General features: G+C 45.9%; 1 non-coding gene across 1 annotated transcript; it reads right to left on the minus strand.

Annotated features, from left to right (window-relative positions):
- Positions 1-31,297: 31,297 nt before the first annotated feature.
- Positions 31,298-31,379, minus strand: trnas-cga (transfer RNA serine (anticodon CGA)). Its single transcript has one exon. It is a non-coding gene; the product is annotated as a tRNA-Ser (tRNA).
- Between the last annotated feature and the right edge of the window lie 40,710 nt (positions 31,380-72,089).

Consider the following 72,089-nt stretch of genomic DNA (forward strand, 5'->3'; position numbering starts at 1 on the left):
AGTGATCATGGGGATGTTAAAAAGAAAGTTTGTTGAGAGTGAGGACGGGCTCAGCCAGTTGGAGGATGGCGGTGGTGTTTGGGTGCAGTTCAGGCCTTTGTTCCAGGAAGAATTGGAGAGTCCTGACACCATCCTAATGGGGATGGGGGGTGGGGAGGTGTGTTGGTGGATGTGTAATGCGATGATACGTCTATGGGAAAGAGGAGGTGAATGGAGCCAGCAAAATGAAAATTCTGAAATTGGTGTAAAGTGTCAGATGAATCACGGATATACGTGGGCAGGCACTGAACCAGGAGGGATTACTGAGTCAAAGTAGGAAGAGATGAGTTGTTTGTAGCAGGTGAAATTGAAGCAATGTGTCTGCCTGGGCCACACTCATTGTGGATGTCTGAAGGAGATGGAAATGACCTGTGCTATCAGAGGGCCATCAGCTTGGTGCCATTGGCTGGTGTTTGGGAGGGCAGTGTGTGTGGGGGGGGGAGAGGTCAGCAGAAATTAGAGCAGTTATCGCAGTTGATGCAATGCCCTGGTGTGCCATGGTGGGGGTCAGGGTCTAAGAAAATACTTGTTATATGTTTTTTCTATCACTTGATTCTTGTTCAGATTGTGCAGCTATCCTGAATTTCTGTATCTCCATCAAGCGCAGACGACATGTATTTTCTCGCATAGAGTGGTGCCTCAACATTTCTTAATTTTTTTTTACAGTATGTGAAAGAATGGGCGTTTGTTCTAATAGTTTGCTTCCAAGTCAAGGAAAACGTGAGAATATGATTTGAACTCCGGCAGTGTGTCCATTACGTGCAATTTAATTGAATCTTTATCCTCATCACACTCACTCTTTCAAACAAACAATGAATGAAGCCGTAAGTTCTGCAGAAGTTTTTTCAGCTCTGACGATTGTTGGGAATGTTACAAAGGACATACTTCAGTGTCACGGAAAATACAAATGTTCCAGTGCAAAGTGCCAAATCCTGGTCCATCCTAAGTTATTCACAAGCTTTATAAATAAAACATGCAGAGGTGGCAGATCGTACGTAAAAGGAGAGTTCAGCTCTGTGTTCAAAATGCTATTTCCGACTCCCTCAGAAAAGACCTTAACTACATCACTCTGTAAATTCCCCAAAATAAGAACAGCAAGAGACTGTCCCACTATTTCCATCGATGTGAGCATCGTGTGGTGAGGAATACAAGTTCCAAGGTCACATAGCATCCTGGCTTGAATCAATATCATTGTCCATTCACTGTCACTTGTTCATAATCCTGTGGCTCTCTTTGAAACATAACAGTTAGTGTCCCTGCACCACGAGGATCACTGGGGCTCACTATTCTGAATGGAAATTAGACATAGGCAATAAATGCTGGTCTTGCTAACGTAATTCACCTTACAAGAACAACTGACAGGAATCTTCTCTATTAAAGGCATCCATTCTAACCTATCTAATTTCTAACGCAGTTTTAATGAAGCTTGCACTTTGACCTAAGCATCTGATCTTTCTGTAACTCCATGAAACTTCCACAAGTGCTTTCGCAGTGCTGATTAAAAATCACAAGTTGTGCTCATCATTCTGAAAGGGAGAGCCTTTGTCCGCTTGAGAATGCATTCATTATTTGTCAGTATTTAAAGGCAATAGCAACGTAGAAACTAAGATCAGGAGTAAGTGATTGGACAACTTGAACCAAGTCTGCCATGTGATAAGATCATGGATGCTCTGACTGTGGCCAGAAACACACATTCCTGCTATGCCCTATGACTTTAATTCATAATTTATAGCCGATAAACTGTCTGACTGTGCCTTAAGAATATTCAATGTCTTACCTTGCATCACAGACGCAGATAACATTGAGATGGTTAACACAATCACCAACTCCTTCACTGGGATATTCTCCAGTTTCCAAGAGTCCATCCATTTCTGGAAATCACTCGCACAAATTGAAATATTGTTTCAGCATTCACCTTGAATAGACTACTCAGAATATTATGGGTTTAAATGGGATCTTGCGTCATTTGCCTAAACTCCAACTGTTCCCAGGCCAATCTGACAATGTTTCCTCCAGAGATAAATGCTCTTCACAGGAATCAGTTGAGTGAATCTTCTCTGGACTGCTTTTCATGTCATTGGGCCCTCAGCTCTCCTGATGTAGTCTCACCGTACCCTGCAAAACTGTAGGAAATCTTCCCTGCTCCTGAATGTATTGTCTTCAAAAGGTTTGAAGATTTATATTGCCTCCCTATGATGTGCACGCAATGTGTTTTTATTTTGCGATCCAGTTGCCTGATTCCTCTGTGCCTCAGCTTTGCAATCTCTCCATTGGAATAATACACTGTTTTTCCATTCAAACCTCCAATCTATTCAAACACAGACACATTTTTCCTGCTATGCCACATATACCAATATATCATTCACTTTACCCACTTTGAACTCTATATAATATTATGAAGTGGAGGTCAACATCCATCTGATAATTAAAAGCAATGCACCCAGCGAAGATCTCCTCGCATTATAATATGGTAAGGGAGTGTGACAAGTGATGTAACCCACCTCCTTTTTGACACCCAGTTTGTTATAAAGAAGTGGTTCATTGAAATGGAATCCTTTCACGCTTTCTGTAATTAACAATTACTATTTTCCTGTCTAGGGATGAAACCGTGGCTCAGGGGCTAGCACTGCTGCCTCACAACGCTAAAGACCCAGGTTCGATTCCAGCCCCTATGTGGAGTTATCACATTCTACTCGTGTCTGGGTGGGCTTCAAACACATGCTCCTGTTTCCTCTCACAATCCAAAGATGTGCAGATTACTTGAATTGGGCATGCTAAGTTGTCTATAGTGTTCACGGATGTGTAAGTTAGGTGCATTAGTGAGGGGTAAATATAGTTAACCTATAGTTAATAGGGTAGAGGAGTGCATCTGAGTGGTTTAGTCTTTGGAGGGTCAGTGTGGTCCTTGTTCGTCTGAAGGGCCTGTTTCTCTACTCTAGGGATTCTATGATTCTAACTTTAACAGTGAACAAACCACTAACAAACTGAACAGTCTCTCTGTAACTAATTACTTATTCTGGAAAAAAAAACAAGATTTTCCTGATATGCGGTTTCACTAATGCGGATTCCACTCATAAATCCATTAGTAGTAAGAACAAAATTAAACTTAGTTTCTCAAAGTTTATCCAGAATGGACTCTCTTGATATTTCTGTATCTTATTCCCTCGTCTTTCTCTGTCTGAAATGCCTTCTCAGTTGTTTTTTAGTTTCAAGAATATTTGCTCAGCGTGTTGTGCATCTTTATTGATGGATAGAGCTTTTTAGGCAGAGCATGGAGATTTTTTCTGAGACCCCAAAATTTCTTTCACAGATGTCACGTCCCTGTCATCATTTTTCAGAGAGCAGTGGACTCTCCCCCTCTGTCCAATTGCCTCCCTGTTATATATATATATATCCTTGACACAAGAAATTCTTATTATATGATTGATTTCATATTGTTAGTACTAAAATGGATCCTTAATCTCTAAGTGCCGTTTTAAGTTAATTGGCAGCATTTGAACTGTTGCCTGGGTAAAAATGCTGCTTGGGCCTGCTAACTGAACGGGTTTGATCCATTCTGTCAATTTGGGCACCTGCAAACTGCTTACCCACAGACATTCGTTCTTCTGTTTAATCACCGAAAAATACTTACCTTTTCAAAGGTCATCATGGTATTGCCCAAAATTTTGCAAATTCGCCGTTTTTATGCACCAATTGACTGATATGCACACTGATACCTCCACCTCTACAATAATAGTCCGATCAAAAAATCCTGATTACGATTTTTAAAAAAAATCTTATTTCAAAACCAGCCAGCTGTCGATTCTTCTCCATATTCCTGTCTTCTTTTCTTATTCTTGGGGATTCTGCTTCCCAGGTCTTTGGCTGATAAAGGTACCTGTAAGAGAGCAGATCTTTCTGCTACGAGGCCGGACTTGTTGGCGGCTTGCTGCACTTTGCCGCTCTGGCAAACTGTTAAAAATGTTTGATATTTATACCCCAAAAGATTGGATTGTTTCATTGGTTTTAATATTGTCAAAACACTACAAACTTGATTAGCAGTTGGCATTTTGACACATTATTTAAACTGATTGGCTGAATTTGAATTTGAATATTTCTCATAACAATGCAGATACAGCTAGCTGTTTAACCAAACATTACATTTTTAATTTTTCCAGTACTCTGGGCAGCCTTTCAACTCTCTTGAAGGTATGGTACACTTAAAAAATTATAACACTGTCCACCCTATCTAACCCTCTGATTATCTTATATAGATAAATTCAGACAGCTCTCAACCTTCTTCGCTCGAATGAAAACAGCGGCAACTACCTCAGACCTTCCTTCTAAGACCTTCCCTCCAAATCAGGCAACATCCTGTAAATCTCTTTTGAACCCTTTCCAAACGCTGCACGTTTCTGCAGCAAGCAGAAACATACGCAGTACTCCAAGTGTGGTCACACCGGAGTTTTGTGCACCTGCAGTATGATCGTGTGTCTCCAAAATCCTATCCCTCCTCCAATAAAATTTAGCAGACTGTACGCCTTCTTAACAAGCCTATTAACCAGATTGGCATATTTCAGTGCTCTACGTAACTTGACACAGATATCTCTCTGCTCATCGACACTGCCAAGAATCTTACCATTGGCCCAGTACTCTTTATTCCTTTTGCTTCTTCCAAAGTGAATCACCTCACACTCTTGCACGTTAAACTCAAGTTGCCACCTCTTAGCCCAGCTCTGCAGCTTATCTATGTCCCTCTGTCACCTGCAACATCTTTCAGCACCATCCACACTTCACCAACCTTATTATCACCATTAAATCTACTAACATATCATCTTATTCCCTCATCTAGGTAATTTATAAAACTGACAAACAGCAGTAATCCCAACAAGTTCCTCCGTAGGAACCACAGTTTGTGGTGTAGTCGGTGAAAACAGAAAGCATTGCTTTTGTGCCTCTGCCATTTCTGAGTTTTTCATCGTTACCTTGTCAGTTTCATCCTGCAAAGAGCCATCACTGAGTTTCACTCTGCGCTTCTTTTTTATGTACCAGTGAAAGCTACTGGTATCGGTATTTATGTTTCCATTCATTTCCTGTCATAGCTTCTTTTAATGTTGTGTGTTAACCATTTGCTGCTTGTTTTTTGTTTGTTTTCATTAATTCACAGGAAGACGGTATTGTTGCATAGGCCGGAATTTATTGCCCATCCTTGATTTCCCAGAGGGCAGTTAGGAGTTATCTACATTGCGGTGGGTCTGGAGTCACATATCTGTCAGACTAGGTAAGGATGGCAGTTTCCTTCCCCATTTTACCTTAGTGAAACTGGTGAGAGTCTCCTGACAATCTACTCATGTTCACCATCATTTTGTTAATCCCAAATTTGAATTCAAATTCTACCACCTGCCATGGCAGGATTTGAATGCAGCTGCCCAGAACATTATCTGGGTCTCTCGATGAACAGTTCAGCTACAATGCACTAGGCCACTGACTTACCCAATCCCGCGGAGTGTGACTAACTTGTGCAGTATGATTTGCTCTAGTTTGTTTTCACTAATGCTGTCATTGAATTCCTTATCTAGACATGGAAATTTTTTCTCTGTCATGCAATTCGTCTTATCTCACGAATATACTTTAATTGAGAGATATTTAGTATCCCCTTAAGTAGTTGCCAAATTTATTCATCTGTCCTGCCTTTGACTGTTCCCCCACCCCCCACCAATACCTTCCTTAGGCCATTGTAGGTATTATTAACCAACACTAAGGCTCTCGTATGCGACTCTCTATTCACTCTTTCAATCTAAATTTGAAACTAAAGTATGTTGTGGTCATTCTTTCCAAGAGGATCATTTCCTGCAAGATCGTTTTTCATTCCTTCCTTATATCAAATCTAAAGTACCCTGCTCTCTGGGTGGCTCCATGACATGTGTTCTCAGAAACAATCCTTCATATACTCTACAATTTGTACTTGGAGCCGACCCTTTGCCAAGTTGATTCATTGATTCAATATGCATGTTTATCCCACCGTTGTTAGCTTGTCACGAACCCTCATTATTTCCGACCTCAGAAGTACTTTGGGGAGACGGTGGCTGATAATTACTCTTCCAAAGAGGTTTCTTCAGTTGCTTTTTATTTGCACCTGGACTGATCTTCATTTTGTTCCGTCGTGCCAATTTCATTTCTTAATATAGCCTTGATATCATCATTAACCAATACACCAATTCCACCTCCTTTACCTTCATGTCTATCCTTTTGGAATACCGAGTAACCACGGACAGTTCACTGTCCAGTCCTAACCTGCCTGTAACCATGTTTCAATCATCCTTACCAGGTCATACCATTTATCTCTGTATCTATTGCCAGCTCATCAACTTTATTCCAAATGTTTTGTGGTTTTAGGCGTAAGGGTTTTAAACAAGTTTTTTAATTTGGTTTTCCCCTTTGATATTTTCTTGAGTACGAGCTTCCTGATCTCACACACGTCACTCCTTCACGAACCCCACACATTCCATCTTCATTTGTTAATCTCTGACACACATCTCTATGATTTATTTCAACCTCCAACTCACATTTTGGACTGAGTTGATTATTTCTCGCAGCATGGTCATGAGTCTGATGTCTTACTCACCTCTACCTTCTGCTCAGTTCTTGACCTGCTGTTTTGTTTCCCTGCCTCGTGGTTTATTACATTAAATCCACCCAATTTGCACGAGAAAACGTCTCCACTAGGATGTTGGTGCTCGTCCAGTTAAGATGCAAACTCTCCATTTCTTAAAGCCCCCACCTGTCCTGGAAAAGGGCCCACTGATCCAGAAATCTGAAAATGTTGCCCCTGAACTAGCGAAATTAAAGGGCAACAGTGACAGAGGTGGCAAATGGGAGGAGTGGTAGACATTTCACAAGCTGATGCATACATAGTGGGCAAATAGCCTCCTTGTGTACATTAAAGTTCTGTACTCTATCATGTACAGATGCAAGTCAAAGCCAGCATCAGATTATTTCCAGTTGTAAATGTTAGGAAAGATCTGATCAATTTGTTGCAGCATAACCATTTATAATGCAAGTATTGCAAGGTCAGCTTGATGATGAAGTCTAATTAGTACTCAGCACACGAATATTTTAAATCATGTATCCCTACAAATACAACATTTTTTTCCTTTGCTTTGCCACAAAACTCTTTGAAAATGCCTGATTGTTCAATCACACGGATGTGTGTTCATCGTTCTTTTTCATATTTCACATTAAATACCATTCATTCTAAAAATTGCAAGGTTTCAAACTATTGTTCACTTCAATTTAAGAACACAAATCATTTATTCAAATTAATATTCTCTGTTCATGTTGAATTATTGTCATTTTTCAATTGTTTGTAAAGAGCTGAAGTTTGCACATTTAGTGAGAAATTAAACTCCTTGATTATATATAAATTTGTAAGAACACTATTTCTATTTGATGGTTCAACCGTTTTCTCACTTTAAAAATGCATTCATTCAGAAGCCAACGACTTTCCAAATGTTGGAGCGACGATGTATTATTTTGAATAGTGACTATGAGTATGTAATTGTAGAGAGTTTTGAGAATATTTGTAGCTCAGTTTGAGGTTTTTGATGTAGGCTTGCTCGTTGAGCTGGGTGGTTCATTTTCAGACTTTTAACCATCTCCGTCTTCAGTGGGCCTCAGGCGAACCGACGCTGAAAATTCCTGCTTTCTATTTATATGTTTGGGTTCCTTTGGATTGGTGATGCCATTTCCTGTGGTTATGTTACTTCCTGTGGAGAAGTCACATCCTGTTCCTTGTCTCAGGAGTGGTAGTTGAGGTCTAATTCGATGAGTTTGTTGATAGAGTTCTAGTTGGAATGCCATGCTCCTATGAATTCTCGTGCGTACCTCTATTTGGTTTGTTCTCGGATGGATGTGTTGTCCCAGTCGAAGTGGTGTCCTTCCTCATCCATATGTGAGGATACCAGTGAGAGAGGATGATGTCCTTTTGTGGTTAGTTGGTGTTCATGTATCCAAAAATATGTAATTGTGATCAGCACTATACTCAGATAACATGTTCTTTGTTCGATATTAAATAAAATATACATTTTTTATTTTTGTTAAGTAAAATATTGGCAGGAAAGTATATTTTAGTTCCATAAATATAATATCAACCTAACTGTTTTCAGAGATGATGCAATTATTGTTTGCTTGAATAATGATAATTCACATTTTTGTGAATCACAATTCACAAACATAGCAAATATATTTGTGAATCATAACCAAATTGAAAAAAATATTTTGAAATATTTGAATTTAGTCACAGCTGTCAGTGATACTGGATAATTCATTGTTCTGCTTTTAAATCAATCCAGAGAGCTTCCACCTGGGTCAGGGCAGTCATTCAATCATTATTTCACAACAAATTATTTCGACGCCATCTTCGATCTGAGCCTTGCTCGGGGGCAGATGAATGGACATGGAGTGTCAGAATCACATCGCACAAGTTACTTATGGGGATAGCATCTGGCCTGCCTCTCAGACTCCAAACATCTGATACCTCGACCAGGCACTGGACGAAAACGTTAACATATTGACAGTATTCTGCAGCACTTTGTGTCTCGCAAAGAAACCTCTAAATCCGTGTCCAATAAATGTCACCTTCACATTCACCAGTATCAAAATAAAATTGTACATCTCTATAGATGGACAAAAATTAATACATGGGTCACCCAACAGAATCTATCTGAAGAAAACAGCAACAAATGTCAAGTCCAGCATCACGTTAATAACTGAACTTGATGTATTCTGTCTGGTGTAGGTCGTCACACACATGTTGTACTGGTACTCAGGTGACTGTAAGAATGCACACCATAAGTGGACGTCTTGGCCTAACGCACCTACAAAGCTTCTTGATCTCACACACATCACTCCCTCCCACATTCAACAATTGGTAAGAATCCTCAAGCTATTTGAAGCATGAAACACAGAACAGTACAGCACAGTGCAGACATTTCGGCCCTTGACGTCCAGCCAACCTTTTATCCTACTCTAAGGTCAGAGTAGCCTACACGCCCTTCATTATGCTATCATTCATTTGCCTATCCAATATTCGCTGAATATATCCTCAATGCAGCTGACTCTACTGCAGTTGCCAGCCGAACATTCCACCCATCCACCATTCTCTGTCTAAGGAACCTAACTCTGATATCTCCACTGAACCTTTCTCCAATTACATTAAAGTTTTTCGCCCTCGTGATAGATATTTCCACCATGGGAAATAGTCTCTTGCTATCCACTCTATCTTTGACTCTCATCATTTTGTACATATCTATCAAGTCATCTCTCATCCTTCTTTGCTCCAATGAGAAAAGCACGGAACACTTCTTTGTTAGCATCCTGATAAATCTCCTCAGCACCCTCATTAAAGGTTCCACATCCTTCCTACAATGACGCGAGCAGAACTGATCACAATATTCTAAGTGTGATCTCACCAGGGTTCCATAGAGCCGCAGCATAACCTCGTAGCTCTTAAACTCTATCCCCCTGCAAATGAAAACATCATACGCCTTCTGAACAACCTTATCAAACTGGGTGGCAACACTGAGGGAGCTATGACATGGACGACAAGATCGCCCTGTTCCTCCACAATGCGAGAGTCCTGCATTTTTTCTGCATTCAAATTCGACCTTCCAAAATGAATTGCTTCACAATTTCCGGTTGAACTCCATCTACCACTTATCAGGCCCGTTCTGCATCCTGTCAATGTCCCATTGCAAACTACATCAGCCCTTCACAATCCACAACTTCAACAATCTTTGTTACATCGACAGACTTACTAACCTACCCTTCCACTTCCGCATCCAAGTCAGTCATAAAAATAATAAACAGCAGAGGTCCCAGAACTGATCCCAATGGAACACTACTGATCACTGAGCTCCAGACTGTATACTTCCCATTTACCACCAATTTGTGTCTTTTATGTGCCAGCCAGTTCTGTATCAAGACAGACCGGTTTCCTTGTATCCCATCTCTCCTTCCTTTCTGAATGAACCTGTCTTTGTGAATATCATCAAACGCTTTGTTAAAATCCATGCACTCCACATCCATTGCTCCACCTTCTTCAATGTGTTTGATCCCATCCGAAAATATTTTAATAAGTTTTGTGAGGCATGATCTGCCCCTCTCAAAGCCATGCTGACTATTTCTAATCAAACTATGATTTTTCAAGTAATCATAAATTAAGTCTCTCAGAAACCTCTCCAATACTTTGCCCAATACTGGTTTAAGTCTGACTGGTCTGTATATCTTAGGATAATCCCTAGTACCTTCCTTGAACATGGAGTAACATTTACCGCCTTCCAATCATCTAGCACTACTCCAGTTGACAGTGAGGATGTCAAGATCATTGCCAAAGGCGCAGGAATCTCTTCCCTGTCTTCCCGTAGTAATCTCGGGTTTTGTCCGTCGGGCCCAAGGGCTTTATCAATTCTTGTTTTTGAACTTGAATCAATCAGTACTTCACCTCAAAATGTCTACGCCCTCTCCAAACAAATGATTTTTCCTGTTCGTTTTTTTTTACACTGTGGTTACTGTTAGTGTTCTTATAAGCTACACCGGCTGGTTTCCTCTTTCCTCAATGTTCCTCATCTCTACCCAAACACATTTCCATCCTTATCTCCTGAATCAAAGTAATCTCTAACCATTGCATAATTGCCACGGAAACTGGGCTTTTCACACGCCTGTGTATGTCATTTTCCAATATTAATTGATAGTTTACTGTGTTGCAATTGCGCATGAGAAGAAGAAAACAGAATAGAGGCAGGTGGTCCTGGGTTTCAAACGCACGTAATTGCAGCTAAAACGCAGATTACTGCACACAATGCGATCACGGAAGCATGCACCGAACCGTCAGGAAGCACACAATAAGTACAATTCTGGATGTCATGTCAGGAACAGGACCAGAAACTCAACAGAAATACGTCTCTTGGGTACTATTTTGGATGCATTTCTCAATGAGCTATCGTGTTTTACATATGTTCCATCGGGAGTTACCTCACACAAGGAAGTAACTAGTGCTGCAGACGGTCATATAATCCGAGTCCCAAGTCCCGGAGTCAGAGACACTCAGTGCCCTGTGTGTACCTACAAGGAACAGCTGTGCATGGGGTTTACAGGGTAACTGAACTGCATGAATGCAGCTGATGGTCGTCTGTCTGCTTCTGCTCTATAGTTTTCTGTGCAGTCCCTGTGTGCAATCTTGTCAACTACGTTTGTCCGGCACAAGATGGACATTGGTCACTTGTCTCTGAGAGAGGCTGTTGGTTTATGTGTTGTCATAATTCCGAGTGTAAGGAGGAATCTGGTTGTCAGTTCCCAGAAACTTACATTAATAAATGTAAGCGTGCTTTGTTACTTGCCGCTGGCATATCCTCGTTGCGAAGTTCATGCACTGCGAATCACGTTGCGGGACTATCCAATTTGGGCAAAGAATTTGTGTGGCAGTCACGAGTTGCCACGACCAGCTATCCCTAGTAGCAATACGGACAAATGGCAAGAACTACAAATTCGATTAGAGCAGCACAAGTTTAATGTGACAGGGTAAACAGAAGGCAGCCAGATGATTTCTGGGTGTAGGGCAATCACCCAAGGTACCTTTTCATATGAAAGTCTGTGCATCAGTAGAATCTGCGACCCAAGTAGTCTATGTTGGTTATTCATATTCCAGACAACTTGTGTTGTTCCCCGTTTACTCTGAAAGTGAATAGACATAGTTATTTCACCGTTATTTCGAAAGAAGATCCTGCATTGAATCTGTTCGCTGTTTTTTGATGCTGTGGCGAAAAGGTGGGCAATCGCGATGTGAAACGTTGCTATACCTTCATTTCCTTCATTACTGTCCTGGGGAGGGAGATAGGTGATTGGCTCTCTCGATCAGATGGGGGCACCGGCGCATTGATGGCCTAATTTAATCACGGATATAATTGGAAATGTTCACTTTTAATGGTTCGTTGTTGTTCTCTTTTGTTTTATGATACTTGAGCACTTTCTGGGACTTGGCAATAAAGTAAATCTCCAGTAGGTTTGGAATTGCCTCGCTGTTACTTGTGCGAGCAGTTCATGTCAGAGACGACTCACAGGCCTCACAAACAGCACTTAAGCTTCGGTGTGTCTGATCATGGTACTGCCTTTTCAGTTCTGACTCTGTTCCACGTTAAGAGCTGTCAGTTTTTGGATTCGCTGGAGAGGAAAGTGGGTAATGCGATATGGGAGGTATTTTTCTTTAGCCAAAATCTTGATGGCGAACTTGGGAAAGTGTCAAGAAGAATGGTCATTGGAAGCAAATATCCGGAAAACCTTCATCTCTGGATCGGCTGGGCCCATCCACCCTCCAAATAAAATAGCCAAACTCGCTGACTGAGTAACAAACATCATGCGTTTTTTTGCAAATGGTGTATTCAAACCGTTGCCGGTGGCTGGAGCATCTCAGAGTTGTCGAGCATGGAAACAACTCCCGCGATCCAACTTGCCATTGCTGAATAGATAACCGAAATTAATCCATACATATCTGCCAATATTTTTGCCTTATCTCTCCGAGGTCTTCCTGTCTATACACCCATTCAGATGCCTTTGAAATGTTGTGAGTGCACGAGACTCTGCCACTAAATGTGGCAATTCATTCCACACAAACAAAAGTTCTTTGTGAAAAACATGTGTCCTTCGCAAACCTTTTAAAATTTTTCCTCTCTCACATTAAACGTTTGCTATGTAGATCTGAACTCGCGTGTCTTGTGAAAAAGTGCTCCCTGACTATTTCCTCTGTCTGTCTTCCTCATGATTTTATAAGCTTCTGTGAGGCCATATCTAAGCCCTGAAGCTCCTGGGAATCGGACGAAGCCTATTCAGTTTCGTTCTCATGTCCAAGCAGTGCAAACCTTGCAAATCCTTGGAAAGGTTTTCTAAACTTACACTTGCAAGAAGTGTGTCCAGCTGCAGCACTTGTTTGACCGCGTGGTCACTGTGGAGCTGCGGGTGGACTCACTGTGGAGCATCAGCAATTCTGGAGAGTTATGTTGCCTCCCAGGTGCTCAGGTCAGGGATGTCGCCCATCGGCTGAAGAGCATTCGAAAAGGGGATCGTGAACAGTCAGTTGTCTTGGTGCATACAGGCACCAACGAAAAAAAAACGAGACGAGAACCTGCAGGGAGAATTCAGGGAGCTAGGAGAGAAATTAAAGAGGAGGACATCAAAGGTAGTAATCTCGGGATTACTGCCGGTGCCATGTGACTGCCAGCGTAGAAATGAATAAAAAAAGGCACGATGAACACGTGACTTGAGGAATGGTGCTGCAGGGCGGGTTTCAGATTTGTTGGACTGTGCGACCAGTTCTGGGGAGTGTGGGAATAAGAAAATTGACGATCTACATCTGAACCAGACGGGAACGAATGCCTATCGGGAGGTTTTGCTACTGCTGTTGGGGAGGTTTTATACTAATGTGGCAGGGGGCTGGGAACCACAAGAGTAAACAAGTCGGCAGTGCGATGGAAACTGGAAACGCTCAGAATCAGGAAGATAGTATTAATAATGGGAAGAGTAGACAGAGAGCAGATGAATGCAAAAGAACTGGTGGCCCCAAATGCATTTACTTTAATTCATGGAGTATAGACAGATGAACTTAGGGCTTAGGTTGGTGCCTGGGAATATGACGTTATTGCGATCACAGAGATTTAGTTGAAGGAAGGGCATGGTTGGCAACCAAATGTTCTAGGATATAGACGCTTCAAACGGGACAGGGAGGGAAGTAAAAGGGGAAGGAGTTGCATTGCTGGTCAGGCATGATATCATGGCTGTGCGAAAGGAGGATACCATGTCGGGCTTGGGTCGTGAGACACTATGGATGGAGCAGTGAAATAAGAAGGGTGAGGTTAGATTTTTGGGGCTGTATTACAGTTAATAGTTAAACAGACCATGAAAAGACGTAGAGGCAATAATTTAGTGTTGATTGGAGATTTCTGTTTTCCCAACATTGACTGGGATACTCTTAGCGTCAGAGGTCTGGATGGGATACCATTTGTAAGAAGCCTCCAGGTGAGTTTTCTGGAGCGGTATATCAATAGTCCGACGAGGGAATAGGCCATATTGGAACTGATATTGGGGAATAAGCCAGGGCTGGTGTTAGCAGTTGCTGTGGGTGATTTATTTGGGAAGTATCCAATATTCTGTAAGTTTTAGAACACTCATTGACAAAGATGAGTGTGGTCCTGAGGAAAGAGTACTAAACTGGGCCAAAGCTAATTATATCAAAATTATGCAGGAGGTCGGAAATGTGGATTGGACACAGCTATTTGTAGGAAAGTCCACAGTTCATAGGTTAAATATAGTGCAGGATAGGCATGTCCCGTTGAAGGCAAAGGATTTGAAAGGCAATATTCGTGAACTGTTGATGACAGGACAATTGTACGACTCGCCAAGAGGAAAAGGGAAGCATACATAACGCCTCAGCAGCTAAGAACATAATGGTCCCTGGAGGAACATGAGAAGAGTAGGACAAGTCTTAAACGAGGAATCAAGGGGGTGAAAAGGGGTCATGAAACAACTTCACGCTAGCACAATTAAGGAGAATCCCAAAGCCTATTATTCATATATAAGAAGCAAACGGGTAACTAGAGAAAGGATTGGCCCACTAAAGGAAAATGAAGGAAGGCTGGATGTCGAATCTGAAAGAGTGGGTATGATTCTGAATGATTATTTTGCATCAGTGTTCAATGAGGAGAGGGACATGATGAATTTTGAGTCTAGAGTAAGACATTTGATTTATCTGGATCATGTTGACATAAGTAGGGAAGCTGTGTTGGGCAGGCTAGTGGTAATTAATGTGGACAAATCCCCAGGAACGGATGGGATCTATCCCTGGTTCCTGAGTGAGGCAAGAGAGGAAATAGTTGGGGCCCTGACAGATATCTTCCTTGCATCCTTCAGCTCAGGTGAGGTTCTGGCTGACTGGAACGTTGCTCATATTGTCCCCTGTACAAGAAGTATATAGGGATATTCCGGATAACTACAGAACAATGCGCCTAACATCAGTGTTGGGAAAGTTGCTGGAGAAGGTACTGAGGGATAGGATTATTCATATTTAGAAAATAATGTGCATATTAGTGAGAGGCATAGAGTTTTTCGGGGAAGTGCCCAAGTTGATAGATGAAGGAAAGGCTGTTGATGTCACATAAATGCACTACAGTAAGGAGTTAGATAAGGTAACCAAATACAGAACGTAAAGTAACTTGGTGTGCAGGGGTTTCTAGACAGGTGGATAAAGAATTAGTTGAACAATAGGAGACAGAGAGTGGCAGTTGAATTGAGTTTCGGGAAATGGAGAAAGATGAGCAGTAGTGCTCCACAGGGGTCAGTGTTGTGGCCACTGTTGTTTGTGATATACATAAATGATCTGGAAGAGAGCACTGTTGGAATGATCAGGATTTTGCAATGACACGAAGATTTCTGGACGAGCAGAAAGTATAATTGACTGTTAAAGAATACAGGAGGATATAGATATACTGGAAATTGGGCGTAAAAGTGGCAGCTGGAGTTCAAAACAGACAAATGTGAGGTGACGCATTTCGGTTAGTCTAATTCTAGATGGGGTTATACAATGAACGGAAGAGCTTTGGGGAAAAACAAGTTGATGGACAGAGAAATCTGTGAGTGCAGGTCCATTATACACTGAAGGTTGCTGCACAGGTGGATAGAGTGGTCAAGCAGGCATATAGTGTGCTTGGCTAATATGGATGGGATATTGAATAAAATGGCTGGCAAGTCATGTTAAAATTGAACAATACATTGGTCTGGCCACACTTGGAATACTGTGTAAATTTCTGGTCGCCACATTACCAAAAGGATGTGGACGCTTTGGAGAGGGTGGATGCTGCCTCGTAGGGAAGGTGCAATCTAGGAAGAGAGGTTGAGTGGGTTAGGTTTGTTTTCATTAGAAAAAAAGGAGTTTGAGGGGGACCTTTTTGAGGTTTACAAAATCATGAAGGTACAGACAGCGTCGATAGAGAAAAGTTTTATTTCCCAGATTGAAGGATTAAATACTGAGACGTCACGCTTTCAAGGTGAGAGGTGAAAAGTTTAAGAGGGATACACGCGGCAACTACTTGACACAGCGGGTGGTGGGTGTCTGGAACGCGTTCCCAGCAGAGACGGGAGAGGTAATCACGGTAGATTCATTTAAGATGCGTCTGGACAGATGCATGAGTAGGTGGGGAGCAGAGGGATACACATGCTTAGGAATTGGGTGACAGATTTAAACAGTAGATTTGGATCGGCTCAGGCTTGAATGGATGGAAGGGGCTGTTCCTTGTCTGTACATTTTCTTTGGTCTTTCTTCTTAAATTACGCCAATTTCATTACAAAATTTGCGAGGTCTAAGTGCCTGAAGTGAATCGATGCTGAAACACTAGTCAAAACAAATCTGAGTGTGTGGTAGCGTGGTCGGGCGGTCTAATATACCAGATTTTTAAGCTTCAGTTTCTATCGAATCGTGGCTTCAAATACCAGCATCGTAAGTGAGCTACAATGGGGAGATGTATGTGAGAGAACTGCGCATGTGTGGATGCCTTTTAATTTGAGTGTTTGCAGCTCCTCAGTCTGCTTACCCTCTCGGTGATAAAATCAGCGGCCGTCTCTGAAAACAACGCAAGTTCCTGCTGTCCGACGTATCCTCATATCCCGTCGATAACTTTGCTTTTGGATATCTGCGTTGCCAGTTTCTGTATCTCAAATGGTCAGCGCAGTTGGCTGAAATGTTGGTGGTTCGAGCCCACCCAGGGAATAAGCCTCAAATATTTCAGCACAAGCATTTACCCCGACCATGTATTGACATTGTAACCGGTAAAACTCATCCATGATTCACCCCAAGTCCGCAGGGAGTGAGACGTTTACACGCAGCAGAATACGACATCACTTTCTCCAAGCTCCCGATGCCAAGAGAAAGCGGCCACTGCAGCTTCAATCAGCGACTTTCTGCCAAGCCATGGGGAACAACTCGTGGAAACTCCTTCCTTAGTAACAGTTCTTTCCGTGTGAAAGGAGCAAAACTTTCATTTTAAATTGGAAAGGGCTTCAGGACATTGGAATGTCGCTCCAGTCCTTGGAACATGTTATAAATAAAACTCCTGACTTGAAAATAAGAAGTGGTAAAGGTTTTAGGTAGAAAGAACAAAGATTGAGACGACTCTGTCTCGTCAGCAGATGGGAAATGCCCAACACTGTAAACGGGAATGATTGGGTTTCCTTAGGTAATTTCCCGATTGATTTACTGTCTGCCAGAGTGATTGAAAATCACATCAGCGATATAAAGGTGAGGGTAAAAATATGAAGATATTAATGTTGAACCTTAAATCCCGGGACAAGTGCTGAATCGATTGTAATGCTTTGAAGGAATAACTGAAGTGAAAGGTGTGAATGATATTTTTGTGATTAGAAGGAATGAACTGGATCCTAACAAATTGCTGATGAATTATGCTCGCAATGTAATAGCAAACTAATCCACAGTGCACCGTGCTTGGTTAGCTCAGTCGGTGCAGTGTGAGTTGCTTAATCTGAGGGTGGTGGGTGCAAGCCTCACAATGGGCGCTTTCACCGCTTAATACAATTCCGGCTCTTCGTTCCACGGGCAGTATTGCAACCCTTCGCAGGGGAATGTTCTTGCTGCTTTCATTGTCCGCCTGCTTTTGATCACACGTCGGTTTCTGAGTGAACACTGTTTCCATTTTACTGGAGGCGCCAGAGACAACTTTATCAGTGCAGCCGAAAATACAATGAATGATGTCCGTTTCAAAACGTGAGGTTCCAAACCAACCATGCACCACCCAAAGTGTTCAAAGGCACGGAAAGCGAATGGCCACTTGCTAGGGGTCTGACAGAGACGGATCAATGTCACATGGGTCCTGAACCAATTTTCAGTGATTCAGATTGTTCTGATGGAAACCGAAGGGAACTCTCCATCAACGTTTTGCAATTGTTCTTCTTGTGTTTCACGTAATGAACAGTACATTGTCAGTAACGAGGGGGGAGGTGCGGCAGGATCGTGAGGTTTCAGTGTGGGACATAGACACAGTAAGTCAAATATCCCCAGAGCACGGGAGAACTGTTTGGTCCAGGATCACTGCCATCTTCTGTTTCTAAACCAACAAATGAAATTACTGGAAAATCTCAGCAGGTCTGGTAGCATCTTGGAAATAAAAATCGATTTAAGACTTCGGGACTAGTGACACTTCTTTTCCATGTCTATCTCCACCTGCTTTTGCACACTCTTCCTTTTTATTGAATGTCTCCTGACTTCCAACTTTATATTCAGCTTCTCTTTTATTACTTCCTCTCCAACCATTTTCCCAGTCTCCAATTTTGTCTCAGAACTGTTCCATCTTTCACATTGCCCAGGACTTCCAACTGAACAAATAACTCTGTTTCTATTTCCTTAGATAGCAGATGGCTAGAGACTGGAAGGCAGTGATGTTCCGAAAACTCATTCATGATTCACCCCGAGTCCACAGGGAGCAAGACGTTTACACGCAGCAGAATACGACACCATGTTCTCCAATCCCCCGATGCCAACTGAAAGCTGCCACTGCAGCTTCAATCAGGGCTTCCTGCCAAACCCTGGGACACAGCTCGTGGAAACTCCTTTCCGTGGGAAAGGAGCAAAACTTCCATTTTAAATTGGAAACGGCTTCAGGAGATTGGAAGGTTGTTCCTGTTCTTGGAACGTGTTATAAACAAAACTCCTGTCTTGAAAATAAGAAGTGGTAAACGTTTTAGGCAGGAAGAACAAAGAACATGTTGATTGTGAGGACTCTGTCTTGTCAGCAGATGGGAAGTTCCCAATACTCTAAACAGAAATGGTTGGGTTTCCTAAGGTAATTTTCCGACTGATTTACTGTCTGCCAGAGTGACTGGAAATTACTTCATGTGGAAATATTCGGGTTGAATCTTAAATGCCGGGACAAGTGTTAAATAGATTGTAATGTTTTGAAGAAATAACAAAAGTGAAAGATGTGAATGATGTTATTTGTGATTGGGAGGAATGAGCTGGATTCTTGCAAAATGCTGTTCCATGTGAATTATGCTCAGAATGAAATAGCAAACTAATTCATCGTGTCCCAAGCCTGGATATCTCAGTTCGGTGCAATATGAGATGTTTAATCAGAGAGTCGTGCGTCCAAGCCCCATAATAGTCGTTTTCACTGTTTAATAGAGTTCATGCTCTTCGTTCCACATGCAGAATTGGAACCCAACGCTGGTAGAGCATTCTTGTTGCTTTCGCTGACACATATGTCCTCCTGCATTGATCACATGTCGGTTTCTGAGTGAAAACTGGCTGCACTTTACTGGAAGTGCCAGAGACAACTTTATCAGTGCAGCTGAAAATACTATGAATGATGTCCATTTCAAAACGTGAGATTCCACTACATCCGTGCACCAACCAAGGTGTTCAAAGACACAGAACGCGAATGGCCATTTGTTCGTGGTCTGACAGAGACGGCTCAATGTCTCATGGGTCCTGAACAAACATTAACTGATTCAGAATGTGCTGATGGAACGGAACGGAGCTCTCCCTGAACGTTATGCAAATGTTCTTGTTGTGTGCTCATATATGTTTATGTAATGAACAGTTTATTGCCAGTAACGAGGGTGGGGGTGGGGAAGGATTCTGAGGTTTCAGTGTGGGACAGACTTGATCTGATCGAACGGGCAAGTCAAATATTCCCAGAACTTGGGAGAGCTGATTGGTCCAGGATCAGTCCCATCTTCTGTTTCAGAATCAACAAATGAAATTGCTCCGCCATTCGATTCTGGCTTATATCATACTTAACCCCATTCTCCAGTCCTCTCCCTGAACAGTTACTCCCCACTCTTAGGATCCAGTCTTTTACCCAGAGTGGGTCCTAATCCGTCGCAAAACCCTCCACATGTGTTGGCAGCTGTTACACCGAGTCTACGTGTCATCAATCTCAGTTTCAGTGATTCTCGGCAAACACGAACTGTTGTGAGCAGCTGATCGGGTCTCTGGCCCCACTGTGATCCTGCGGGGGAAAATTGATCATCTTCATCTCCTACGGAAAGGATCGGCGCTTCAAAAAAACAGACAGAAAGAAAGATAGGCTTGTGTGTCAAGATATGTGGAGGTAATTGCTTTCTGACCTGGTCAGTAAACCTCACTCGGTATATCCCGGTACATTCTAGCTGTTGTGGTGAAAGGGAATACAAGTGCAATTAATTGCCATCTACGCTTTTATTCGATATGTATTCTTCCTTGTTCTGAATATGCAGGGATGTTTCCAGCACTGATGGTCACCATTTCTAAGAGTGCATGCCGCGGGCCCTGATTTTTTCTGGAGAGTAGCAGTATCAGTTTGTGCGAAAGTGGCCCAGTACAAAGCTTAGAAGAAACATTGTTGTTCCCTCTTTCCGGGCGACAGTCTTTCATATCATGATCGATGGGGCTTTATTGCATTCTCATCAGCAAACCTTGTTTTGAATTTACTCGCCCAATACTACTGTAACGGTGAAAAGAATATAATTCCGAATACCTGCTGCGTGAAATTCATTTTCAAATTTCTATTCGCAGTGGTCCTTCATATGTGGCGATGTCTATATCACTGCTGGCCATCCTGTTTAAGAGTGCCGTTACATATGTTCCTCTGTCTTGGCGCGGCAGGGAAAATTGTCTGCGCCTTTTCAGCCAATATTTCCTGGATATTTCAACATGGTATTCTTTATTTTTTCAATCATGTCCACTTTAAGGACACAGTTACCGGGCACTGATCCTTTCTGTAACAACAGTACCGCATTTGCTTGACATGCGAAGGTGGCCTGGATCAGTAACAAGGAGAGCATTCATTTCCTTCTGTCACAGCGAACACTGGATTCATGATGTTAGTCTCTGTCAAATGCATCCGAAAATGTGCTCTGAAAGCTTCATTTGAACGCTGTCTGGCGCTTCTCAACGTGTGCTGGAAATGTGTTGCTGGAAAAGCGCAGCAGGTCAGGCAGCATCCAGGGAACAGGAGAATCGACGTTTCGGGCTTATGCTGCCTGACCTGCTGCGCTTTTCCAGCAACACATTTCCAGCTCTGATCTCCAGCATCTGCAGACCTCACTTTCTCCTCAAAGGTTTCTCAACGTGTGTCAACCAAAACCAGAAATCCTCAATCATAGTTTGGAGCAGTTCATATATTCGAGTTTCGCAGCAGCAGACACGGATACAGTTCATTCAGTCAACAACAGGAATGAAAAGATTTACAGGCACAGATGTACTATCGATTCTTGTTCTCATACTGTTGCTAATATTACCATGTGGCCTGACGTCTAAGCCATGTTGTAACTGAAAATGAGGAAATCACAGACAGGCTGCCGAATGACACAGTATGTATTTTGTTTTCTTGTTCTCACAGAGTTCCAGAAAAGTATGACAGCGAGGGAGAGGAATGCAAGTCAAGTGCAGCTCTGGCGAAACACCTTCTGTCTGATTCAGTCATCAACAAGAAACGTGAATGCGACTAAAGCGGGAAACCTTTTCACAACTCGAACAAAGAGCAATCACGAACAGTGACCACCTCTTTGACATCTCAGATTGCCTTTGACCTTCCCTGAATATGTATAGAAACTAATTTTTGTACACCTCGAAGTGAGAACTGTTTGATGTACCGACAATAAGTGAGTCGCATGTCCTTGATTCCCACATCGGTTTCCAACTCAGCTTGCAGCCAGGTGGCAGTTGCTCATGGCTCAGCTGGATAATGCACTATTATGGAGAAACAAAAGGAAAGTTGGAACTCTTATTGGCTCTGGGTTTTGAATAATCTTGCTACGTGTTCTGCCATTCTCTGATTCCAGTGCGAAACCAGCTTTTCAATTTATCTGAGCAGCAGGAGAGTCGGGCGTTTCTGGCAGGAGCAGAATTCATCATCTCCAGTGATCACTTTATCTGAGGAGAGAAAATGAACAAAGTTTCACACAGCGACTAATCGGAATTGCATTCCGTTTCAGCATGGCAGCAGATATGGGCTAGCAAATTCAAAGCCAGATTTGCTGATGAGAACAACAAGCACTACCGCTCAGATAGAGCAATTCCTTCCCACCGCTTATTCTGCAGAACTGGTGCAGTTACTGTGAGTATGCTGCAGGGTATCATCAGGTACATGCTCTTGTGTTTCCGGTTTTGGCCTGTGTGCTCGCGTGGCTGAGCAACCTGAGACTCTGATTTCAGATTCCACTTCTTAAAAAGGCTTGTGTTTGCATCCCTGCGCGGCCACGTGTGTTAATGGATTAAGCTGGCAACGTTTTGCAGGGATGAGTTTTGTTAAAGTTGAACAGAAAAAAAAGCAATCATTTCTTCTAACCCGGCTGTGATGTGGCACAGCAGAAAACAACCAACATGTCAGTGCCCACGTTTTCCCCTTCTGCTGTAGTTGTCACGTTCCCCTCCAGCTCGAAAGGCCACCAGCATAATATGCGACTCAAAAACAGGCTGCGCCAATCTTTCATATTCCAGACAATTTGCATTTTTCACCGTTTCTCTGAAAGTGAATGGAGATATTTATTTCCCTGTTTATGTGAAATTAGGTTCTACATTGAATCTGCTCGCAGTTTTCTGTTGTTGTTGCGAAAAGGAGGGAAATTGCGATATGAAACGTGGTTACTTTTCCCTAATTTCCTTAATTTCTGTCCTGATGAGAGAGGCTGGTTATTGGTCCTCTCGATCCGGTGGAGACATCAGCCCAATTGTTAACCTCATCTAATCGAGACTGTAATTGGTAATCTTCACTTTTCATGGTTCATTGTTAGTCAGTTCTGATTCATGTTACTTGAGCACTTTCCTGTAAGTATTGGTGCACTAAGGCGCCAGTACGTTGAAAGCACCATTTGGAATTGCCTCGCCTCAAGTTGTGTGAGCAGCTCATAACCCAGACGACTCGCTTTGCCTCAACGAAAGCATTCATGAGTCCGTGTGTCTGAAAATAGTTCTCTTTGTCAGTTCTGCTTCTGTTCATGAGTTGTCAGGTTTTGGTTTCTCTGGAGAGCCGCGCGGGCAACATGATTTGTGAGGTATTTTCCGCAGCCAAAATCTCCCACTGAGAAGTTGGGAATGTGTCAAGAAGAATGGTCATTGGCAGCCTAAGACCAGAAAAAAATGATTCGTTGCTGGTTTGAACCGTAGCAGCCTGTGGGAGTTATCTCAAATGGGAGAGTACTCGCTTTGCATGCGAGAGATTGCAGGGTTCCTAGCTGGGTTCTCCATCCCCTTTTAGGGCGGCACCGTGGCTCAGTGGTGAGCACTGCTGCCTCACAGTACCAGTGTTCCACGTTTGATTCCGGTGCATAGTTTGCACATTATCCCTGCGTCTGCGTGGGTTTCTTCCCACACTCCAAAAATGTGCAGGGCAGGTGAATTTGACATGCTAATTTGCCCAGAATGATCGGTGCATTAGTTCGAGGGAAATTGGTCTGGGTGGGTTACTCTTTGGAGGGTCGGTGTGGACTAGTTGCCCTGAAGGGCCTGTTTCCATACTGTAGGGCATCTAATCTAACCATCTTCCAGAAAACTAGCCCAACGCACTGACCAAGTGATAAGTGCCTATTCAAACTGGTATTCGCCACTGCAGCATCTCAGAGGGGCTGAGCCCGTAAACAAACGCTCTATTTGCCAAATTTTCACGTTTATTCTTTATCAACTTTCCTGTCTGAAAACAGATCCATATGCCTTTGAAATGTTGATAGTATACCAGACTCCATCACGAAATCTGACAATTCATTCCAAACAAGCAAACCTTTCTGTGTGAAAAGAACAATGTCCTTCAGATCCCTTTTAAATTTTACAACTCTACCCTTAAAACATTGTTCACTTGTTTTGAACTTGCCTGCCTTGGGAAGAAATAGTCATTGACCATTTACTCTATCGTCTCCTTCATATTGATATAAACCTCTGTAAGCCCATCCCTCAGCCCTCAAGCTCCAGGAAATATTTTCACATCCTATTCAGCTTTCCGCTACTGTCCAAACACTGTATGCCTTGCAACATCCTCATAAATATTATCGAACTTACGCCAAGTTCGCCATTGAAAGTGCGTGTGGGTAAGTGCCTGAAGTGAGGCGATGCTGAAACACTAATCATGAAACACGTGGTTGCTGGGTTTGTGTGGCAGCGTGGCAGAGGTGTCGAAGGAGCTGTCTTTAAACTATAACCTCGATCCAGTCATTGATTTGAATTCCCACCACGACCAGAACCACAGGTGAAGTCGGGAACTCTGTTTTTCATGAAAGATCTATAAACAGTGAGATGTCAGGATTTGCTCCCATATTCGGCTGTTTTTTCACAGGAACTTTCACTAACTAAGGCTGAGGGACTGCCCAAGCTCAACGATTCAAAACCATGCGTGCATTTATTGACTATTCGAACACAGGAACTCGGACTCATTGTTTGTGTGTTACACAGTTACTCGGTGTAAATTTAAAACAGCCTCTGGTTATGCAGAAGAGTTCAAAGCTGGATATTCTCCACTGAAAATGCACAGGAAGAGGCAATCTCTTATTGCTTTTGTTGTAAACTGATAACTTAGACTGTTTAAACTGACAGGATAACGCGGATCCATCCATCCTCTTGGGCACCTTTAACCGTATTAATATCCGCAAAGGTAAACTCACACTAAGAGGAATGGGCTCATTGCGGTGAATTGTTAAGGAGAGGTGTGTGAGTCAGAGTGAATAGTGGTCAGTAAATACTGACACTGACATTGAACGTTGCACCAGCTCCTCACTCACTTGCTGTCTCATGCCTCCCAGTCATCATTGCCTTTCACATTTTCCTCTCGTTCGTTCCACTTCTCAACTTATTCCCGACAGATTGCAAGTGTTCCCTTAGAAACTGCAGCTTTAGGAAACGTATTACTGGGATAAAGTCATTGCTCAATGTGATGGGATGCACCGTCAATCCCTAATTACTCGAGAGATTGAGATTTTGAGTTACTCCGCATAACCCTGGATGCCCTCAGTAGCGGGGTACAGGCATGATGCCATGAGGCAAGGGTTTAGACGTAGTGACATTGAAGGAACAGCGAAATATTTTCAACTGGGAAACGCGAGAACCTTGGAGGGGTAATTGCTGTGACAGCTTTCGCTTGTATTTGCTGCCATTGTCCTTCCTGACAGATGCTGATCGATCACTGAATTGTTCTGGCAGGATCCGTGAGTGTGTTCTGGGTGCAGCCAGGCTTTAGTTTTCATTCGGATAATTCACAAGAAGAGAATTAAATCTATATCTCCTGACTGGGAATGAAAGCCTGTTCTGGGCAATGCAAACTCAGACTTGTATGCAGGGATGTCCATTGACACTGCAGTAGCCTTTGGGACCTGTACAAACTCTAGTGCCTGCTCTTCACGTCATAACCGTCTTCGTCAGCAGTGTTTCTCTCTCCAAGTTTCCAAGGCGGTTCATATTATCGCCCTTGGTTTCAATTTGAAGAAGGCAATGCTGCGATAATCTGATGTTGTTCAGCAGATATACTGCAGCAAGTTAAGTAAAGACTGATGCTAACCCGAGCTCGTTTTGAGCTGCGCTGATGTGTTGGCAGCAAGAAAGGCATCGTTCAACTCGCCTCATTCCGGATGACGGGCTCGAAATGACCAGTGGTTTCTCGCTGAATTAGTTCAGGCTCTGGAATGTAAAAAACTTCAAATATGAAAGTACAGTGAAACGAAATGGTTCACAGAGTGCGGAATTCCAAGTGAAACAGTGACGGTGATTATGTTTGCTGATTTTTCACCTTGTGAATGCTGTTTCCCTAATGTGGACGTTTACATTACCTATAGACAAACTGTCACAGCTAAACCTGGTCTTTGGGTCAGTGACAGAATTGGTAACACGCCTGACTCGAGTTAGGGGATTATCGGTTCGCATTTAAAATCACGAGGATGTGGCGTGTTAGTCCATCCCTGTTGTCTATCAGGAACGGAAGGGTTGGGGTTTTTGAATTTACAGTTTCTTTCGCCCACTTCAAATTCTAGCTCAGAACAACGTCTCTCATTGTCTGTAGAACTGACTTTGGTTTAACCAAAAGCTGCCTTTTGGCAGTTGAACTTGCATGTTGGAGCGGACAGCTGAAGTGAAGCACAAGGAGCTGGTCAAATCCTGAGAACTCTGCCTCTCTCGGGGAATGTGTCTGTGTGCCTCTTTCTGTGGGAGACACGACGTGGGTAATAACACAGTGTGACTATGTCAAACTTCAATCCCATTGTTGTGTCATCTAAGATCAAAGTGAGAACCTCACTGCCATTTGCACTGGAAACATCAGAACACATAAGGTTATGGACTAAAGCCGGAAACTGGGAATAGAATAGACGAATGTCTTTAAACCAGACTGCACCATGGGCCAAATGGGTTTTTCCATTCTGCAAAACTTGAAGCCGAGTAGAAAACAATCTGCAGTGAAACTGACCATAAATGAAAGGGAAAAGCCATTTCATTGAGAATAAGTGCAAGAGCGTCTGTCTTCATTCAGTGTAATCTCGTAGTGAGGATTTGGAACTAGAACTGCCATGGCATTAGTTCTATTTTCGGACAGGGAATGAATGTTTTATTGTGCAGGTATGTCGTGGTACCAGTATTTCTGACCACTGGTCCGAACCTGGTAATGCTTGGTTTTGTGCCAGGTTATTAAAAATCAAAAAGATCCAGGTATTGGAAATCTGAACTAAAAACGAGAATTGATAGAGAAACGCGCTACACCTGGCAACATCTGTGGAGAGAAACAGATTTTTTTTTAGATGGACAGGAAACAGGTTAGTTATAGATTTCTAGATTATACTGTTGGGAAAATAATAATTTTGCCTGTCGAATCAGGATATTTATCAACATCACTCTTGAGCTTACAAACGTCGAATTTACAATCTTAAAATGACTTAATCAGCTGTCATGCTACTTTCATTTTCCTGAGCTGGTGGAAGGCTATGTTTTAATGGCTACATTTCCTTTTGCTTTCTGTTAGTTAGCAGTCACGCCGAATGGAGAATTGTTTCTTTTAGTGTCTGCCTCAATATGTGTCTTTGTTTTTTCTATATTTGTCTCTGTATCCTCCTGGGCCTTTTTCACATTCTCCGACTCTTTGGCTGTCCATATCCCTCATTTCCCATTTCTGCTCTTGAAAAGCCTGACATTCACAGACAGTTTGAGATTCGAACTGCTGAGAGGCTTTCTGACGCCTGGCTGGAGTCGGTCGAAGTAGTCTCACATTCTCTGGAGAATGCGCCTGTCACTTCGACCTGAGGCAAGGAGACATTTCTTCCTCAAAATCTAAAGACCCTTTCGAAGTTAAAGTTGAATTCCTTATCCAACAGAAAAAGAAAGTCATTACATGATAGCTGAAGAAGAACAAGGATGCATTTACTGTTGGTGTACAACAAATGAATGGTGACAGCAGAGAATGAGGGTGATCGTGTCGTGGTGTCAGTGCCATTACCACAACATTCCCCGGGAATGCTGCAGTGTCTCCTGCCTCACCACTTAATTTCCACAAAACTGGGAATGAAGGAATGAGAATAAGAGGATGAGAAGCAGAAGTGCTTGTGGAACTGCGAGAAGAATCTCCAGGTTAAAATAGTAGTTAAAAAGAGCAACATACACTACTGGATTTAAACCTGGAAAATGAAGCAGGAACTCGAAATCAAAATATAAAGTAATTCAAACAGACACTGAGTTTCTCGATCAGCAACACAATACTTGCGAGAAATAACGAGCTTTCAATACAATGAGCAGGCTCCAGTATGATGGGAGGTGCTTTCACCAGCTAAGCCACGGCGCCACGTTAAAGCCAGATTTGTCGTCCATATGTGCAATGCCTGAACCACTTGATCACAGGAATTCGTAAACGCTTTTTCTGTATTAGCGTTGCTCAGTATGAATGGCAATCAAACTCTGCTTGTGCAAAAGCAGACATTTCAATGCTGAGCATGCCCCACTGAAAAGGCAAAGAAAAAGAGAGTATCCTCTTGCATTGGCATCCAACAGATATTTTCATCTGTTTAAATTGACAGAATAAAGCGGATGTGCTCATCTCCTCTCGCGTCCCATTAACCACGTTAATACACACGCAGGGATTTTCAAACCAAGATGAACAGGCTCATTGTTGTGAATTGACAGCAGTGGTGTGTGAGTCATTGCGAACAGTGAGAAATAAATGCTGAACCAATAGCACTGACACTGAGCCTTGCACCATCAGGTCCACATTCACACCTTGTGTCATGTCTCCTCGGCATCAGTGCATTTGACTTTAATTATTCTACCCTGCACCTCTCCTCAAGTTATTCCCGACCGCTTGCAGTGTCGAATTAGTACATGCAATTATTAGAAATGCATTTCTGGGACACAGTTGTCTTTCAATGAGAAAAGATTCACTGCCCATCCCTAATTATCCCAAAGATGTAGGGGACGAGTTACTTTTGTCAACTCCTCAAAGATGCCACTCCTGACTCCACTCTGTCAATGTAACTCACTGAGGGAAGAGCAAACTGACGCCACTCAGTCAGTGTTACTCATCCAGGGAAGGGCAGACTGACCCACACTCTCAGTGTAACTCAGCAGACTGATCCCACACTCAATATAAGTCATTCTCTGAAGAGCAGTCTGACCCCACTCTATAAATATAATTCCCTCAGGGAAGAGCAGACTGATCCCATTCTGTCTATGGCACTCACCCAATGAATGAACAATAACCCCACTCTACCAATGTAACTCGCCAGGGAAGAGCAGACGGAACCCAGACTGTCAACATAAATTATCGAGGGAAGAGAATACTGACCCCGCTCTTTCTGTTTCACTCAGGCAGGAAAGAGCAGACTGTCACCACTCTGTGAAAGAAATTCGCCCAGGGAAGGGCAGACTGGCCCTACTGTATCTGCGTGACTGACACAGGTAAGAGCAACTAACCCAACTCTGTCAATATATCTCCCTCAGGGAAGAATACCCTGACCTCCCTCTGTGCATGTAGCTCACCCAGGAAACAGCAGACTAAGCCCACTCTGTCTATTTAAGTTCAGAAAAATCCTCTGAAGTACTTCCTATCCAGACACTCTCCACATCATTGTCTCTGTAACCGTGTGCATTCAATGGCGATTCCAAATAACCTGCAAATGGTTAGAATGTGGCAGCAAACCAGAGCAACCACACAGACATTGGGCGAATGTGCAAACTTCCATCAGGCAGTTATCTAAGCCTGGAATGGAAACCAAACCCGGCAGCAGTCGTGATTATAAAATGGCAGAACAGAAACCTGGCAAAAGGAATTGCATCCCTGTGTGTTGCAACGATGCTGAGTATTAATTAAGCCCCCCTTACTGTCGTTAATTTCCATTTCCATCACTGCCAACCTTCTTCAAAGCAAAGCACGCACTTGCTTTTCCAGCCTTCCTATATCCCGCTTTCATCCCGCTTTTTACCCAATCAGATTTCTGACTTCACAAACTACGTCATAACAGGTTGCCAACTGCAGGATGAGCTTTGTTCCGTTCTCCCCTGATGTTGATGGGAGTAATCCGGCATATTCGAGTAGGACTTGATGCGCTTGCGGGTGGGGTATTCGCGGCATTTCGGCTTCTTTTTTCATTTTCGGTCTGAACTATTTCGAGTTCATTGCGCAGACTTCTGAAGAAGACTTTTTGGAGTCGAAATGGTAACTGTGTTTTCTCTCGCAAGACAGACGTAGCTTTATTTCTGTTCTCTTATAAATTGATCTTCTTCTGATCTTTGCAAGTGAAATAGGGTGCATTACTATTGCTCGGTTTTAGTTTCAAAATCAAGAGAAACATGAAGGAGAGAATATCAAAGAACACAAAGTTCTGAGTTGTTAAGATAATTTTTGCAGCAATGGTGGACAAGAAGATCAAATTAAGATAACGGTTCAAGAACATTTAGTCTGTGGAAGTGGTATGTGAGTTTAGTTCCAAATATATGTTTCCGCTCTTCCAGGACATCTTTTTGACTCCCAGAAAACATTGATTGTTTTCTGTATTCACTTTGCTTCGCGACATCTGTCTTCTGGTCGACCAGGGACAACTTGAATTTGCGTCTGCATTGAATACGATTTCGCTCTTTCTTTCGAGAAGCAAACCTGTGCATTATGTCCCACTTATCATGCAGTGGCTAAGAAATTCAAAATGAATTCCGGTTTATGGATCGTGAGCAAGAATGAAGTGATCCACTTGCGAACAGATGTCACCACGCCCTATTCCTACATCGGGCCTGAACGGTCCATCGGCAGAGTCTGCAGACAGGAAATGTCTAAGTGACTAGTCCTTTGTTCAGTTAGATTTGATACCAATGGTAGTGCTGTTTTGGTGCAGAAATGTGTCAACATCTCTGATGTTAGAGTCAATATTTAAGTCACATCTACTCCATGGAGTGTCTTCTCATATCGGAACATGCTGACATGAAATCATCTAACTCTGATAGCAAAGGTTTTCTCATTAAACTGGGAGTATGTTTATCTAGCATTTCAGACAGCCAGGATGAATAATTGGCATTTGGTTCTTCAAGCTGAGCTCTCCACACCAACTGCTCCAACGAAGGCCGTGGATAAGTTTCCCATCGATTATTTTGGTCAATATTAGCCTCAACAACAACCAATTGTTCTGAACAAAGCTACACCACAAGCAGAGGGCTAAGGCTGATTTTCATCGTTAATTTTCAATTTCAGTTCTTAATGCACAGTTTCTTATGAATGTGGACAGCAGAAGACCGTTAACATTACATTTCTAATATTTCCAGAAAATTCTACTACGCTGATATCACCTTGCCTTTTCACATCGCAAGCCAGGAACCTGGATCAGTCGAGTTCCTTTCCACACATGGAGTTGCTTTTTTCTAATTCATTGACCGCTGATATAATAGATTATTGACCTTGAGAGTCAGCTGTAAATTAGGTTCAACTTTCTCAGCTTGACTTTCATCTGATCCTTAAAAAAAAATCATCACCTGCAGGTAAGTGTATTGCATTGCTTCTTGTTTTGCTGAATTCCACCCCCCGAACATCCAAATTTCACGATAGTTCGACAAATGTGTTGAAACTGATTCGTGTTGGAAGTTGGTGGCTTTTGTGTCTCGACATATAATTTATTCAATTAGATAACTGGGTCAGTCTTGAAATTACTTCGGATTCCTCACAGTTGAAAATTTACTTTTGATTAAATGCAAAGCTCAAGCTGCACGAAATCCAAATCCTGCAAAGGAATTAATGACTTTTAAAAGATTCTACGCTGTGAACAGGATTCGAACCTGCGCAGGGAGACCCCATTGGATTTCGAATCCAACGCCTTAACCTCTCGGCCATCACAGCTGCGGCAGAATCTCCAATTTTCATAGGAAAACAACTGAATTCATGAAATACGTAATTTGTTGGAAGAACAAATTGTCAAGACCCAAAGATTTCGCCAAATCCTTTGCAAAGACCCAGACGTACGTTCCCTTAGCAGATTGACAGGCTTTCACCGCAAACTAGATTCTGCCACAGCTGAAGTTGTGGGAATGATTCTTCGTCGAATTATAGAGTCACGGATGTTCACCACACGAAGAGAAGATCATTGTCCCACTGCATCCGATCGATTTTGACTCAATTTCTCATCATCTGGTGCCAAATTCGATATGCTGTTGTGTTTTAATATTCATCGACATATGGTATTAGAAATATTGATGCTAAGTCCATAAACACTAGCTACATTCGTAAAAAAAAATATCGGAATTATAAAGAATGCAGGGGCCAATTTACAGGAATGGATCCAGCAACTAATCCGTAAATTCTGACATCAGGTAATGAACTTGTGAGCACAAGAGAGGAAGATTAACCGAAGATTTGGAACTTGAAATCGTCTTGACGGAATTATTTGCAAAGCTTTTGCGGTTTTTCTAGATTCAACAAGTCGTTGAACAATACAACACGGAAAGTGGCCCTTCTTTTCAACTTGACCATGGTAGACAGTTATCCTAAATTAATAGGTCCCATTTGCCAACATTTGGCCCACATCCCTCTAAACCTTGTTACTCATATATCCATCCAGATGCCATTCAATGTTATATTGTACCAGTCTCCAACAACTTCTCTGGCAGCTCATTCTGGACGCATCTGAAAAAGTTGCCCCTGACGTCCCTTTTAAATCCTTACCCACTAATTTTAAACCGATGTTTTCTAAATTTTGACTTCCTCACCAGCCGGAAAACACCTTGACGAGTCAACCTATCCATGTCCCTCATGATTTAATAAATAGCAACGATTTGTCTTTATCATACTTGTCAGGAGGGAAATGTGTGGAGATTATTTGTCGAAGGTTTGAAGTAGAAAGTACACATGTTTAGAAATGCATCTTGGAGAAGTTTTTAATAAGTCATTGAAGTCTAGGAGCAGTTGTAGAAGTCTGTTGTGAAAGCTGCAGGAGGATTTCAGGGCACGAGAACGAAGCATTATTTCCAATGTATGGTGGCTCAGTTCGACCGCACTTGGACTACAGTATGAGGAATTATAACCCTCAATTTAGGAAAGATACTAATGCCATATGAGGAATACCACGAATGGTGATTAGCTTTGATATCATGGATGAACGTTAGTCCTCTGAATTGAAATTGAGCAAATCCGGCCTTTTTTTAACAATTTCAAAACAAGCGAGGTAATCTCATTGAGAGTTGCAAAATATTTGAAGAGATAAACAGGGTGGTGCAATTAAATTTTGTTCCCTCATTGGTGAATCTAGAAGCAGGAGAGGACAATTTTAAAATGAAGCATTGTGATTTATGACCATGATGAGAACTATTGATTTTTGTCTTCGCCTTGAGAAGTCGCGCTGTTCAGCACTACAGTGAGCCTTGGATATTTGGTCTTTGAATGCATCACTATCAGCCTGACCCGCCGACACTTACTGCATCACTATAGACCTGACCCCTCACACTTCCCGCCTTAATATCAGCGTGAACCCCTCAAACTTACTGCATCACTATCCATCTGGCGCCCTCACATTTACTGCGCCACTTTCACTTCGAGACCCTCATTTTGACTGCGTCACCATCAGCCTGACTGCCTAACACTTACTTTGTCACTATCAGTCACGCTCTTACACTTCCTATGTTACTATCACCCTGACTCCTTACACTTACTGTGTCACTATCAGCCTGACTCCATCACACTTATTATGTAAGAATCAGACTGACGCCTCACACTTATCTTGTCACTAAAACACTGCCCCGTCATATTGACTGTGTCACTATCAGCCTGACCCCCTCACACTTACTGCTTCACTATCGCAATGCCCCTCTCTCACTTACGACGTCATTTACACCCTGACACCCCAGACTTGCTGCGGCACTATCACACTGAGGGCCATACACTTAGTGTCACTGTCATCCTGACCCCTTACACTTACTGCGTCACTATCACACTGGTATCTCACACCCACTGTGTCACTATCATCCTGAACCGCTTACACCTATTGCGTCACTATCACTTTGACCCCAACACACTAACTGCATCAATATCAGCCTGACCATCTCACACATACTGCGCCACTACCCGGCTGACTCCCTCACATATACTGCGTCACTATCAGACTTACCGACTCATGCTTACTGCGTCACTATCACCCTGAATCCCCACTCTTACTGCGTCAAGATCATTGTGCTCCCATACACTTACAGCCTAACTATCATCCTGACAACGTCGCACTTACTGCGTCAAGATCAGCATGATCCACTCAAACTTAATGCGTCACTATCAGCTTCAACACTCACATTTACTGCGTCACTTCTAGCACTACCCATGGACACTTTCTACATCCCTATCCGCCTTAGCCCCTCGCATTTACTTCATCACTATCAGCCTGAGACACTCACACTTTCAGCTTTACTACAACCTGGCCCTGTAAGTGCATCTACATCACTGTCACCCTGACCTCTTGCCCATACTACGTCACTATAAGCCTGGCCCCTCAAATGTTCTGTGTCACTATCACACTGACATTTCACACTCACTGAGTCACTATCACCCTGACCCCTCACAATTACTGCATCACTACAACCTGACCCCCTGAAAGCATCTGCGTCACTATCACCCTGACCCCATCACACTTGCCATGTCACCATCACAATGACACATTCACACAGTCTGCTTCACTGTCATCCTGACACCTCACACTCACTGCATCACTACCATCCTCCCCCTCATACTGACCTGTCACTATCATCCAGAGCCGCTCACACTTATTGCGTTCCTATCACTCTGCTCCCAACACACTTACTGCGTCACTATCAGCCTGACACTCGCACACTCCCCACATCACTATCAGCCTGACCCCTCATAATTTCACCGTGTCTATCAGTCTGACTCCTCACATTTCCTGCATCACTATCACCCTGTCACTTAACACTTACTGGCCAGTATTAGCCTGACGCCCTCACCTTACTGCATCAATATCAGCCTAAACACTCACACTTACTCCGTCACCATCACGCTGACCCCCTCACACTCACTGCTTCACTATCACCCTGTCCCCTCTCACTTCCTGCATGAGGATCACTCTGACTCACGGACACATAGTGCATCACTATCAGCCTGACCCCTCACACATACTGTGACACTATCAGCCTGACCCCACCACACTTGCTACGTCTCTATCAGCCTGACCCCATCACACCTACTGCTTCACTATCAGACTGACCCCTCACACTTACCGCATCCCTAACAGCCTGACGCCTCACACTTACTGCGTCACTATTCCCCTACCACCTCACTTTCATTGGCCACTATCAGCCTGACACTCTCAACTTACTGTCACTAACAGCCTGAACGCACACACTTACTCCCTCACTATCATCCTGACTGTCTCACACTCACTGCCTCAGTCTCTGCCTGACCCCATCACACTTACTGCGTCACCATCACCCTGTCCCCTTCCCCTTTATGCGTCAGGATCAGCCTGACACAGGAACGCTTACTGCATCACTATCAGCCTGATCTCCTTCCAATTACTGCGTCACTATCAGCCTGACCACTCACTCTTACTGCGTCACTGTCACACTGACCCCTCACACGAAGTGTTTCACTATCACCTTGACCACCTCACACTTACTGCATCACTATCACTCTGACCCCCCTCACTGCGCAACTATCGGCCTGATCCACTCACACAGTCTGCGTCACTACCACGCTGACACCTCACCCTCATTGTGTCACTATCATCCTCACTCCATCACACTTATTGAGTCACTGTCAGTCTGATCCCCTGTAATGGAAAATTATCATTTATTGTGAAATCTGTGAAACCATGGCTGAAACAAAGAACTATAGATCTAACTTTGCAAAAAGACAGAAAAGATGTAAAGTTCAACCTAATTTACAGCTGACTCTCAAGGCCAATAATCTATTATATCAGCAGTCAATGAATTAGAAAAAGCAACTCCATGTGTGGAAAGGAATTCGGCTGATCCAGGTTCCTGGCTTGAGGTGTGATAAGGCAAGGCAATATATAGTATAAAGGGAACATGTGGAAACCGTCAGGCGTCCATTTCATGAGGCGTCTTGCAAATGTGTCGGGTCCACTCTGCAAATTTCAAAAATAAACTTTTTCTTTGCTCTTGGTAGCATTTGCGTCGAGTCAATTGAAATTCCACGGCAGTAACCTAGGGGGCTCGCCTGGGACCCTGCGACTGGGTAAGATTTTGAAGATTCCCAGGAGGTGTACGCGCCACTGCCTTGAAGGTCTTTCACTTCATCTCCAGCGCTGAATTGTCCCCTTTGCGTGAGAGGACTGGGGATAAGTGGATCGCCCCAGAGTCGCGTTCCGAATTGAATAGGGTCAGGGTAAGAGTTGTGGCTAAAGTAATCCGACATAGAGACTCGTTCGAAGAGAATAAATGAACCAGGAAGAGGGACCAGTGAACTCTCGCGCGGTATTCGAGTAAAGCTCAAGGGAAAGGATTGCCGTCTCTCGAGAGTTTCAGAGACAGCAAGATTAACGGTGGGTTGAGACTTGGAGCCACATGGGCAGCGTTGGGGTCGCCAAAGCTGTACCAGTTACGTGGGTTTTTGGTTTGTGAAAACCAAGGCAATGAGGCGGTCACGCCCAATGAGAGGGGACCTCCGGAGGTAAAAGCAAGTTATATTGGCAAAGAGAAGATTATGGTATCGTGAGAGAGAGAGAGAGAGAGAGAAAGAGAGAGACAGACAGATAGACAGACAGATAGACAGACAGAGAGAGATGAACACTTTTCCAATATCCATGAAAATTGGCTCCAGCAAGAGTGAACAAAAAGAGGGTCGTCAGACAATTCGGAATGGTCAAGAAAAAATACAATATATGCTAAATAATTATGGCCCAGTTTCTGTAAAGCAGTTAAAGATGTAAATCAAGGAACGTGGTTTTCTGGAGGAAGGAAGTTTTAGTAACATGCAGTTGCAAATGCTGAGGTCATCGTTGGAGGAGAGAGAGAGAAGGAGAAACGGAAGGGTAAAGTAGAACCTGTGAATTGGAGAGCTTATAACATGTTGAAGGCTGTGTCTGATTTCAGGGAAAGAAAATCTCGAATAAAAGATAGATCAAGTACACGGACAAACACCAGCGCACATGCACAAACACACGGAAAATAACCTAATGAAGCTGTACAGTGTCTTAAGACTGGATCAGATCCTGACCTTAATGGGTGCCCTCGAAGAGCTACAGCCCCCCTACGAGATCCACTTCGCGAAGATTCCAAGTCAACGGTCGCCGCCCCAGGGTCTGCTGAATCACCAATAGCATATCGTACCCACAATCAATTGAAGCAAGAATCCCTAAAGAAGTCGAGACAATGTCCCAGTACCTTAACTGCCTCACGAAAGTCGATAAGGTCTATTGTGGACTGATACCACCCAAGGACATAACGACGGCAGAGATCACACTGTCTGAGGCAGACCTGAGGAGCAGCTTCATCAATGGAATGCAGTACGAAACAACAAAATAGGTAACAATATCCGTGTATTACCTGGGACACGGGAAAGCTGGATTAGATAGAACAATACGTGATACATGCTGAAACATTGCTGGCTCAAGAGAACCATAAGCGGAAAGTAAAGATGGAACAGAAATCACATAAACCTCAGCTTATTATGATGCAAATGGTCGTTCAGCCGTTGGAGGGAGGAACTGCGGGAAAAGAGAGAGGCACGGGAGGAGTTCACAAAAGAGGAAGGGATCGCGGAAGTGCGCTTGCAGAGATAGATCTGGCTGGTGCTTTGTTTGCGGAGCAATGGACCACTGGTCGAGACAGTGCCCGCACAGACAGCCTCAATCGGTCCTGGAGGCTGGACAGCATGGTGACTGACAGGGGACGACTGAGGTGGGCAGGCCACAAGGTACAGGTAAATCTCTTTCCTTTATAGTTGGCAACGAAGAATCCCTTAGGCTAATCACTTCTACTAAACTAACGGGCACTGAGATGTGTCCCAACTCTATATTGAGCATTGAGACTGCGAAGTGTGGACAATATGTTCAATATAACAATGATGCGTATATGTCGATGCCTACCTCCATGTTATATGTGGAAGGTACACCAATTACCTTTTTGGTAGATATATGGCCAGCACATTCACTCCTCAAATCAAGACAGTTCAGAGAGTTGACGCCAATAAAGATGAGTGGAATGTTCCTGAACTCAATGGAGGCATCAGGCCTCGTGATATGAGAGAGTTTTACCGCACCCATATTGTGTGAAATCAGTAATGTGTATACATTCTAATTCACAACTTTGTTAGCAGAATTCTGTCCTTTACATTTGATGGCTCGGGATCTCATAGTGAGACTGGGGTTGTATTTGCTCAGTACTCCGACGGGCTTGCAGGTAATTCAAAGGGAAGATTCACAAGTGTAAACTGTAAAATACAACCCACGACCCCTGGTGTATGTCTATGAGTGGCGATTAAGCCAGAGAGCAATGAGTTCAGTTAGCAATTCACTCGCCCTGGAAGCGGGTAACCATGTTAATCCTATTAACACCGATTTTTTTTTTGCGGTTATGTGCTGCACTGCACAGCACACATACACCACGATGGCCCTGAGGAACCATAAGAGAAGTGTTGGTTCAGGGGATTGGTTAAACCAGGTCAGTTGTTATTGTGCGAATTTTATTGAAGGGATGGCAAATGTGCAGTCAGTGTGAACTTATGTCAAGTGCCTGTGACGGCAAGTAAGCTCTATATTTTTGATGTGGAAGGCTACGCTCCTCGCGTGTCACTGGCGAAGGTGTCCAGTGACTGGTGGCAGGATTTGGGGCCATGGGTACTAAAGGCATAAAGAACGAAATGTTGGATGTTCTGGGTATGTGGTTTAATGCAGATGTGCGGACATATAGGAAGAAATTAACTTGTCTAACTCAGGCAATAGAACAGTCGAGGTAACCCCCGCTAGCCCTGAAGAGCCTAGAAGGTTGGCCTGGCGTTTCCCTAAGATAAACTTCTCAGACCCAAGATTAATAACGGTCCCTACTGAATTATGCGTAAAAGGAAAACATGCTTTGGGGCTTATACGAGGTTGTGAACCAATACGAGTAACCACGAAGTCGGAGTATCGTCCTGGCAGGGCACAATACCCGATAAAACCCAAGGCCATGGACGTAGTTACTCCAGTCTTTCAATCCTTCCCAAAGGCTAGAGAGATAATCCCCTGTGTAAACTCACCGGTGAGAACTCCCATTTTTCTGATCAAAAAGGCAAAAATTCCAAGTGAACCGGAGGAATGCAGGTTTGTTCAAGACCTGCAGGCAGTCAATAACAGTGTTGTCCCGCGCGCATCAAATGTTCCCAAACCCTATACTGTATTAGTTCAATTTCTACCGGACAGTAAATGGTTCCCTGCTGTGGATTTAGCAAATACATTCTTTAGTGTGACGGTGCATCCAGATAGTCAATTCTGGTTGGCTTTTTCTTTCAAAGGGAAATCTTATGAGTTCACACGACTTTGTCACTGTTACTGTGAGTCACCCACCATATATAATGAGGCTCCACGCAGGAGTCTGGAGACTCTTGTTTTAACCCCTGGGTCTGCGCTTCCGCAATCAGTAGACGATTGCTTAATACTAGCACCGACAGAGGAACAATGTGAGAAGGATTCCCTTGCATTGCACGAGGGAAGGGCACAAAGCCAGTCTCGCAAAGCTTCGATTTATGCAACAACAGGTGAAGTTCTTCAGTCACTTAATATCTGCACAAGGGAGGGCCATTGGTGAAGACAGAGTGCAAGTCATTCAGCAAATTCCAAGGCCTCACATGAAGAAACAATTGCTATCCTTTTGGGGCATACACTCCTACTGAAGAACGTTTATCCCACATTACACAAATCTTGAGGCGCCCTGAAGTGACATGGCCCATGGAAAAGGGTAGCAGAACCAAGGTCCGTTGCAATGGATCCCAGCGGCCGAGTTGAATTGAAAAAGACGTTTCAAAGTCCACCCACACAGGGGATTCCGAATCCAAACAAGCCTTCGGTCAAACGGTAGATGAGAAACATGGCTGCATGACATCTGTGTTGTTGCAGGATCATGGGGGAAAATTCAGGCTGGCAGCTTATGTTTCGGCTAAACTAGACCTCGTAGCGGCAGGATTACGTAAATGCCTGTGAGCTGTGGTTGCAGCTGAAAAGGCTGTTGCAGTGTCCAGGGAGAGAATCGGCTCTGGCGACTTAACCAAACTGATCGCACATGCAGTATCCTCACTGCTTTCCGAGCAAAAGACAGCACATTCGTCGGCAGCACGTTGACTCAGATATAACACTGTGTTATTGGAGAAGCCTAACATTGCAATAAAATGATGTAACGTCCTTAATGCTGCTAATCCTCTCATTGCAGAAGGAGACGGAGACCCACATGGTTGTATCGCTGTAATTAATAAAATGTGCTGCCGAGACAAAAATTGCAGAATTCACCACTTGAGAATCTAAATATGGCGTTTTTTTGGTGGATGGGTCAGCATTCAGGAGCAAGGAGATAGGCCAGAATTTTATTGGGCATGCTGTAGTAACTACCCATGAGGTATTCAACGCGAGATCACTCGCTTCTCAACGATCAGCGCAAGCAGCGGAGCTGATGGCCTTGACTGGGGCATGTAAATTGGCTAAGGGAAACACAGCGAATATTTAACCGATAGCAGATACACATTCGGAGATGCACATGATGTTGGAACCCTGTGGAATTACAGGGACTTCTTGACCTTCACCGGAAAGCCCATCACACACCGTGATCAGATTTCTGGCCTCTTGGAAGCGGTCCTATTGCCTAAATCAATCGCTGTGTGTAATTTTGATGCCCACACGAAAAATAACGATTCCATTTCTCAAGGAAATGCAAGGGCAAACTCAGCGGCAATGACGGCAGCCCAGCAGCCGGTAAATGATCAGTTTGACATGGGAATGACAAAAATCCCTGTCAATGATTGAGGCTCAATCCCTGTCACTGACTGAGGCTCAATCCCTGTCACTGACTGAGGCTCAATCCCTGTTACAGACTGAGGCTCAATCCCTGTCACTGATTGAGGCTCAATCCCTGTCACTGACTGCGATTCTATGCCTGTCACTGACTGAGATTCTATTCCTATCACTGTCTGAGCGTCAATCCCTGTCACTGATTGAGATTCAATCCCTGTCACTAACTGAGGTTCAATCCCTGTCACTGACTGAGGTTGAATCCCTGTCACGAACTGAGTCTCTATCCCTGTCACTGACTGAGTTTCAATCCCTGTCACTGACTGAGATTCAATTCCAGTCACTGATTGAGATTCAATTCCTGTCACTGACTGAGGTTCAATTCCTGTCACTAACTGAGATGCAATTCCTACCACTGACTGAGATTCAATCCCTGGCACTGACTGAGATTCACTTCCTGTCACTGATTGAGATTCAATCCCACGCACTGACTGAGGGACAATCCCTGTCACTATTTGAGGCTCAATCCATGTCACTGACAGAGATTGAATCCCTGTTACTGATTGAGGCTCAATCCCTGTCAATGACTGAGGTTCAATCCCTGTCACTGACTGAGGCTCAATCACTGTCACTGATTGAGGTTAAATCCCTGTCACTGACAGAGATACAATTCCTGTCACTGACTGAGGTTCAATCCCTGTCAATGAAAGAGATTCAATCCCTGTCACTGACAGAGATTCAATCCCTGTCACTGAATGAGATTCAATCCCTGTCACTGACTGAGATACAATCCCTGTCACTGACTGAGGTTCAATCCCTGTCACTGACTGAGATTCAATTCTTGTCACTGATTGAGATTCAATCCCTGTCACTGACTGAGGGTCAATCCCTGTCACTATTTGAGGGTCAATCCCTGTCACTGACTGAGATTCAATCCCTGACACTGACTGAGGCATAATCACTGTTACTGATAGAGGCTCAATCCCTGTCACTGACTGAGGTTCAACCCTGTCACTGAATGAGTCTGAATCCCTGTCACTGACTGAGGCACAATTCCTGTCACCGACTGATGCTTAATCACTGTCACTGCCTGAGGTTCAATCCCTGTCACTGACTGAGGTTGAATCCCTGTCACTAACTGAGTCTCTATCCCTGTCACTGACTGAGTTTCAATCCCTGTCACTGACTGAGATTCAATTCCAGTCACTGATTGAGATTCAATTCCTGTCACTGACTGAGGTTCAATTCCTGTCACTAACTGAGATGCAATTCCTACCACTGACTGAGATTCAATCCCTGGCACTGACTGAGATTCACTTCCTGTCACTGATTGAGATTCAATCCCACTCACTGACTGAGGGACAATCCCTGTCACTATTTGAGGCTCAATCCATGTCACTGACAGAGATACAATTCCTGTCACTGACTGAGATTCAATCCCTGTCACTGACAGAGATACAATTCCTGTCACTGACTGAGATTCAATCCCTGTCAATGAAAGAGATTCAATCCCTGTCACTGACAGAGATTCAATCCCTGTCACTGAATGAGATTCAATCCCTGTCACTGACTGAGATACAATCTCTGTCACTGACTGAGGTTCAATCTCTGTCACTGACTGAGGCACAATCCCTGTCACTGACTGAGATTCAATCCTTGTCACTGACTAAGGTTCAATCCCTGTCACTGACTGAGATTAAATTCCTGTCACTTCCTGAGATTTAATTCCTGTCACTGAATGAGATACAATCCCTGTCACTGACTGCGATACAATCCCTGTCACTGACTGAGGTTCAATCCCTGTCACTGACTGAGATTCAATTCTTGTCACTGATTGAGATTCAATCCCTGTCACTGACTGAGGGTCAATCTCTGTCACTATTTGAGGGTCAATCCCTGTCACTGACTGAGATTCAATCCCTGACACTGACTGAGGCATAATCACTGTTACTGATAGAGGCTCAATTCCTGTCACTGACTGAGGTTCAACCCTGTCACTGAATGAGTCTGAATCCCTGTCACTGACTGAGGCACAATTCCTGTCACCGACTGATGCTTAATCACTGTCACTGCCTGAGGTTCAATCCCTGTCACTGACTGAGGTTCAATCTGTGTCACTGACTGAGATTTATTCCGTCACTGACTCTGATTCAAATCCTGTCACTGACTGAAATTCAATCCCTGTCACTGACTGAGATTCAATGCCGGTCACTGATCGAGATTCAATGCCGGTCACTGATCGAGATTCAATCCCTGTCACTGACTGAGATTCAATCTCTGTCACAGACTGAGGTTCAATCTCTGTCACTGACTGAGGCACAATCCCTGTCACTGACTGAGATTCAATCCTTGTCACTGACTAAGGTTCAATCCCTGTCACTGACTGAGATTAAATTCCTGTCACTTCCTGAGATTTAATTCCTGTCACTGAATGAGATACAATCCCTGTCACTGACTGAGGTTCAATTCCTGTCACTGAATGAGATTCATTCCCTGTCACTGACTGCGATACAATCCCTGTCACTGACTGAGGTTTAATCCCTGTCACTGACTGAGATTCAATCCCTCTCACTAACTGAGGGTCAATCCCTGTCACTATTTGAGGCTCAATCCCTGTCACTGACTGAGATTCAAACCCTGGCACTGACTGAGATTCACTTCCTGTCACTGATTGAGATTCAATCCCTCTCACTGACTGAGTTTCAATCCCAGTCACTGATCGAGATTCAATCCCTGTCACTAACTGAGATGCAAACTCTGCCACTGACTGAGGCTCAATCCCTGTCACTGACTGAGATTCAATCCCTGTCACTGTCTGAGATTCAATCCCTGTCACTGACAAATGTTCAATCCCTGTCACTGACTGAGATTAAAGTCCTGTCACTTACTGAGATTGAGTTCCTGTCACTGACTGAGATACAATCCCTGTCACTGACTGAGGTTCAATCCCTGTCACTATTTGAGGCTCAATCCCTGTCACTGACTGAGATTCAATCCCTGTCACTAACTGAGATTCAATCCCTGTCACTGACATATGTTCATTCCCTATCACTGACTGAGATAAAAGTACTGTCTCTTACTGAGATTCAGTTCCTGTCACTGACTGAGATGCAATCCCTCTGACTCACTGAGATTCACTCCCTGCCACTGACTGAGGTTCAATCCCTGTCACTAACTGGGATGCAATTCCTGTCATTACTGATATTCAGTTCCTGTCACTGACTGAGATTCAATCCCTGTCACTGATTGAGGTTCAAACCTTTCACTGACTGAGATTCAATCCCTGTCACTGACTGAGATTCTATATCTGTCAGTGACTGAGGTTCAAACCCTGTCACTGACTGCGATTCAATCCGAGTCACTGACTGAGATTCAATCCCTGTCACAGACTGAGATTCAATCACTGTCACTGACTAAGGTTCAATCCCTGACACTGACAGAGGTTCAATATTTGTCACTGACTGAGGTTTAATCCCTGTCAGTGACTAAGGTTCAATCCCTGTCACAGACTGAGATTCAACCTCTGTCACTGACTGAGATTGGATATCTGTCACTACCTGAGGTTCAATCCCTTTCACTGTCTGAGAGTCAATCCCAGTCACTGACTGAGGGTCAATCCCTATCACTGACTGAAAGTCAATCACTGTCACTGACTAAGATTCAATCCCTGTCACTGTCTGAGGGTCAATCCCTGTCACTGACTAAGAATCAATCCCTGTCAATTTTAATGAGATTCAATCCCTGTCACTGTCTGAGGGTCAAGCCCTATCACTGACTGAAACTCAATCACGGTCACTGGCTAAGATTCAATCCCTGTCACTGTCTGAGGGTCAATCCCTGTCACTGACTGAGATTAAATCACTGTAACAGACTGAGATTGAATGCCTCTCACTGACTGAGGGTCAATACCGATCACTGACTGAGATTCATTCTTTGTCACTGATTGAGATTCAATCCGTGTCAATGTCTGAGTTTCAATCCCTGTCACAGACTGAGATTCAATCCCTGTCACTGACTGAGGGTCAATCCACATCACTGACTGAAACGCAATCACTGTCACTGACTAAAATTCAATCCCTGTCACTGTCTGAGGGTCAATCCCTGTCACTGACTGAGATTCAATCCCTGTCACTGACTGAGGTTCAATCCCTGTCACTGACTGAGGCTCAATACCAGTCACTGACTGAGATTCAATCCCTGTCACTGACTGCGATTCAATTACTGTCACTGACTGAGATTCAATCCCTGTCACTGACTGAGATTCAATTCCAGTCACTGATTGAGATTCAATTCCTGTCACTGACTGAGGTTCAATTCCTGTCACTAACTGAGATGCAATTCCTACCACTGACTGAGATTCAATCCCTGGCACTGACTGAGATTCACTTCCTGTCACTGATTGAGATTCAATCCCACTCACTGACTGAGGGACAATCCCTGTCACTATTTGAGGCTCAATCCATGTCACTGACAGAGATTGAATCCCTGTTACTGATTGATGCTCAATTCCTGTCAAAGACTGAGGTTCAATCCCTGTCACTGGCTGAGGCTCAATCACTGTCACTGATTGAGGTTAAATCCCTGTCACTGACAGAGATACAATTCCTGTCACTGACTGAGATTCAATCCCTGTCAATGAAAGAGATTCAATCCCTGTCACTGACAGAGATTCAATCCCTGTCACTGAATGAGATTCAATCCCTGTCACTGACTGAGATACAATCTCTGTCACTGACTGAGGTTCAATCTCTGTCACTGACTGAGGCACAATCCCTGTCACTGACTGAGATTCAATCCTTGTCACTGACTAAGGTTCAATCCCTGTCACTGACTGAGATTAAATTCCTGTCACTTCCTGAGATTTAATTCCTGTCACTGAATGAGATACAATCCCTGTCACTGACTGCGATACAATCCCTGTCACTGACTGAGGTTCAATCCCTGTCACTGACTGAGATTCAATTCTTGTCACTGATTGAGATTCAATCCCTGTCACTGACTGAGGGTCAATCTCTGTCACTATTTGAGGGTCAATCCCTGTCACTGACTGAGATTCAATCCCTGACACTGACTGAGGCATAATCACTGTTACTGATAGAGGCTCAATCCCTGTCACTGACTGAGGTTCAACCCTGTCACTGAATGAGTCTGAATCCCTGTCACTGACTGAGGCACAATTCCTGTCACCGACTGATGCTTAATCACTGTCACTGCCTGAGGTTCAATCCCTGTCACTGACTGAGGTTCAATCTGTGTCACTGACTGAGATTTATTCCGTCACTGACTCTGATTCAAATCCTGTCACTGACTGAAATTCAATCCCTGTCACTGACTGAGATTCAATGCCGGTCACTGATCGAGATTCAATCCCTGTCACTGACTGAGATTCAATCTCTGTCACAGACTGAGGTTCAATCTCTGTCACTGACTGAGGCACAATCCCTGTCACTGACTGAGATTCAATCCTTGTCACTGACTAAGGTTCAATCCCTGTCACTGACTGAGATTAAATTCCTGTCACTTCCTGAGATTTAATTCCTGTCACTGAATGAGATACAATCCCTGTCACTGACTGAGGTTCAATTCCTGTCACTGAATGAGATTCATTCCCTGTCACTGACTGCGATACAATCCCTGTCACTGACTGAGGTTTAATCCCTGTCACTGACTGAGATTCAATCCCTCTCACTAACTGAGGGTCAATCCCTGTCACTATTTGAGGCTCAATCCCTGTCACTGACTGAGATTCAAACCCTGGCACTGACTGAGATTCACTTCCTGTCACTGATTGAGATTCAATCCCTCTCACTGACTGAGTTTCAATCCCAGTCACTGATCGAGATTCAATCCCTGTCACTAACTGAGATGCAAACTCTGCCACTGACTGAGGCTCAATCCCTGTCACTGAATGAGATTCAATCCCTGTCACTGTCTGAGATTCAATCCCTGTCACTGACAAATGTTCAATCCCTGTCACTGACTGAGATTAAAGTCCTGTCACTTACTGAGATTGAGTTCCTGTCACTGACTGAGATACAATCCCTGTCACTGACTGAGGTTCAATCCCTGTCACTATTTGAGGCTCAATCCCTGTCACTGACTGAGATTCAATCCCTGTCACTAACTGAGATTCAATCCCTGTCACTGACAAATGTTCATTCCCTATCACTGACTGAGATAAAAGTACTGTCTCTTACTGAGATTCAGTTCCTGTCACTGACTGAGATGCAATCCCTCTGACTCACTGAGATTCACTCCCTGCCACTGACTGAGGTTCAATCCCTGTCACTAACTGGGATGCAATTCCTGTCATTACTGATATTCAGTTCCTGTCACTGACTGAGATTCAATCCCTGTCACTGATTGAGGTTCAAACCTTTCACTGACTGAGATTCAATCCCTGTCACTGACTGAGATTCTATATCTGTCAGTGACTGAGGTTCAAACCCTGTCACTGACTGCGATTCAATCCGAGTCACTGACTGAGATTCAATCCCTGTCACAGACTGAGATTCAATCACTGTCACTGACTAAGGTTCAATCCCTGACACTGACAGAGGTTCAATATTTGTCACTGACTGAGGTTTAATCCCTGTCAGTGACTAAGGTTCAATCCCTGTCACAGACTGAGATTCAACCTCTGTCACTGACTGAGATTGGATATCTGTCACTACCTGAGGTTCAATCCCTTTCACTGTCTGAGAGTCAATCCCAGTCACTGACTGAGGGTCAATCCCTATCACTGACTGAAAGTCAATCACTGTCACTGACTAAGATTCAATCCCTGTCACTGTCTGAGGGTCAATCCCTGTCACTGACTAAGAATCAATCCCTGTCAATTTTAATGAGATTCAATCCCTGTCACTGTCTGAGGGTCAAGCCCTATCACTGACTGAAACTCAATCACGGTCACTGGCTAAGATTCAATCCCTGTCACTGTCTGAGGGTCAATCCCTGTCACTGACTGAGATTAAATCACTGTAACAGACTGAGATTGAATGCCTCTCACTGACTGAGGGTCAATACCGGTCACTGACTGAGATTCATTCTTTGTCACTGATTGAGATTCAATCCGTGTCAATGTCTGAGTTTCAATCCCTGTCACAGACTGAGATTCAATCCCTGTCACTGACTGAGGGTCAATCCACATCACTGACTGAAACGCAATCACTGTCACTGACTAAAATCAATCCCTGTCACTGTCTGAGGGTCAATCCCTGTCACTGACTGAGATTCAATCCCTGTCACTGACTGAGGTTCAATCCCTGTCACTGACTGAGGCTCAATACCAGTCACTGACTGAGATTCAATCCCTGTCACTGACTGCGATTCAATTACTGTCACTGACTGAGATTCAATCCCTGTTACTGACAGAGCCTCAATCCCTGTCACTGACTGAGATTCAATCCCTGTCACTGTCTGAGGGTCAATGCCAGTCACTAACTGAGATTCAATCCCTGTCACTGATTGAGAATCAACCCCTGTCACAGACTGACGTTCAATCCCTGTCACTGACTGAGATTCAATCCCTGTCACAGACTGAGATTCAACCCCTGTCACTGACTGAGATTCAATATCTGTCACTGATTGAGGTTCAATCCCTATCACTGACTAAGGTTCAATCCCTCTCACTGACTGAGGTTCAATCCCTGTCACAGACTGAGATTCAATCCCTGTCAATGTATGAGGGTTAATCCCTGTCCCTGACTGAGGCTCAATCCTTGTCACTGACTGATGCTTAATCACTGTCACTCCTGAGGTTCAATCTCTGTCTCTGACTGAGGCTCAATCCCTGTCACTGACTGAGATACAATCCCTGTCACTGACTGAGGGTCAATCCCTGTCATGACTGAGACTCAATCCCCGTCACTGACTGAGGCTCAATCCCTGTCACTGACTGAGATTCAATCCCTGTCACTATTTGAGGATCAATCCCTGCTACAGACTGAGATTCAATCCCTGTCAATGACTGAGGGTCAATCCCTGTCACTGATTGAGGTTCAATCCCTTCACTGACTGAGGGTCAATCCCTGTCACTGATTGAGATTCAATATCTGTCAGTGACTGATGTTCAATCCCTGTCAATGACTGCTATTCAATCACAATCACTGACTGAGGTTCAATCCATGTCACTGTCTGAGGCTCAATCCGTGTCACTGACTGAGATTCAATCCCTGTCACTGTCTGAGGGTCAATCCCAGTCACTGACTGAGATTCAATCCCTGTCACAGACTGCGATTCAATCACTGTCACTGACTAAGGTTCAATCCCTGACACTGACAGAGGTTCAATATTTGTCACTGACTGATGTTCAATCCCTGTCACTGACTAAGGTTCAATCCTTGTCACTCACTGAGCTTTAATCCCCCTCACAGACTGAGATTCAATCCCTGTCACAGACTGAGATTCAATCACTATCACTGACTAAGGTTTAATCCCTGACACTGACTGAGGGTCTATCCCGATCACTGACTGAAACTCAATCACTGTCACTGACTAAGATTCAATCCCTGTCACTGTCTGAGGGTCAATCCCTGTCACTGACTGAGATTCAATCCCTGTCACTGACTGAGCATCAAACCGTGTCACTGACGGAGGTTCAATCCCTGTCAATGTCTGAGGTTCAATCCCTATCACTGACAGAACTCAATCACTGTCACTGACTAAGATTCAATCCCTGTCACTGTCTGAGGGTCAATCCCTGTCACTGACTGATATTCAATCCATGTAACTAACAGAGATTCAATGCCTCTCACAGACTGAGGGTCAATACCGGTTACTGATTGAGATTCAATCCCAGTCACTGACTGAGGTTCAATCCCTGTCACAGACTGAGATTCAATGCCTGTCACTGACTGAGATTCAATCCTAGTCACTGACTGAGATTCAATCCCAGTCACTGATTGAGGTTCAATCCCTGTCACAGACTGAGATTCAATCCCTGTCACTGACTGAGGTTCAATCCCTGTCACTGACTGAGGCTCAATCCCTGTCACTGACTGAGATTAGATCCCTGTCACTGTCTGAGGGTCAATCCCAGTCACTGACTGAGATTAAATCCCTGTCACTGACTGCGATTCAATCCCAGTCACTGACTGAGGTTCAATTCCTGTCACTGGCTGAGATTCATTCTCTGTCACTGACTGTGAGTCAATCCCTGTCACTGACTGAGGTTCAATCCCTGTCACTTACTGAGGCTCAATCCCTGTCACTAACTGAGATTCAATCCCTGTCACTGTCTGAGGGTCAATGCCAGTCACTGACTGAGATTCATTCCCTGTCACTAACTGAGATTCAATCCCAGTCATTGTCTGTGGGTCAATCCCTGTCACTTACTGAGAAGCATTTGCTGTCACTAACTGAAAATCAATCCCTGTCACCGACAAAGGCTCAATCCCTGTCACAGACTGAGATACAATCCCTGTCACTGTCTGAGATTCATTCCCTGTCACTGACTGAGATTCAGTCCATGTCACTGATTGAGGTTTAATCCCTGTCACTGACTGAGGCTGAATCCGTGTCACTGACTGTGGCTCAATCCCTGTCACTGACTGAGATTCAATCCATGTCACTGTGTTAGGGTCAATCCCTGTCACAGACTGAGATTCAATCCCTGTCACTGACTGAGGGTCAATCCCGTTCACTGACTAAGGTTCAATCCCAGTCGCTGTCTGAGATTCAATCCCTGTCACTGACAAAGGTTCAATCCCTGTCACTGACGGAGGTTCAATCCCTGTCACTGATTGAGATTCAATTCCTGTCACTGACTGAGGTTCAATCCCTGTCACTGACTGAGATTCAATCCCTGTCACTGACTGCGATTCAATTACTATCACTGACTGAGGTTCAATCCCTGTCACAGACAGAGCCTCAATCCCTGTCACTGACTGAGATTCAATCCCTGTCACTGTCTGAGGTTCAATGCCAGTCACTGACTGAGATTCAATCCCTGTCACAGACTTAGATACAATTACTGTCACTGACTAAGTTTCAATCCCTGACAATGACTGAGGTTCAATATCTCTCACTGACTGAGATTCACTCCCTGTCAATGACTAAGGTTCAATCCCTGCCACTGACTGTGGTTCAATCCCTGTCACAGACTGAGATTCAAACCCTGTCACTGACTGAGATTCAATATCTGTCACTGACTGAGGTTCAATCCCGATCACTGACTAAGGTTCAATCCCTCTCACTGACTGAGGTTCAATCCCTGTCACAGACTGAGATTCATTCCCTGTCAATGTCTGAGGGTTAATCCCTGTCCCTGACTGAGGTACAATCCCTGACACTGACTGAGGCTCAATCCCTGTCTCTGAATGATGCTCAATACCTGTCACTGACTGAGGTCCAATCCCTGTCACTGTCTGAGGTCAATCCCTGTCACTGTCTGAGGTTCAATCCCTGTCACTGACTAAGGTTCAATCCCTGTCACTGATGGAGGTTCAATCCCTGTCACTGATTGAGATTCAATTCCTGTCACTGACTAAGGTTCAATCCCTGTCACTGACTGAGATTCAATCCCAGTTAACTAACTGAGATTCTATCCCTGTCACTGCCTGAGGTTCAAAGCCTGTCACTGATGCAGGTTCAATCCCTGTCACTGACTGAGATTCAATCCCTGTCACTAACTGAGATTCAATCCCTGTCACTGACTGAGATTCAATCCCTGTCACTGTCTGAGTGTCAATCCCTGTCACTGACTGAGGTTCAATCCCTGTCACTAACTGAGATTCAATCCCTGTCACTGTCTGATTTTCAATCCCTGTCACTTATTGAGATTCAATTCCTGTCACAGACTGAGGGTCAATCCCTGTCACAGACTGAGATTCAATCTCTGTCACTGGCTGTGATTCAATCCCTTTCACAGACTGAGGTTCAATCCCTGTCACTGACGGAGGTTCAATCCCTGTCACTGATGGAGGTTCAATCCCTGTCACTGACTGAGACTCAATCCCTGTCACTGACTGAAATTCAATCCCTGTCTCTGATGGAGGTTCAATCCCTGTCACTGTCTGAGATTCAATCGCTGTCACTGACTGAGGCTCAAACCCTGTCACTGACTGAGGTTCAATCCCTGTCACAGACTGAGATTCAATCACTGTCACTGACTGAGTTTCAATCCCTGTAACTGGCTGAGATTCAATCCCTGTCACTGACTGAGGGTCAATCCCTGTCACTGACTGAGGTTCAATCCCTGTCACTAAATGAGGGTCAATCCCTGTCACTGACTGAGGTTCAATCCCTGTCACTGACTGAGATTCAATCCCTGTCACTGACTGAGGGTCAATCCCGTTCACTGACTAAGGTTCAATCCCAGTCGCTGTCTGTGATTCAATCCCTGTCACTGACAAAGGTTCAATCCCTGTCACTGACGGAGGTTCAATCCCTGTCACTGATTGAGATTCAATTACTGTCACTGACTGAGTTTCAATCCCTGTCACTGACTGAGATTCAGTCCATGTCACTGATTGAGGTTTAATCCCTGTCACTGACTGAGGCTGAATCCGTGTCACTGACTGTGGCTCAATCCCTGTCACTGACTGAGATTCAATCCATGTCACTGTCTTAGGGTCAATCCCTGTCACAGACTGAGATTCAATCCCTGTCACTGACTGAGGGTCAATCCCGTTCACTGACTAAGGTTCAATCCCAGTCGCTGTCTGAGATTCAATCCCTGTCACTGACAAAGGTTCAATCCCTGTCACTGACGGAGGTTCAATCCCTGTCACTGATTGAGATTCAATTCCTGTCACTGACTGAGGTTCAATCCCTGTCACTGACTGAGATTCAATCCCTGTCACTGACTGAGGGTCAATCCCGTTCACTGACTAAGGTTCAATCCCAGTCGCTGTCTGAGATTCAATCCCTGTCACTGACAAAGGTTCAATCCCTGTCACTGACGGAGATTCAATCCCTGTCACTGATTGAGATTCAATTCCTGTCACTGGCTGAGGTTCATTCCCTGTCACAGACTGAGATTCAGTCCATGTCACTGATTGAGGTTTAATCCCTGTCACTGACTGAGGCTGAATCCGTGTCACTGACTGTGGCTCAATCCCTGTCACTGACTGAGATTCAATCCATGTCACTGTCTTAGGGTCAATCCCTGTCACAGACTGAGATTCAATCCCTGTCACTGACTGAGGGTCAATCCCGTTCACTGACTAAGGTTCAATCCCAGTCGCTGTCTGAGATTCAATCCCTGTCACTGACTGAGGGTCAATCCCGTTCACTGACTAAGGTTCAATCCCAGTCGCTGTCTGAGATTCAATCCCTGTCACTGACAAAGGTTCAATCCCTGTCACTGACGGAGGTTCAATCCCTGTCACTGATTGAGATTCAATTCCTGTCACTGACTGAGGTTCAATCCCTGTCACAGACTGAGATTCAATCCCTGTCACTGACTGAGGGTCAATCCCGTTCACTGACTAAGGTTCAATCCCAGTCGCTGTCTGAGATTCAATCCCTGTCACTGACAAAGGTTCAATCCCTGTCACTGACGGAGGTTCAATCCCTGTCACTGATTGAGATTCAATTCCTGTCACTGACTGAGGTTCATTCCCTGTCACAGACTGAGATTCAGTCCATGTCACTGATTGATATTTAATCCCTGTCACTGACTGAGGCTGAATCCGTGTCACTGACTGTGGCTCAATCCCTGTCACTGACTGAGATTCAATCCCTGTCACTGACTGAGGAGAAAGTGAGGTCTGCAGACGCTGGAGATCAAAGCTGAAACTTTATTGCTGGAACAGCACAGCAGGTCAGGCAGCATCTAGGGAACAGAAGATTCGACGTTTCGGGCACATGCCCTTCTTCAGGAATGAGCAGAGAGTGTTCAGCAGGAGAAGATAATAGGTAGGGAGGAGGGACTTGGAGGAGGGGCGTTGGAAATGTGGTAGGTGGAAAGAGGTCAAGGTGAAGGTGATAGGTCGGAGTAGGGTGGAGGCGGAGAGGTCAAGAAGAAGACTGCAGGTCAGGAAGGCGGTGCCGGGCTGGAGGGATTCGGCTGAGACAAGGTGGGGGGAGGGGGGATGAAGAAACTGGTGAAGTCCAAGTTCATCCCCTGTGGTTGGAGGGTTCCCAGTCGGAAGATAAGACGCTCCTCCTCCGACCGTCGCGTTGTTGTGGTTTGGCGGTGGATGAGTCCAATGACCTGCATATCCTCGGTGGAGTCGGAGGGGGAGTTGAAATGCTGTGCTACAGGGTGATTGGGTTGGTTCGTCCGGGTGGCCCAGAGGTGCTCTCTGAATCGCTCCGCAAGTAGGCGGCCTGTCTCCCCAATATAGAGGAGGCCACACCGGCTGCAGCGGATGCAGTAGATGATGTGGGTGGAGGTGCAGGTGAATCTGTGGCGGATATGGAAGTTTCCTTTGGGGCCTTGGAGAGAAGAGAGAGGGGAGGTGTGGGCGCAAGTGTTGCACCTCCTGCGGTTACAAGGGAAGGTGCCGGGAGTGGAGGTTGGGTTGGTGGGGGGTATGGATCTGACAAGGGAGTCGCGGAGGGAGTGGTCTCTACGGAAAGCTGATAGAGGAGGGGAGGGAAATATATCCTTGGTGGTGGGGTCCGTTTGGAGGTGGCGGAAGTGATGGCGGATGATGCGCTGTACATGGAGATTGGTGGGGTGATAGGTGAGGACCAGTGGGGTTCTGTCCTGGTGGCGGTTGGAGGGGCGGGGCTCAAGGGCGGAGGAGCGGGAAGTGGAGGAGATGCGGTGGAGGGCATCGTCGATCACGTCGGGGGGGAAATTGCGGTCCTTGAAGAAGGAGGCCGTCTGTGTTGTGCGTATTTTGAACTGGTCCTCCTGGGAGCAGATGCGGTGGAGACGAAGGAATTGGGAGAATGGGATGGCGTTTTTACAGGGGGCGGGGTGGGAGGAGGTGTAGTCCAGGTAGCTGTGGGAGTCGGTCGGTTTGTAGTAGATGTCCGTGTTGTTTCGGTCGTCTGAGATAGAAACAGAAAGGTCTAGGAAGGGGAGGGAGGAGTCCGAGACTGTCCAGGTGAATTTGAGGTCGGGGTGGAAGGTGTTAGTGTAGTGGATGAACTGTTCAACCTCCTCGTGGGAGCACGAGGTAGCGCCGATACAGTCATCAATGTAGCGGAGGAAAAGATGGGGGTTGGGGCCAGTGTAGTTGCGGAAGATGGATTGTTCCACATACCCTACGAAGAGGCAGGCATAGCTGGGGCCCATGCGGGTGCCCATGGCTACTCCTTTTGTTTGGAGAAAGTGGGAGGATTGGAAAGAAAAGTTGTTCAGGGTGAGGACCAGTTCATTCAGTCGAAGGAGGGTGTCGGTGGAAGGGTACTGGGTAGTACGGCGGGAAAGGAAGAAGCGGAGTGCTTTGAGTCCTTCGTGATGGGGGATGGAGGTGTACAGGGACTGGATGTCCATGGTGAAGATGAGGCGTTGGGGACCGGGGAAGCGGAAATCCTGGAGGAGGTGGAGGGCGTGGGTGGTGTCACGGACGTAGGTGGGGAGTTCTTGGACTAATGGGGACAGGACCGTGACGAGGTAGGAGGAGATGAGTTCGGTGGGGCAGGAGCAGGCTGAGACGATGGGTCGTCCGGGGCAGTCAGGTTTGTGGATTTTGGGCAGGAGGTAGAAACGGGCGGTTCGGGGTTGGGGACTATGAGGTTGGAGGCGGTGGATGGGAGGTCCCCTGAGGTGATGAGGTTATGGTTGGTCTGGGAGATGACGGTTTGGTGGTGGGGGGTGGGGTCATGGTCAAGGGGTCAGTAGGAGGAGGTATCTGCGAGCTGGCGTTTGGCCTCAGCGGTGTAGAGGTCGGTGCGCCAAACTACTACTGCGCCTCACTTGTCAGCTGGTTTGATGGTGAGGTTGGGGTTGGAACGGAGGGAGTGGAGGGCTGTGCGTTCCGAGGGTGAGAGGTTGGAGTGGGTGGGAGGGGTGTGGGAGTTCAGGTAGCGGTTAATATCGCGGCGGCAGTTTGCAATAAAGAGGTCGAGGGCAGGTAGGAGGCCAGCACGGGGTGTCCAGGTGGACGGGGTGTGTTGGAGGTGGGAGAAGGGGTCGTCAGAGGGTGGGTGAGGGTCCTGATTGAAAAAGAAGGCACGGAGGCGAAGGCGGCGGAAGAATCGTTCAATGTCCCTCCGTGTATTGAATTCATTGACCCGAGAACGTGTGGGAACGAAGGTGAGACCCCTCCTGAGGACTGATCTCTCATCCTCAGAGAGGGGCAGGTCCGGAGGGATGGTGAACACACGGCAGGGCGGGGAGCTCGGACCTGGTGTGGGACTGGAGCTGGATGTGGGGGCGGGGTTAGGCCTGGGGGCGGGGACAGAGGTCGGTGGGAGGGCGGGGTTAGGCGCGGTGACGGGACTCGGCCGGGGGGCGGGGTTACGCGCGGTGACCGAACTGGGCCGGGGGGCGGGGTTAGGCGCGGTGACGGAACTCGGCCGGGGGGCGGGGTTAGGCGCGGTGACGGAACTCGGCCGGGGGGCGGGGTTAGGCGCGGTGACGGAACTGGGCCGGGGGGCGGGGTTAGGCGCGGTGACGGAACTCGGCCGGGGGGCGGGGTTAGGCGCGGTGACGGAACTCGGCCGGGGGGCGGGGTTAGGCGCGGTGACGGAACTCGGCCGGTGGGCGGGGTTAGGCGCGGTGACGGAACTCGGCCGGGGGGCGGGGTTAGGCGTGGTGACGGAACGCGGCAGGGGGGCGGGGTTAGGCGTGGTGACGGAACGCGGCCGGGGGGTGGAGACACATGCGGCGATGTCCGTATGCAGGTCGCTGACGTCACTGGGGGCGGAAGTAGCTGCGGCGACCACGGAGACAGAGTTTTTCCCCATACTCGCGGAGGTTCCCAATCTGTTGGCGATTGTCTTCATGACGATGGCAGAGCAGGTTGACTGAGGGTCAATCCCTGTCACTATTTGAGGCCTAACCCCTGTCACTGACTGAGATTCAATTCCTGTTACTGACTGAGGCTCAATCCCTGTCACTGACTGAGATTCAATCCCTGTTACTGACTGAGGCTCAATCCCTGTCACTGACTGAGATTCAATCCCTGTCACTGACTGAGGATCGATCCCTGTCACTGATTGAGGCTCAATCCCTGTCACTGACTGCGATTCAATCCCTGTCACAGACTGAGGTTGAATCCCTGTCAAGGACTGAGGTTCAATCCCTATCACTGACTAAGGTTCAATCCCTCTCACTGACTGAGGCTCAATCCCTGTCACAGACTGAGATACAATCCCTGTCACTGTCTGAGATTCATTCCCTGTCACTGACTGAGATTCAATCCCTGTCACTTACTGAGTTTCAATCCCTGTCACTGTCTGATTTTCAATCCCTGTCACTTGCTGAGTTTCAATCCCTGTCACAGACTGAGATTCAATCCCTGTCACTGGCATGTGATTCAATCCATGTCACTGACTGAGGTTCAATCCCAGTCACTGACGGAGGTTCAATCCCTGTCACAGACTGAGATTCAATCCCTGTCACAGACTGAGATTCAATCCCTGTCACTAGCATGTGATTCAATCCATGTCACTGACTGAGGTTCAATCCCAGTCACTGACGGAGGTTCAATCCCTGTCACAGACTGAGATTCAATCCCTGTCACTGACTGAGGTTCAATCCCGTTCACTGACTAAGGTTCAATCCCAGTCGCTGTCTGAGATTCAATCCCTGTCACTGACTAAGGATCAATACCTGTCAATGACGGAGTTTCAATATCTGTCACTGATTGAGATTCAATTCCTGTCACTGACTGACTGTTAAATCCCTGTCACTGACTGAGATTCAATCCCATTTAACTGACTGAGATTCAATCCCTGTCACTGTCTGAGTGTCAATCCCTGTCACTGACTGAGGTTCAATCCCTGTCACTAACTGAGATTCAATCCCTGTCACTGTCTGATTTTCAATCCCTGTCACTTATTGAGATTCAATACCTGTCACAGACTGAGGGTCAATCCCTGTCACAGACTGAGATTCAATCTCTGTCACTGGCTGTGATTCAATCCCTTTCACAGACTGAGGTTCAATCCCTGTCACTGACGGAGGTTCAATCCCTGTCACTGATGGAGGTTCAATCCCTGTCACTGACTGAGACTCAATCCCTGTCACTGACTGAAATTCAATCCCTGTCTCTGATGGAGGTTCAATCCCTGTCACTGTCTGAGATTCAATCGCTGTCACTGACTGAGGCTCAAACCCTGTCACTGACTGAGGTTCAATCCCTGTCACAGACTGAGATTCAATCACTGTCACTGACTGAGTTTCAATCCCTGTAACTGGCTGAGATTCAATCCCTGTCACTGACTGAGGGTCAATCCCTGTCACTGACTGAGGTTCAATCCCTGTCACTAAATGAGGGTCAATCCCTGTCACTGACTGAGGTTCAATCCCTGTCACTGACTGAGATTCAATCCCTGTCACTGACTGAGGGTCAATCCCGTTCACTGACTAAGGTTCAATCCCAGTCGCTGTCTGTGATTCAATCCCTGTCACTGACAAAGGTTCAATCCCTGTCACTGACGGAGGTTCAATCCCTGTCACTGATTGAGATTCAATTACTGTCACTGACTGAGTTTCAATCCCTGTCACTGACTGAGATTCAGTCCATGTCACTGATTGAGGTTTAATCCCTGTCACTGACTGAGGCTGAATCCGTGTCACTGACTGTGGCTCAATCCCTGTCACTGACTGAGATTCAATCCATGTCACTGTCTTAGGGTCAATCCCTGTCACAGACTGAGATTCAATCCCTGTCACTGACTGAGGGTCAATCCCGTTCACTGACTAAGGTTCAATCCCAGTCGCTGTCTGAGATTCAATCCCTGTCACTGACAAAGGTTCAACCCCTGTCACTGACGGAGGTTCAATCCCTGTCACTGATTGAGATTCAATTCCTGTCACTGACTGAGGTTCAATCCCTGTCACTGACTGAGATTCAATCCCTGTCACTGACTGAGGGTCAATCCCGTTCACTGACTAAGGTTCAATCCCAGTCGCTGTCTGAGATTCAATCCCTGTCACTGACAAAGGTTCAATCCCTGTCACTGACGGAGATTCAATCCCTGTCACTGATTGAGATTCAATTCCTGTCACTGGCTGAGGTTCATTCCCTGTCACAGACTGAGATTCAGTCCATGTCACTGATTGAGGTTTAATCCCTGTCACTGACTGAGGCTGAATCCGTGTCACTGACTGTGGCTCAATCCCTGTCACTGACTGAGATTCAATCCATGTCACTGTCTTAGGGTCAATCCCTGTCACAGACTGAGATTCAATCCCTGTCACTGACTGAGGGTCAATCCCGTTCACTGACTAAGGTTCAATCCCAGTCGCTGTCTGAGATTCAATCCCTGTCACTGACTGAGGGTCAATCCCGTTCACTGACTAAGGTTCAATCCCAGTCGCTGTCTGAGATTCAATCCCTGTCACTGACAAAGGTTCAATCCCTGTCACTGACGGAGGTTCAATCCCTGTCACTGATTGAGATTCAATTCCTGTCACTGACTGAGGTTCAATCCCTGTCACAGACTGAGATTCAATCCCTGTCACTGACTGAGGGTCAATCCCGTTCACTGACTAAGGTTCAATCCCAGTCGCTGTCTGAGATTCAATCCCTGTCACTGACAAAGGTTCAATCCCTGTCACTGACGGAGTTTCAATCCCTGTCGCTGTCTGAGATTCAATCCCTGTCACTGACAAAGGTTCAATCCCTGTCACTGACGGAGGTTCAATCCCTGTCACTGATTGAGATTCAATTCCTGTCACTGACTGAGGTTCAATCCCTGTCACAGACTGAGATTCAATCCCTGTCACTGACTGAGGGTCAATCCCGTTCACTGACTAAGGTTCAATCCCAGTCGCTGTCTGAGATTCAATCCCTGTCACTGACAAAGGTTCAATCCCTGTCACTGACGGAGGTTCAATCCCTGTCACTGATTGAGATTCAATTCCTGTCACTGACTGAGGTTCATTCCCTGTCACAGACTGAGATTCAGTCCATGTCACTGATTGATATTTAATCCCTGTCACTGACTGAGGCTGAATCCGTGTCACTGACTGTGGCTCAATCCCTGTCACTGACTGAGATTCAATCCCTGTCACTGACTGAGGAGAAAGTGAGGTCTGCAGACGCTGGAGATCAAAGCTGAAACTTTATTGCTGGAACAGCACAGCAGGTCAGGCAGCATCTAGGGAACAGAAGATTCGACGTTTCGGGCACATGCCCTTCTTCAGGAATGAGCAGAGAGTGTTCAGCAGGAGAAGATAATAGGTAGGGAGGAGGGACTTGGAGGAGGGGCGTTGGAAATGTGGTAGGTGGAAAGAGGTCAAGGTGAAGGTGATAGGTCGGAGTAGGGTGGAGGCGGAGAGGTCAAGAAGAAGACTGCAGGTCAGGAAGGCGGTGCCGGGCTGGAGGGATTCGGCTGAGACAAGGTGGGGGGAGGGGGGATGAAGAAACTGGTGAAGTCCAAGTTCATCCCCTGTGGTTGGAGGGTTCCCAGTCGGAAGATAAGACGCTCCTCCTCCGACAGTCGCGTTGTTGTGGTTTGGCGGTGGATGAGTCCAATGACCTGCATATCCTCGGTGGAGTCGGAGGGGGAGTTGAAATGCTGTGCTACAGGGTGATTGGGTTGGTTCGTCCGGGTGGCCCAGAGGTGCTCTCTGAATCGCTCCGCAAGTAGGCGGCCTGTCTCCCCAATATAGAGGAGGCCACACCGGCTGCAGCGGATGCAGTAGATGATGTGGGTGGAGGTGCAGGTGAATCTGTGGCGGATATGGAAGTTTCCTTTGGGGCCTTGGAGAGAAGAGAGAGGGGAGGTGTGGGCGCAAGTGTTGCACCTCCTGCGGTTACAAGGGAAGGTGCCGGGAGTGGAGGTTGGGTTGGTGGGGGGTATGGATCTGACAAGGGAGTCGCGGAGGGAGTGGTCTCTACGGAAAGCTGATAGAGGAGGGGAGGGAAATATATCCTTGGTGGTGGGGTCCGTTTGGAGGTGGCGGAAGTGATGGCGGATGATGCGCTGTACATGGAGATTGGTGGGGTGATAGGTGAGGACCAGTGGGGTTCTGTCCTGGTGGCGGTTGGAGGGGCGGGGCTCAAGGGCGGAGGAGCGGGAAGTGGAGGAGATGCGGTGGAGGGCATCGTCGATCACGTCGGGGGGGAAATTGCGGTCCTTGAAGAAGGAGGCCGTCTGTGTTGTGCGTATTTTGAACTGGTCCTCCTGGGAGCAGATGCGGTGGAGACGAAGGAATTGGGAGAATGGGATGGCGTTTTTACAGGGGGCGGGGTGGGAGGAGGTGTAGTCCAGGTAGCTGTGGGAGTCGGTCGGTTTGTAGTAGATGTCCGTGTTGATTCGGTCGTCTGAGATAGAAACAGAAAGGTCTAGGAAGGGGAGGGAGGAGTCCGAGACTGTCCAGGTGAATTTGAGGTCGGGGTGGAAGGTGTTAGTGTAGTGGATGAACTGTTCAACCTCCTCGTGGGAGCACGAGGTAGCGCCGATACAGTCATCAATGTAGCGGAGGAAAAGATGGGGGGTGGGGCCAGTGTAGTTGCGGAAGATGGATTGTTCCACATACCCTACGAAGAGGCAGGCATAGCTGGGGCCCATGCGGGTGCCCATGGCTACTCCTTTTGTTTGGAGAAAGTGGGAGGATTGGAAAGAAAAGTTGTTCAGGGTGAGGACCAGTTCATTCAGTCGAAGGAGGGTGTCGGTGGAAGGGTACTGGGTAGTACGGCGGGAAAGGAAGAAGCGGAGTGCTTTGAGTCCTTCGTGATGGGGGATGGAGGTGTACAGGGACTGGATGTCCATGGTGAAGATGAGGCGTTGGGGACCGGGGAAGCGGAAATCCTGGAGGAGGTGGAGGGCGTGGGTGGTGTCACGGACGTAGGTGGGGAGTTCTTGGACTAATGGGGACAGGACCGTGTCGAGGTATGAGGAGATGAGTTCGGTGGGGCAGGAGCAGGCTGAGACGATGGGTCGTCCGGGGCAGTCAGGTTTGTGGATTTTGGGCAGGAGGTAGAAACGGGCGGTTCGGGGTTGTGGGACTATGAGGTTGGAGGCGGTGGATGGGAGGTCCCCTGAGGTGATGAGGTTATGGTTGGTCTGGGAGATGATGGTTTGGTGGTGGGGGGTGGGGTCATGGTCAAGGGGGCAGTAGGAGTAGGTATCTGCGAGCTGGCGTTTGGCCTCAGCGGTGTAGAGGTCGGTGCGCCAAACTACTACTGCGCCTCACTTGTCAGCTGGTTTGATGGTGAGGTTGGGGTTGGAACGGAGGGAGTGGAGGGCTGTGCGTTCCGAGGGTGAGAGGTTGGAGTGGGTGGGAGGGGTGTGGGAGTTCAGGTAGCGGTTAATATCGCGGCGGCAGTTTGCAATAAAGAGGTCGAGGGCAGGTAGGAGGCCAGCACGGGGTGTCCAGGTGGACGGGGTGTGTTGGAGGTGGGAGAAGGGGTCGTCAGAGGGTGGGTGAGTGTCTTGATTGAAAAAGAAGGCACGGAGGCGAAGGCGGCGGAAGAATCGTTCAATGTCCCTCCGTGTATTGAATTCATTGACCCGAGAACGTGTGGGAACGAAGGTGAGACCCCTCCTGAGGACTGATCTCTCATCCTCAGAGAGGGGCAGGTCCGGAGGGATGGTGAACACACGGCAGGGCGGGGAGCTCGGACCTGGTGTGGGACTGGAGCTGGATGTGGGGGCGGGGTTAGGCCTGGGGGCGGGGACAGAGGTCGGTGGGAGGGCGGGGTTAGGCGCGGTGACGGGACTCGGCCGGGGGGCGGGGTTACGCGCGGTGACCGAACTGGGCCGGGGGGCGGGGTTAGGCGCGGTGACGGAAATCGGCCGGGGGGCGGGGTTAGGCGCGGTGACGGAACTCGGCCGGGGGGCGGGGTTAGGCGCGGTGACGGATAGGGCCGGGGGGCGGGGTTAGGCGCGGTGACGGAACTCGGCCGGGGGGCGGGGTTAGGCGCGGTGACGGAACTCGGCCGGGGGGCGGGGTTAGGCGCGGTGACGGAACTCGGCCGGTGGGCGGGGTTAGGCGCGGTGACGGAACTCGGCCGGGGGGCGGGGTTAGGCGTGGTGACGGAACGCGGCAGGGGGGCGGGGTTAGGCGTGGTGACGGAACGCGGCCGGGGGGTGGAGACACATGCGGCGATGTCCGTATGCAGGTCGCTGACGTCACTGGGGGCGGAAGTAGCTGCGGCGACCACGGAGACAGAGTTTTTCCCCATACTCGCGGAGGTTCCCAATCTGTTGGCGATTGTCTTCATGACGATGGCAGAGCAGGTTGACTGAGGGTCAATCCCTGTCACTATTTGAGGCCTAACCCCTGTCACTGACTGAGATTCAATCCCTGTTACTGACTGAGGCTCAATCCCTGTCACTGACTGAGATTCAATCCCTGTCACTGACTGAGGATCGATCCCTGTCACTGATTGAGGCTCAATCCCTGTCACTGACTGCGATTCAATCCCTGTCACAGACTGAGGTTGAATCCCTGTCAAGGACTGAGGTTCAATCCCTATCACTGACTAAGGTTCAATCCCTCTCACTGACTGAGGCTCAATCCCTGTCACAGACTGAGATACAATCCCTGTCACTGTCTGAGATTCATTCCCTGTCACTGACTGAGATTCAATCCCTGTCACTTACTGAGTTTCAATCCCTGTCACTGTCTGATTTTCAATCCCTGTCACTTGCTGAGTTTCAATCCCTGTCACAGACTGAGATTCAATCCCTGTCACTGGCATGTGATTCAATCCATGTCACTGACTGAGATTCCATCCCAGTCACTGACGGAGGTTCAATCCCTGTCACAGACTGAGATTCAATCCCTGTCACAGACTGAGATTCAATCCCTGTCACTAGCATGTGATTCAATCCATGTCACTGACTGAGGTTCAATCCCAGTCACTGACGGAGGTTCAATCCCTGTCACAGACTGAGATTCAATCCCTGTCACTGACTGAGGTTCAATCCCGTTCACTGACTAAGGTTCAATCCCAGTCGCTGTCTGAGATTCAATCCCTGTCACTGACTAAGGATCAATACCTGTCAATGACGGAGTTTCAATATCTGTCACTGATTGAGATTCAATTCCTGTCACTGACTGAGGTTTAATCCCTGTCACTGACTGAGATTCAATCCCATTTAATTGACTGAGATTCAATCCCTGTCACTGTCTGAGTGTCATTCCCTGTCACTGACTGATGTTCAATCCCTGTCACTAACTGAGATTCAATCCCTGTCACTGTCTGATTTTCAATCCCTGTCACTTACTGAGTTTCAATCCCTGTCACAGACTGAGGGTCAATCCCTGTCACAGACTGAGATTCATTCCCTGTCACTGGCATGTGATTCAATCCATGTCACTGACTGAGGTTCAATCCCAGTCACTGACAGAGGTTCAATCCCTGTCACTGACTGAGGGTCAATCCCTTTCACTGACTGAGGTTCAATCCCTGTCACTTACTGAGGCACAATCCCTGCCACTGACGGAGGTTCAATCCCTGTCACTGACTGAGGGTCAATCCCTGTCACTGACTGTGGTACAATCCCTGTCACTGACTGAGGTTCAATCCCTGCCACTGACTGAGGCTCAATCCCTGTCACAGACTGATGTTGAATCCCTGTCACAGACTGAGGTTCAATCCCTATCACTGACTGAGGCTCAATCCCTGTCACTGACTGAGATTCAATCCCTGTCACTGTCTGAGGTTCAATCCCTGTCACTGACTGAGGGTCAATCCCTGTCACTGATTGAGGTTCAATCCCTTCACTGACTGAGGGTCAATCCATGTCACTGATTGAGATTCAATATCTGTCAGTGACTGATGTTCAATCCCTGTCAATGACTGCGATTCAATCACAATCACTGACTGAGGTTCAATCCATGTCACTGTCTGAGGTTCAATCCGTGTCACTGACTGAGATTCAATCCCTGTCACTGTCTGAGGGTCAATCCCAGTCACTGACTGAGATTCAATCCCTGTCACAGACTGAGATTCAATCACTGTCACTGACTAAGGTTCAATCCATGACACTGACAGAGGTTCAACATTTGTCACTGACTGAGGTTCAATCCCTGTCACAGACTGTGATTCAACCCCTGTCAACGACTGAGATTCAATATCTGTCACTGACTGATGTTCAATCCCTGTCACTGACTAAGGTTCAATCCCTGTCACTCACTGAGCTTCAATCCCCCTCACAGACTGAGATTCAATCCCTGTCACAGACTGAGATTCAATCACTATCACTGTCTGAGATTCAATCCCTGTCACTTACTGAGGGTCTATCCCGATCACTGACTGAAACTCAATCACTGTCAATGACTAAGATTCAATCCCTGTCACTGTCTGAGGGTCAATCCCTGTCACAGACTGAGGTTCAATACCTATCACTGACTGAGGTTCAATCGCAGTCACTGACTCATGTTCAATCACTGTCACTGACTGATGCTTAATCCCTGTCACTGACTGATGTTCAATCCCTGTCACTGAATGAGATTCAATCCCTGTCACTGACTGAGGTTCAATCCCTGTCACTGACTGAGATTCAATCCCTGTCACTAACTGAGATTCAATCCCTGTCACTGACTGAGATTCAATCCCTGTCACAGACTGAGATTCAATCCCTGTCACTGACCGAGATTCAATCCCTTTCACTGACTGAGGTTCAATCCCTGTCACTGATGGAGGTGACATCCCTGTCACTGACTGAGAATCAATCCCTGTCACTAACTAAGTTTCAATCCCAGTCACTGACTGAGATTCAATCCCTGTCACTGAGTGAGGATCAATCCCTGTCACGAACTGCGATTCAATCCCTGTCACAGACTGAGGTTGAATCCCTGTCACAGACTGTGGTTCAATCCCTGTCACTGACTCATGTTCAATCACTGTCACTGACTGATGCTTAATCCCTGTCACTGACTGATGTTCAATCCCACTGACTGACTGAGATTCAATCCCTGTCACTGACTGAATTTCAATCCCTGTCACTGACTGAGATTCAATCCCTGTCACTGACTGAGATTCAACCCGTGTCACTGACTGTGATTCAATGCCTGTCAATGACTGAGATTCCATTCCTATCACTGTCTGAGCGTCAATACCTGTAACAGATTTAGATTCAATCCCTGTCACTGACTGAGATTCAATCCCTGCCACTGACTGAGATTCAATCCCTGTCACTGACTGAGGGTCAATCCTTGTCACTGACTGAGGTTCAATCCCTGTCACTGACAGAGGCTCAATCGATGTCACTGACTGAGATTCTATCCCTGTCACTGTCTGAGATTCAATCCCAGTCACTGTCTAAGGTTCAATCCCTGTCACTAAAGGATGTTCAATCCCTCTCACTGATTGAGATTCAATTGCTGTCACTGTCTGAGGGTCAATCCCAGTCACTGACAGAGATTCAATCCCTGTCACGAAATGAGATTCAATCCCTGTCACTGACTGAGGCTCTATCCCTCTCACTGACTGAGATTCAATCCCTGTCACTGTCTGAGGGTCAATCCCAGTCACTGGCAGAGATTCAATTGCAGTCACAAATTGAGATTCAATGCCATTCACTGACTGAGATTCAATCCCTGTCACTGACTGAGGTTTAATCCCTGTCACAGACTGAGATTCAATCCCTGTCACTGTCTGAGATTCAATCCCTGTCACTGAATGAGGTTCAATCCCTGTCACAGACTGAGAGTCAATCCCAGTCACTGTCTGAGATTCATTACCTGTCACTGACTGAGATTCAATCCCTGTCACAGACTGAGGCTCTATCCCTCTCACTGACTGAGATTCAATCCCTGTCACTGTCTGAGGGCCAATCCCAGTCACTGGCAGAGATTCAATTGCAGTCACAAATTGAGATTCAATGCCATTCACTGACTGACATTCAATCCCTGTCACTGACTGAGGTTTAATCCCTGTCACAGACTGAGATTCAATCCCTGTCACTGTCTGAGATTCAATCCCTGTCACTGAATGAGGTTCAATCCCTGTCACAAACTGAGATTCAATGCCTGTCACTGTCTGAGATTCAATCCCTGTCACTGACAGAGATTCAATCCCTGTCACAGACTGAGAGTCAATCCCAGTCACTGTCTGAGATTCATTACCTGTCACTGACTGAGATTCAATCCCTGTCACAGACTGAGAGTCAATCCCAGTCACTGTCTGAGGTTCAATCCCTGTCACTGACTGAGATTCAATCCCTGTCACAGACTGAGAGTCAATCCCTCTCAGGAAACGAGATTCAATCCCTGTCACTGACTGAGGCTCAATCCCTGTCACTGACTGAGATTAAATCCCTGTCACTGTCTGAGGGTCAATCCCTGTCACTTACTGAGGCTCAATCCGTGTCGTGACTGAGGCTCAATCCCTGTCACTGACTGAGATTCAATCCATGTCACTGTCTGAGGGTCAATGCCAGTCACTGAATGAGATTCAATCCCTGTCACTGACTTGGTTCAATCCCTGACTGATGGAGGTTCAATCACTGTCACCAACTGAGATTCAATCCCTGTCACTGACTTGGTTCAATCCCTGTCACTGATTGTGGTTCAATCCCTGTCACTGACTGAGATTCAATCCTTGTCACTGACTGAGGTTCAATCCCTGTCACTGACGGAGGTTCAAGCCCTGTCACTGACTGAGGGTCAATCCCTGTCACTGACTGAGGCTCAATCCATGTTACTGTCTGAGGGTCAATGCCAGTCACTGACTGAGATTGAAACCCAGTCTCTAACTGAGATTCAATCCCGGTCACTGACGAAGGTCCAATCCATGTCACTGTCTGAGATTCAATCCCTGTCACTGACTAAGGTCAATACCTGTCACTGACGGAGGTTCAATCACTGTCACTGATTGAGATTCAATTCCTGTCACTGACTGAGGTTCAATCCCTGTCCATGACTGAGATTCAATCCCTGTCACTGACTGAGGTTCAATCCCTGTCTCTGATGGAGGTTCAATCCCTGTCACTGTCTGAGATTCAATCCCTGTCACTGACTGAGGCTCAAACCCTGTCACTGACTGAGGTTCAATCCCTGTCATAGACTGAGATTCAATCACTGTCACTGACTGAGTTTCAATCCCTGGAACTGGCTGAGATTCAATCCCTGTCACTGACTGAGGGTCAATCCCTGTCACTAAATGAGGGTCAATCCCTGTCACTGACTGAGGTTCAATCCCTGTCACTGACTGAGATTCAATCCCTGTCACTGTCTGAGATTCAATCCCTGTCACTGACTGAGGCTCAAACCCTGTCACTGACTGACGTTCAATTCCTGTCACTGACTGAGGCTCAATCCCTGTCACTGACTGAGGTTCAATCCCTGTCACTGACGGAGGAACAATCCGGGTCCCTGACTGAGATTCAATCCCTATCACTGACTGAGGTTCAATCCCTGACACTTACTGAGGCTCAATCCCTGTCACTGACTGAGGCTCAATCCCTGTCACTGACTGAGATTCAATACCTGTCACTGACTGAGGCTCAATCCCTGTCACTAACTGAGATTCAATCCCTGTCACAGACTGAGATTCAATCACTGTCACTGACTGAGTTTCAATCCCTGTAACTGGTGGAGTTTCAATTACTGTCACTTACTGAAGGTCAATCACTGTCAATGACTGAGGTTCAATCCCTGTCACTGACGGAGGTTCAATCCCTGTCACTAAATGAGGGTCAATCCGTGTCACTGACTGAGGTTAAATCCCTGTCACAGACTGAGATTCAATCACTATCACTGATTGAGTTTCGATCCCTGTAAGTGGCTGAGTTTCAATCCCTGTCACTGACTGAGGCTCAATCCCTGTCACTGACGGAGGATCAATTCCTGTCACTGACTGAGGGTCAATCCCTGTCACTGACTGAGGTTCAAACCCTGTCACTGACGGAGGATCAATCCCTGTCCCTGACTGAGATTCAATCCCTGTCACTGACTGAGATTCAATCCCTGTCACTTACTGAGGCTCAATCCCTGTCACTGACTGAGGCTCAATCCCTGTCACTGACTGAGATTCAATATCTGTCACAGACTGAGGCTCAATCCCTGTCACTAACTGAGATTCAATCCCAGTCCCTAACTGAGATTCAATCCCAGTCACTGACTGAGGCTCAATCCCTGTCACTGACTGTGATTCAATCCCTGTAACTGACTGAGGTTCAATCCCTGTCACAGACTGAGATTCAATCCCTGTCACTGTTTGAGATTCAATCCCTGTCACTGACAGAGATTCAATCCATGTCACTGACTGAGGTTCATTCACTGTCACTGATTGAGGTTCAATCCCTGTCACTGACTAAGGTTCAATCCCTGTCACTGACTGAGATTCAATCCGTGTCACCGATTGAGGTTCAATCCCTGTCACTGACTAAGGTTCAATCCCTGTCACTGACTGAGATTCAATCCATGTCACTGATTGAGGTTCAATCCCTGTCACTGGCTGAGATTCACTTCCTGTCACCTACTGAGGCTCAATCCCTGTCACTAACTGTGGTTCAATCCCTGTCACTGACAGAGGTTCAATCGCTAACACTGACTGAGATTTAATTCCTGTCACTTACTGAGATTCAATTCCTGTCACAGACTGAGATAAAGTCCCTGTCACTGACTGAGATTCAATTCCTGTCACTGACTGAGATTCAATTCCTGTCACTGAATGAGATTCAATTCCAGTCACTGATTGAGGCTCAATCCCTGTCACTGACTGAGGCTCAAACCCTGTCACAGCATGAGGCTCAATGCCTGTCACGGATTGAGGCTCAATCCCTGTCACTGACTGAGATTCAATCCCTGTCACTGACTGAGGTTCAATCCCTGTCAAATACTGAGATTCAATCCCTGTCACTGTCTGAGATTGAATCCCTGTCACTGACTGTGATTCAATCATCGTCACTGACTGAGTTTCAATCCCTGTCACTGACTGAGGCTCAATCCCAGTCACTGACTGAGACTCAATCCCTGTCACTGACTGAGATTCAATCCCTGTCACTGTCTGCGGGTCAATTCCAGTCACTAACTGAGATTCAATCCCTGTCACTGACTGACGCTCAATCCTTGTCACTGACTGAGAATCAATCCCTGTCACTGACTGTAGTTCAATCCCTGTCACAGACTGAGATTCAATCCCTGTCACTGACTGAGATTCAATCCCGGTCACTGATTGAGATTCATTCCCAGTCACAGACTGAGATTCACTTCCTGTCACTGAATGAGATTCAATCCCTGTCACTGACTGAGGGTCAATCCCTGTCACTGACTGAGATTCAATCACTGTCACAGACTGAGATTGAATCCCTGCCACTGACTGAGATTCAATCCCTGTAACTAACTGAAATTCAATCTCTGTCACTAACTGAGAATCAATCCCTGTCACTGACTGAGATTCAATCCATGTCACTGTCTGCGGATCCATCCCAGCCACTGACTGAGATTAAATCCCTGTCACAGACTGAGACTCAATCCCTGTCACTGACTGAGATTCAATTTCTGTCACTGAATGAGATTCAATCCCTGTCACTGACTGAGGTTCAATCCCTGTCACTAACTGAGATTCAATCCTTGTCACTGACTGCGGGTCAATCCCGATCACTGACAAAGGTTCAATCCCTGTCACTGAGTGAGGCTCAATCCCTGTCACTGACTGAAATTCAATCCCTGTTACTGACTGAGTATCAATCCCTGTCACTGATGGACGTTCAATCCCAGTCACTGACCGAGATTCAATCCCACTCACTGACTGAAGCTCAATCCCTGTCACAGACTGAGATTCAATCCCTGTCACTGACTGAGATTCAATCCCTGTCACTGACTGAGGTTCAATCCCTGTCACTGACTGAGATTCAATCACTGCCACTGACTGAGATTCAATCCCAGTCACTGACTGAGGGTCAATTCCAGTCACTGACTGAGATTAAATCCCTGTCACTAACTGAGATTCAATCCCTGTCACTGACTGAGGCTCCATCCCTGTCCCTGACTGAGAATCAATCCCTGTCACTGACTGTCGTTCAATCCCTGTCACAGACTGAGATTCAATCCCTGTCACGGACTGAGATTCAATCCCTGTCACTGACTGAGGTTCAATCCCTGTCACAGACTGAGATTCAATCACTGCCACTGACTGAGATTCAATCCCTGTCAATGTGTGAGGGTCAATCCCTGTCACTGATTGAGATTCAATCCCAGTCACTGACTGAGGGTCAATCCCTATCACTGATGGAGGCTCAATCCCTGTCACTGACTGTGATTCAATCACAGTCATAGACTGAGATTGAATCCCTGTCACAGACTGAGGTTCAATCCCTGTCACTGACTGAGATTCAATCCCTGTCACTAACTGAGATTCAATCCCTGTCACTGACTGAGATTCAATCCCTGTCACAGACTGAGATTCAATCCCTGTCACTGACCGAGATTCAATCCCTTTCACTGACTGAGGTTCAATCCCTGTCACTGATGGAGGTGACATCCCTGTCACTGACTGAGAATCAATCCCTGTCACTAACTAAGTTTCAATCCCAGTCACTGACTGAGATTCAATCCCTGTCACTGAGTGAGGATCAATCCCTGTCACGAACTGCGATTCAATCCCTGTCACAGACTGAGGTTGAATCCCTGTCACAGACTGTGGTTCAATCCCTGTCACTGACTCATGTTCAATCACTGTCACTGACTGATGCTTAATCCCTGTCACTGACTGATGTTCAATCCCACTGACTGACTGAGATTCAATCCCTGTCACTGACTGAATTTCAATCCCTGTCACTGACTGAGATTCAATCCCTGTCACTGACTGAGATTCAACCCGTGTCACTGACTGTGATTCAATGCCTGTCAATGACTGAGATTCCATTCCTATCACTGTCTGAGCGTCAATACCTGTAACAGATTTAGATTCAATCCCTGTCACTGACTGAGATTCAATCCCTGCCACTGACTGAGATTCAATCCCTGTCACTGACTGAGGGTCAATCCTTGTCACTGACTGAGGTTCAATCCCTGTCACTGACAGAGGCTCAATCGATGTCACTGACTGAGATTCTATCCCTGTCACTGTCTGAGATTCAATCCCAGTCACTGTCTAAGGTTCAATCCCTGTCACTAAAGGATGTTCAATCCCTCTCACTGATTGAGATTCAATTGCTGTCACTGTCTGAGGGTCAATCCCAGTCACTGACAGAGATTCAATCCCTGTCACGAAATGAGATTCAATCCCTGTCACTGACTGAGGCTCTATCCCTCTCACTGACTGAGATTCAATCCCTGTCACTGTCTGAGGGTCAATCCCAGTCACTGGCAGAGATTCAATTGCAGTCACAAATTGAGATTCAATGCCATTCACTGACTGAGATTCAATCCCTGTCACTGACTGAGGTTTAATCCCTGTCACAGACTGAGATTCAATCCCTGTCACTGTCTGAGATTCAATCCCTGTCACTGAATGAGGTTCAATCCCTGTCACAGACTGAGAGTCAATCCCAGTCACTGTCTGAGATTCATTACCTGTCACTGACTGAGATTCAATCCCTGTCACAGACTGAGGCTCTATCCCTCTCACTGACTGAGATTCAATCCCTGTCACTGTCTGAGGGCCAATCCCAGTCACTGGCAGAGATTCAATTGCAGTCAC

This window comes from Chiloscyllium plagiosum, unplaced genomic scaffold (assembly GCF_037043375.1).
Source record: "Chiloscyllium plagiosum isolate Xiang-an unplaced genomic scaffold, Cpla_swu_hap1 HiC_scaffold_31, whole genome shotgun sequence".
NCBI classification, from domain to species: Eukaryota; Metazoa; Chordata; class Chondrichthyes; order Orectolobiformes; family Hemiscylliidae; genus Chiloscyllium; species Chiloscyllium plagiosum.